Source organism: Vidua macroura, chromosome 2, assembly GCF_024509145.1.
Source record: "Vidua macroura isolate BioBank_ID:100142 chromosome 2, ASM2450914v1, whole genome shotgun sequence".
Taxonomy (NCBI): Eukaryota; Metazoa; Chordata; class Aves; order Passeriformes; family Viduidae; genus Vidua; species Vidua macroura.
Genome location: NC_071572.1, coordinates 100,575,479 through 100,628,748, shown reverse-complemented (window position 1 = coordinate 100,628,748; position 53,270 = coordinate 100,575,479). Strand labels below are relative to the sequence as shown.

General features: G+C 44.0%; 1 protein-coding gene across 1 annotated transcript; it reads right to left on the bottom strand.

Moving 5' to 3' along the window:
• Positions 1 to 11,417: 11,417 nt before the first annotated feature.
• SIAH3 (siah E3 ubiquitin protein ligase family member 3) lies at positions 11,418 to 52,849 on the bottom strand. Its single transcript, XM_053971023.1, has 2 exons — positions 52,437 to 52,849; positions 11,418 to 12,205 (listed from the first exon to the last, which is right to left on the bottom strand). The coding sequence occupies exons 1-2, from the start codon at positions 52,569 to 52,571 to the stop codon at positions 11,612 to 11,614; spliced, it is 729 nt and encodes a 242-aa protein (XP_053826998.1). The 5' UTR covers positions 52,572 to 52,849; the 3' UTR covers positions 11,418 to 11,611.
• Positions 52,850 to 53,270: the final 421 nt, after the last annotated feature.

Sequence of the window (53,270 nt, the reverse complement as noted above, 5' to 3'; positions counted from 1 at the left end):
CTAAATCCAGCTCATGAGGGACAGCCCAAGCAGGAGTACAGGGAACTCTGTTTTGCCTTTGGTGACGGTGACACTTTTCTCTTCAAACCAATTGTGACTGAGAAGACTAAATATAGCAAACAAATTATAAGACAAGCTTTAGCAGGCAGTGAATTTTGGCAATTTTTCTTTTCCTCCTAGTATTTCATTTCAGCTGTCTCATGATGCACCACCCTCCTCATAAAAGTAGCCCTCCAATGCAAGCAGGTGATACAAGCTGAGAATGTAAAATAGGATTTGCATGGCACACATTGTGAAATGTTTTAGAGATACCCATAGAAAGGTTTATTGCTGCTCTTTCATGTAATACATCATCATAAGGATTTCTAGAAGATTATATACATTGGTTCAGATTAAGAAATTCTCTCTGAGGTACCATTGCATGTTATAGAAGAGCACTTCACATAATGTAACATGTTAAGTCAAAGTCAAATATTTGGGGACACAGTGGCATATGAATGACAACAAATACAAATATGTGTCAAAATATGTGTGGAGAAAAACACTGCTCAGGATTTGTGCAATAAATAACCTATTCCTGTGCTACTTTCTTTACTTAAATTCCAATCTGGCATTCCTTACCTGAGTTCAGGCAGGTTATCTGTGCTTGTCTTCAAGTCTGTGCTTGACCATCCTGGCCTGTATCAGCAATAGTGTGGCCAGCAGGATCCGGGCAGTGATTGTTCCCCGGCTCTTAAGGGCACTGGTGAGGCCACACCTTGAATCCTGTGTTCAGTTTGGGGCCCCTCACTTTAAGAAGGACTCTCAGGTGCTGGAGCATGTCCAGAGAAGGGCAATGGAGCTGGGGAAGGGTCTGGAGCACAAGTCTGATGAGGAGCAGCTGAGGGAGCTGGGGGTGTTTAGCCTGGAGAAGAGAAGGCTCAGGGGGGACCTTATCACTCCTACAACTGCCTGAAAGGAGAGTGGAGCCAGGTGGAGTCAGTCCCTTCTCCCAGGCAACCAGCGACAGGATGAGAGGTCAAAGCCTCTCAAAGGGGAAGTTGGACATCAGGAAGAATTTCTTAATGGAAAGGGTGGTAAAGCATTGGAATAGGCTGCCCATTGGAAGTGATTGAGTCCCCATCCCTGGAGGTATTTAAAAGATTTGAGATGTGGCACTGAGAGACATGGTCTAGAGGTGGCCTTGGAAATGCTGTGTTAATGAGAGGACCCAATAATCTTAAAGGTCTTTTCCAACTTAAACAATTCTATGGTTCTGTAAGGATCAGCCTTGCACTGTCTATCCAAAAAAAAAACCCAAAAAAGTTTCAATTTCTCAAAGGATTAATTTTCTTGACAGCAGCACAGTGATACTGCTTCAATTTTAAAAGAGGAAATGGGCTTTTGCAATTGTCATTGATGCTCACAGATGGACACACCTCAGCGTCTCAGAGGATGATCTAAGTGTTTGGATTAAGTGACCTGAACTGTCATTAATAATGCAGTAGTTGTCTTCCAGGAAACCCTCTCCTCCATAGTCCTCTGCTGAATTCCAGGGGTGCTCACCTTGGCAGCCCAGCTCTAAGCCCTCCTTAGTGCACTCCTTGATGCCTCTTCTAACTCTCTGGAGCTGGAAGGATGCCTCTCAGTCTCTGGCTGGTTTTCTGACAGCTGCACAATTTGTGATGCCGTGTGCTAGTTTGCCTTAGGGTTCAATGTGTCTGCCCTGGGAAATGACACTGTGTTATGGCATGTGGCATCTAGGACAAGGCTGAAGAAAAGCCCAGGATCACTTACCCCTCTGGGGATATGAATACTTGTGCAATTATGTTGGCAGAATACAAAGGTGGTTCGAGTTCACTTTTTCAGCTGGCAAATGTTGATTTTAAAGGAATTAAAGAGAGGGCCTTTAAGCATTGGAAGGGAATGAGATTGTTACTTGTGGAAGAACAAGGATAGCTTTGTGTTTGGGCTGGGGGCAAGTGTAGCAGCATGTTTGGGGGGACTGTGAGTTCGCTGGTAGCAGCAGGCAGGCAAGGAGACTCCACATGGCTTCTGAGGGTATATATATATAACACCACAATAATATGGACCCACAAAAGCCATTTATTACAATTAAATACTCATTTAACTTTGTACTGTGTTAACACCCTTTCAGAACTGAACAATACCTACCACCAAAGGCAAACAGCAAGTCAAGTGGACTGTTTATAGTGTATTCAATTTATCCTCACTGCAATTGTACTTATTTTGTGTAATTACTGCTTCATTTTTAAATTGTTAATGGTCATAATTATCTTCATCCTTTTTTTAAGAAAAAAGGGTGAATTGTGGTGTTATATTTTAGTTAAATGGTATGCTTTGTCTCACCCCTCGAATATGTAGGATTTATTCCAAGCCTGTGATCCTCCCTTGAAGTATCATGTGTCTGTAATCCCATTGGCCCAATCTTTTTCTGCGCCCACTTTGAATCTCCCTGTTAAGTGTGCCGGGGGGACGGGGCTCTCTGGCTCTCTCTCTTTTAGCCGGCTCTCCTGCCTGGTGCTCTCTCGGCCCCTCTCTCCTCCTCCCCTTTCCCTTCCCCTTCCCCCCCCATCCCCCCAGAAACCATGCTGCTTCCCGGGGGTAAGACCCCCAATAAACTCTCATCTAATGAGCACCCTCAAAAGCCGTGCAGAGTCTCCTTGCCTGCCTGCTGTTACCAGTGAACTCACAGCTTAGGGGGGCCCCCGGGACACCCGAGAGGGTCCCCCCAAATGTGCCACTACAGGCAAGGCTGCTTGCCAGGGAAGAGGCGTGGGGGTGGGGTAATGAGAGGATAGCCAGCTCTTCTTGTGAGTGGTGACCCCATAGCCCATGACATTGATCTGGAGCTGCAGCCTGAGGGCTGTGGTCCAAGGGACTGAGGATCATGCTTGGAGTCATGCACCTCCATGACCACAATCAAAATCTCTCCTAGATGAAGTGATCTGAATGTAGTTATTACTCCTGGATGAGAAGAGAGCAGTAAGCCATAGGGATTTTAGTGATAATGAAGACGCTTCCCAGTATCACCACAATTATTTCTTCCTTTTCCCAGAAAGCCTGAGGCCAAAGATTTTTGAAGCATTCTCGATTACAGCCTCACATGGGACCTAGCCAAAAGCAGTCTCTAACTACACAGCCCTTTTCTGACACACTCCCACTTGAGTACAAACAAGTCCCCAGTCCAGTTTGATTAGTGCTTCTCTGATCAGAGACAACTCCCATCGAGTCTTTCAACATGCAATTATACTTTGAAAGGTCACTCTGGGAAAACTGTGCCATGAGGATACATGTTTATTGACTCTCTTCCCTGAGCAATTTGCTCAGTTTACATGTAAGGAATAAAAGCTGTTCTTGGCTGCTGGCCAGCCTGACTGGTCTAAAAGCCAAGCTGTGTCAGCCTTCTGCCAGGGCATTAACACCAAAACTAAAGGTTGTTCCAGAAAAACCTCTTGACCTAGGAGTGTCTTTTGCCTGTCACCTATACATTGGATACATTACCATAATCCCCATTTACCATAATCAGTATCAGTATTTCCCATTCTTGTTTTGAGCTGCTGATTAAGTCCACTAGTCCTTGCACCCAAATTAAAATTTTGCTATCATTTGTCCCACTGTCAATTTTCACCTGCATACTAGATTCTAAAAAACTGTGATGGTTCAGACCTGTCTCTAGAACTGGCTGTTGTGTCTACTCAGGGCAAACAGGAGAGGAGGATGGGGTTTGTTTTGTTAGACAGCCTTGTAGATGGGTGTCATGTGCAGGGAGAGTTTAGCTCCAGGATGGGCAGCTGACCCACCATGGCTGAGCAAGTGTCTTAACCTGGCCAAGTGGTGGGACTGTTATGGCAGGATGGCTTCTGATGCTTGTGCTGTAGTCAGATCACAGACCCCAGAGCAAATGCAGTGTGACATAATAGCTTTACAGCTCTGGGGCCAGGACAGATCATTCTGATCTCGTGGCCAGATGGTGCAGAGGGGGTTTCTGCAGCAAGTCTGCACCTAGGGGAGTATCACTAGGTCTGGAGGAGAGCTATGCTGTGCCTATAGAGGAAAGTCATGTCACTGAGGAACTGAGAGCCCATCTCACCTGCCAGTCTTCGAGGCCAAATGGGAAGTGCAACCACCACTGCATATGGAAACTTCATAAGTCACGGCAGGGCTTTCACTTAGGTTGCAAACTGAGTGAAGATGAGAGTGTTTTGCAGAAATAAATCCTCTTAAATAAATAAATCCAGAAATAAATGTGTGGAAACATGACATTATGGTTCATATACAAAGATTTCTCCATATTTGAATCAGTGCTCTTCGGTGTTTCCCTCCAGCCATGGGCCCTCCAGGATGAACACCTCTGCGGTGTTCATTGCAGGCTTCAGTGCCTGGAGATCTCCATGGCTGATGATTCAGCTCTGGTTCATCCATGTTTCCAGCAGAGAGAAGAGCAATCAGGAGGCATGGGTGAGGTGTGATCCAGCACAGACAGTTTGATGCTTGCCCTCAGTACACTGCTCAGTTACGTGCTTGCCCTCAGTACACTGAGGACATCTCATGCAGAAATCCTTTTTCAACATGACTTCTCAGTGTATACACAACCACCAACATGTGCCAGTCCTGCATATGGCCTGTAAGGCCAATGAGTTTGCCGTAATCCACAGCCTGGCTGTCAGCATCAGCCAGTGCAGACATACACTGCTGGAGGGCCCAGGTTTAATCTTCACTGGTTTTCAGCATGGGAGTTTATCACACACAGCCAATGTGCAATTGCAACAACAATTTACAGTCTGCCAGGAATCCAGCCAGTCCTCCTCATACCTGGGGCTGTCCCTGTCTTCTGCCAATCCAGCAGAGGAGCTGTGTGGAGGCTTACCCAGGGGAAGCTGGATAAATCTCCTTGGCAGCTCTCACACTGGTCACACCATCCAGTGGATATTTATACTCTTTTTTTTTTTTTTCCTTTGGTAGTCTTGATTAAGTATTTCTTAGCGAAAACTCTGAAAGTGACACTGCAGTAGATGTGACATGCTGAAGTTCAACCCTCTCTGCCTACTGGAATTCCTTTTCCAAGGACACATGCCACAAGAAACTGCTGCCCAGAGGCAACAGCAATATATATTTCTGTTTCGCTCAGGACTCTTGTAGCTGATTTTTTTTTCATTCAACATTTCTTTGAGTAATCAAGGTAGTCCTGAGACTGTCACTCTTCTGGATATCTCCCTCCAGATCTCAATTAGGCAAAAACACAGGCCTCTCCTGAAGCTCACTTTAGGTAATGACCTCTTTCAATTACAGCTACTGCTTTTAAAGATGTTATCAGCCCTCATTGTGCTATTATTTTTTGTTAGTATATTATAAAATTATTCATTTGTGTTACTGTAGTTCCCAGAGATCTCTCTCTGGATCAGAACCATACTGTGGAAGTTGCAGTAGCACCCAGCCATGTTTTGTATTGTCAGAGGCCGAGAGGAACCTCTATCCTGAAATAGGAAATATCTGGTGGTGATAAGAATGGGCCTAATGTTTCTGATGTCAGATCCTGTTTTAATTCTCAAAGCTAAGGGGGGATCTCACATTGATTTTGGCTGCTTTTAAACTGAACCACTCTAGAATGGTAGCATCCAGTTTTGTGACCCAGCTATTTGCCACAGTTTGTTAGGAAAGAGCCAGACAGATCCCTGTGGGTGAATCTAGTGGTTCTGCTGTGAAAGGCACAGGCAGGGCTGTAAGGCTTGCCTGCATCCCTTCCATGCACTCATGCTGAGGAGCCTTGCAGAGCCTCTGTGGAGTCTTCCTGTCTCATGCCCTGATTCCATCTCAGCCTAAAAGTGAATCTTAGTAGATATTTAGAGAACAGTCTCAGAGTCATTGAAGTCTTCAAGCCAGCTGCTTGGCAGCTGTTATCTTCAGTGGTTGAAGCAGAGATTGCAACATGAAGGAAATTGCTACATAGACTCTGCTTGCCAGTCTGGATTCACCTTGAACAAGTGGGAGATGTACTCCTTTCCCCACAGTCTGCTCACCCGGCAGTCTGATCTGAAAACAAAGATCCTTTCCAGACTTGTTTCATACATTACAGTGTTTGCTTTACTTTTTTAAGTGGTCTCACTTAGCAGAGAAACAAAGACTATCTGAGTTTTTCCTGAACTCAAGCCAATAGGACCTGGCTGGCAGTGAGGTATCTCTTGCTATGCAGACATCCAGTCTCAGCAATAAGAAAAGTGCTTTTAAAATCACCTGGAAACTCTGCCCTAAATCTCACGTTTGCATTTGAATAAGTTTATTTCTTTGTCTAAAAGCTCTGATTTTTCAGTCTGTACTGCGTGGATGTCGAAGCACTTCGTCACTGTTGCTATGAAAGTTCAAAGCCATTTATCATCAATAAGGTTACTTGATGCAATTTCTAACAGGAAGAACCTCTCTGTCCTGGAGCTTTCTACAAGATTAAGTGATGTATTCAGATAGGTAATGTCTCAGGAGGATTTTCCCTACCTGGAAGACATAAAGCTCATTCTGGTTGAAGGACAGCAGACTTTACAATTGGTGTTTCCCATTTGCCTTCCACTAGAGTTTGTTAGCTTCTTTCTTGGAGCCTGGCATCTTTTTGTGAAAGTACTGTGAGAAGAGCCACCTTTGCAATGAAAGTTAATCCTCATTATTCCCTTGAAGATGATCACTGCCTCCTAATCTTTCACTTGTATTTTCTGGAGTGGCAGAGCCCAAAGGGAGATAAGAAAGCTATGCATTAGTCTATTGCCTGTGTGGAGAGAGAAAGAATGACTGCTTGTAGTCCTAGCCAGGGGTATGAGGTAGAGGTTTAATGTGATGTTCTCCAAAGATTTTTTGTGTGGTTTTCAGCAAGTACTTTATTGCCCTGGTGGGAACTGTGCAGGTGAAAGACAGCAGAACTGTCAGATGTCAGGACCTGGAGGAATCATTAACAACTGCAGGTAGGTGGGTACCCACCAAACCCAAAGAAGCCAGGCTGGACTGGGGTTGGGTGTTTGCACCCACAATGCAGCATCCTTGTGCAGGACCATTCACATGCAGACCCAGCTGATCTGATCACCTGCATTGCTCCAGAGACAAGGTTCCCAGGAGAGGAGAGACTCTGTAGCCAGGTGGAAGGTGCTGATGGGAAGAGAAAACGTCTTACACAGAGCTTTAACTCCTGCTGTTTGCTATTCCCAGGAGGTCCAATTGCTTTCCTAGCAGTCCCACCATGACCACACTCCAAGGGGTTCCTGTTGAGTAGTTTCTATCTGGAGGATGAGCTCTGCCCTCAGCTCTGTGTGCACGCCTCTGGAGCCTGCAGGTGCTGCCCTGTGCTACCCTGCTGTGAAACCCTCTCTGTTTCTGCAGGCTCATCTCTGCAGAAGGTTAATCATATTTGTGTGTGAAGAGTTCTGGTGATGACACATGGCAATCTTTGTTTTCCACCCTTCACTCTGATGGTGTGAGCAGGCAGAGTTATTGAACTTAAAAAAAAAAATTAAAAAAAATAAAAAACTTATGCTTGTGTCTGAACAGTTTAAAATCTGCAGCTCTTCCATGTGAAAAGCTGTTTCTGATTCCATTGCAGATGAAGCACATCTGAGTCTGTTCTGACAGACTCTTCTCCAATTAAATTGTTTGTCAGGTGCATGTTGGGCTAGAAAAACAGATAAATCACCTGTACTACAGTACTGTCAATTGGATTTAGTTCCTCTGATGCACAAAAGAGAAAGCTATGCAGTAGCATCCAGCAATTTATTGTAAATAACTAATTTTGCTTTAATCCTAACTTGTCCAGAATTTACCACCTCCTGTTCCTTCAGTATTTACTGGCCTGTATACATAAGGATGGTATGAAAAGGAGGGTGTGATATCAAGTCCAACGAGAAGAGGACTATTGCCCTACTTCTCAACAAGCCCTACAGCCAGCACTGGCACAGCAAGATCTTAAAGATGATGAGACTCAGGATGCTTCAGCTGATTTATAAGGAGTCAAGGATCTATGATGTGAGCTTAATTCATAATGGGATTGAGCTGAAAGCACTAATGCTGTTTTACTGCAGATCTGACATTTACATTCACATGGTATCTGATGGATAGTGCAGATGAACCAAAGTAGGTTTTCTAGTGGGTCTGGTAGCAATCCATCTGTCTTAGCCTGATGAAATTATTGTTGCAATTTACTAAACTAAGCACAAGAAAATCCATCTGTGAACAGAGATATATAAAAACCCTAAAAATAAAACCACAAACCCAAAGCCAATATTTTGTCTATGTCGAAAACTAAAAGACAACTGAAACCCTACTAAAACAAAGGGGGAACACCACTCCCAGGTAGTTGGGAAAACAGAATTTTGCAACAGCTGCATAGCAATTTTGAAAGACGTCATTTTCTCCTGCATCACATGAAGGATACTTCCTTATTTCAAAGAGATGTAAGGCTGTGTTCTTCACAGGAAGGCAGGAATTCAGATTTAATGCATTATAAAGATGCAAAATATTAGAGTGTGAAATTAGTTTTAGAAGCCCTGATTTCAGATCAAATTTAGGAGGCCAAGCTCCAGCTGCCTTTCAAACATAAGCAGAGCTGTAAAAAGTGTTATACCATGAGCACTGAAAGAATGCTTGCAAACTGAATTTCATTGTTGATCCTACTTGCCAGTATTTTAGGATTTATGTCCTACCATGCAGAATATTTGCTTCACCTTTGCTTTATGGCAGTATAAGGCTGCTCATAGGCTTTGAATTATGACAGAATTAGAATGTCTTCTATGGTAGGAAGTCCTTAAATATACCTTAAAACATTTGCACTTCATGTTGAGACACTTATGAAAGCTGGATTTAGGCAACCATATCTCATTTCTTCCCAAAATGTGTTTTCCTTTTCTTTATTGAGAGCCTTACTGGACAGATTTTCATCAGTACTCCAATGTATCTGAATTTCTGAAATCCCTGAGAGAGCTGGGTCTTTTCAGATGTGGAGAAAACTGAAAAAGGAGGTTACTTGGTTGGCTTCAGAAAGCAGGGAGAATGATTTAAACAATGGCATCTGACAGGTACAAATGTGAGAAAGCAAGAATTGGCATGGGCTTTGCAAGTCAAAGGGTGAAACCACAGTTGAGGGCTTGAAAATGGGCTGAGAAAGGCAGCTATCAGATGAGGGGAGAAGACTAAAAACAAAATGGAAAAGCTGAACTGTTGGTGTGGTTGCTAGAAAGCTCGGGGAGAAGAACACATGGGATGTGTGGAAGGTTATGTTGGGAAGGTCACATTTCCACTATCCCTCCATCAAAACTAGGGTGCTGGCAAGAGATGGAGATACCCATTCTAGAGAACTGATACTGTCACACTCATCCTACCAGAAATATGCTGGTCCTTTGGCAAGGACCATGCCCCAAAATACCTACATTTCAGTAGATATTTCAAGAAAAAAGGTGCCTAACAAGAAGGTGCCTAACAACTAACAAGAAGAAAATAGACTGAAAAAATAAATAAGTAATATACCTCCCCCTAGAACTTGTGATCAGGCAACAAAAACATCATTAAATTTGGTCTCTATCCCATTGTACAAAGAGGTCAGGAAGTTTGAACTAGAGGAACTAGTTTTATTGAGGTTTTATTACTTTTGCTTTGTTTTAATTCAGCAGCAGAACAATTGTTAGAGGAGCTGGAGAAGCCAGTTTCAGTCCACAAAAACACCAATGATTTATTTATTGTTATCACTTAGGGAAAGGGCAGCATTTGCTGGTCCTGAATATTTAATACCGCAGGGAAAAAGCCAGCCTCTCTGAAGCCTGACTGTTCCAGTGAGGCACTGCAAATCAGTGTGCCACCCTTGGCCCTCTAAATTCAGAGATAGGAGAGCTGGGAAGTTATGCTCCAGTGCCTTCTTACAGGGACTGAGACTTCCTCAGACCTCAGGTTGTATGGTCATGAGCAGCCTGTTGAAGAGACACTCACCCTTCTCTGACCTGCTGTGAAAGTCCAGGTAAGGAGGCGAGGTGCATCTATGCCTCAGAAGTCATTTACCTGCATGGCATTCATCTCAGGAAAGCTACAATTCATTTTACTTCATGCATCATTTATAGTAATCCTCAGGAGAGCAACGAGTGGGAGAGATCAGCATCAGTGTTTTTGCCTCCCCAAAGCTAGAGTGAGATGCATTTTGAACAACTGGAGGACTGTTCTTAGCTTGTTTCGCACCCTTCCTTGGTTTTCCATGGGGCTCAAGTTATGAGCCTCAGTGTCTCTAGCTACTAACTGACCCAACTCACCAGATGTTTCTTGAAAAAGCATTCAGGAGCAGCCAGACCACAGCCACACACAGGCAGAAGGGAAAACAGGAAAAGACACTTTCCCATGCTTCTCATGTGTCACACTATCTGTTGAGCCCCCTCCTTCAACACGTCACCTACTGCAGTGGGATTTCACTACTGCTGTTGGCTGTGGAGGAAACAGGCCTGACTGCAGATGGGAATGAGTGACAGGAGATGGCCAGCACCTGCCTCCAACTCTCCCCCAAGGAACCATTCAAGGAAGAATCTCTTAGAGAAACCTCTGTCTTTTTGTGACCATCATTGTTTGTGAAACACCCTCAGGAGAAGAAAGTGATAGTCAGCCCTCACCACCACCCCACAAAATGTATGCAAGGGAAGAAACATTGAAGTTTTTTCAAAGGATTGCCTGTCAAATCTCAAAGCCAATTTGCAAACAGATCTCCTATCTATATTGCTGTATGTCAATATTTACCAGCACAAACTGAGGGTCTAACTGGCACAGAATTCAGTAGCAAGATCAGTACCCAGTTTAGGACCCTTCTTATGCTTTATTTTCTGAAAATCTCTTTTTGAATGCTTAAGGAAACAGCAGCTAAAAAGTTGAATGTCCCAATGGCTCGGTATGGTTATATCCATCCTATGGCCAGACCATCTAGCAATCCCTCCCTGCTGTTTATGATACAAGAGTGAGATTTAACCATGCTCACAGTGACCAACCACTAGCTGTCATTCCCAGTTTAATGCAAGATAAGGCTTCCCAGCCCTATGCTCAGCAGAGGAGTGACTTTATCTTCTAAGCTTTCACTGTTTGGGTGAGAAAGTTGTTTCCTCAGAAGCTGAAGGGAGCCCTGAAACTGCCAGCTCCCGCAGGGCTTGGCTGTGCCCAAAGTACAGGAGTTAAATCACTATTGCTAATATGGAAACCTGGGTGCTCTTGTCCCGTAGCGGAATACTTCAACTTTCATCAGGCACAGGGGTCTCTGGTCCATCAGGCAGGCGATGAAGGAAACATATTTGCATAACATGGTCAGACCAAAGACTTCTGCGAGTCACCTGGGGTACACTTTTCATTAACAAGTGTTGTTTCCAGTGCTGCTGGAGGGTGACAATAAATTGATTAGCCTTTTTAAAATTTCTCATAAAATTGTATTAGCAAAACGGTAAATACATGACACAGGGATCATAACCACGGGATGTTTACATAATGCCCACTGTGGACAAGTACTAAATACCATAAAAGACCCGAGACCCACCCCATAAAAAGTCTGCGAGTTCTGGCTTTCAGAAGGCAGCTAGAGCACCATTGTTGTTGCTGTTGTTCCTCCTCCTCTCCCTCCTCCCCATCACATTTCAGCTTCGGAGCTGTGAACTTTGCTGGTGGTTATCACAATTCCTATCGCTAGGCTTCCATTGTCAGAAAAGAGTTGAGCCAGGGAAGTGTTCAGCACAAGGCAATCCCCGTCCGAAATGACAGAGTCAACGCACTCCAGGATCGACCTGGGGGTCGCCTCCCACTTGAGGCGCCTCTGGTTCCTGTTGAGCTCCAGCCGGTAGGTGAAGTTGTTGGCTTGGGTGGGCGTGCCGATCAGCATCATCGTGGCAAAGAACTGGGGGTGGCCCTCATACTTCTCCTGCTTCCTGAGGACCAGCAAAAACTGGTGGCCAAGGCAAGAGTGCATGATGATCCAGTCCGTTGGTGCGGGCAGGTGCATGTCCGTGGCCAGGAAGACAATCTCCGCGCCCTGAAGGATGTTGATGCGGTGGGTCTGCCTCAGGTGGGACACCACCACCTCTAGATGCCCTTCCCATGGGCAGGAGAAGAGCGGGCACGTGCAGGGGACCAGCTGGGGGTCGTGCACCGCTTCGTGGTGATGGCAGGGAGGAAGGATGCCTTGCTCCGTGGATGCCTGCGCAGCTGCACAGCGGGTCGGTGCATACTACGGGAAGAGAGAAATTTAATGTGAGACCGAGTGGACCAGAAACCAGTGCAGATGTGCAAGGTGCACACCCCACAGACATCATACTCCACCTAAAGCAGCACTAGTGGGAGTGCAGAGAACTCAGGACACCAGGGATCAGAGGCAGTCATGACCTGGATCTGCGCAGCACAAGGAGATGGCAGTTGCCTTGTTCTCCAGGAGAACAATCAAACTGTTTGAGCCATGCTAAGTCACTTCAAATGAAAATGATGTATGTGTTTAAAGAGCAATTTCATTAGTTCAGGGGGAAAAATCTGATTAAAAGGAAAAAACAACCCAACAAAGCAAGGACAGCATGGGGCATTTTATAGAGTTAAGAGTTTTGCTGCACAGAACAAGGGAATGAAATATGTATGGCATTATTATTCTTTAATGAAACATACGGGCAAATACAGGCATTTTTCCTGAAACAATAGGCTTTATTACACTCATAATTTGTGAAATAAATGTCAGTTTTTATTGTATGATACTGTCACTATTTTTTTTTTTTTGGTCAATGTATTTGTGCCTAATTGATGCTCGTACCACCATAAATCTTAAATTGCTCTCAAAGGTGATTGGATGGCAGATTTAGGGCATTTTTACAGTAAAGTAAATTTGGATTAAGGTAGGGCAGCTCGCTAAAAAGGCAGCAGCTCTTGCAGAAGGATTCTACATGAGGACTAAAAAACAAACTGCTCTGCCTCTCTCAAGAGAATGTTGTTGAAGAGAAATAAGTCTTACTCAGCCAAAAGTATATTCACATGTAATGTAATTCAGGAAGAATAATGTCTCTCCACAGTAACTGTGTGCATAGACAAACCCTAAGGCACAGGCATGCTGGTCATGATTCATCTTACCCAATTTTAAGCATTTATTTCACCCACCCAAGATGGAAACCTGGTTACCTGGGACTGCCTCTACAGCCTGTAGAGTGAGGGAGCCCTTAGAGTGTAGGACTCAGTTCTTAGCTGAAGTAGTTCAGCTTCTAAAGGTGACACCAGCTGATGCCAGAAAGACTGAGATCCAGTCTGCCTAGCTATGCCTAAATTTTAGCTGTTTAAACATTTTTTCTCTCTGAACTCCTCTTATGAAGACACATCTCTTACATCCATTAATGTCCCTTGTAGCAATACGTACATATATACATACATTTTGCTTTAACATAGGTCCTAGGAAGATTAATGCAATCCCCTAAATAGTGTCCCACACCCCCTTATTTTAATATATGTACCAAAAATTGTATGAACTACATTATAGTTCTAACATTTAACAGTTGTTCTCCTCCACACCCCATCCAACTCATAGCAGATTCGGGATTTTTGAGCAGAGATTTGTTTTATCCAGGGCCAAACATAATCCCATATAATGGGTGGTAGATTTGCTGCAAAGGGCACATTGTCTTGTCTTTTTATGGATACTGTGAAAGCTTTCATTACAGCCTTGCAGTAAGCAGTTTTTCCCACCAAAACTTGCACATTTCTTTACAGGATGTTTTGGAAGGCAATCTCTTGGGTAAACTTTTCTAAATCTCAGACGACCAGGGCTTCCTTGCCAACCAGGATAACAATTCCATCTGTTTTCATTGTGTCAGTAGCTGCCAAAGGTTATGATGGATAGAGCAGGATTGTGATTGCTGTTGCTGTGAAATTCATGGCTCTTCCCAAGGCACTGGATGTCAAAGGGAGCTGTTTCTTCTTCCTCTGGCATTTGATATGAAGAATAATTGACAAGTTAAGCCTGACTATTGAAACTGGCAGCTTTTTCTTTTGACAATTACTACTTCACTAGTACTGTTCTACTTTTCCCTTCTCATATTTTATTTGTTTTGCTGTATAAAATTCAAGAATATAAGCTTTCTGAGAAGATAATGAATTGAGGACAGATAAATTACCCTCATTGTCCAGGAAATAAAACAGATCATTATAAACTAATCAGGGTTTGTGGCTTTAGCTGCCTGCTTATCGCAGTGGGATTACTGGTTCACACTTAATTCTACATTAATTCTTGCATCCCATTAGGAAGAAAGTTATGGTTAATTTAGACTCTTTGGTGAAGGAGGCTACTGCAATGGCAGATCATAAAAGCCTTAAAAAAAAATCCCTGAAATGCTAATTGCCTCATAAAATGAATTCTAATCTCCCAATCTAATACAGTGGGTGTGAGCAATTACTTTCTCTCACCAAACTGTTAATGCAAAATTAGTGATTATACTAATTAAAACTAATGAACTCATACTCACATGCTGATAAACCTCTCAACCACTCGACAAGTTCCAGCCTTCTATCAGTTTTATTTAACTCCCCTTTTGGAAGATGAATCTTAAATTAACCTCTTGACTAACATTCAAAATGAGGTTTTGAAATTTGAAGCTTTATAGACTATGTATAATTCTTCTCCAAAGATTACCAGAGTGAGAGAAACCATTTCCACTGAGGATGAAATTGAATTTAGAAATGGATTCTCCTAATTTGAGAAACATGGAGAACAATGGTAGCTCATCCATCTAAACTGCATCCAAGGTAAGAAAATACAAATATCTTCAAAAATCATTTTATGACAAGCATGTCTCTATGGCTCAGGAACTGGAAAAATAAATTACAATGAGCAACTTATACAATATATCCTTTTTCTTTCCTAAACTTGTGAATTTTTGTGTGTGTGTGCATAATTTTGAATTCCCTGTCATAACTCACATTTCTGAAATATTTCAACAAGGGATTTCTGGTCTAACTTTGTTTATTTCAGGTTTATTGAAAATTCTGGAAATTCAGCACAAACCTCATGATATATTTTATTTTCTGACTTGGTAAGAACCATTTTCAAAATCTGGCTTCTGGACTGTTTGACATTCCTGTTTCAAAATTCCAAATTTGTAGTATTTTGAAATAAATGTTTAATAATTCCCTGCCACTTTTTAAAAAAGTCTCGGAGAAAAAGATTATTTTACATTTACTTTTGAGGTATGAGTGTAACTGTCAGGGTGTTTGTGCTCTTGTTGGTCATTCATATGGCTGTGAATTGAAATGCTAAAATTGAAATGCAAAACAGGCAAAAAATGGTCACCTTGAGTGTATTTAAATGCTTGAATAACTATTTATGAACAGTTTTTCCATGTTTGATCTGCTCCAGCATTTACTTTCTACCATTTATTGCCCAATTACCTAATAAAATTAGATTTATTATATTGTTGTGTCGGTCCAGTATTATTCTCAATTATCTTTTAGCCTGTTGGCCAGTTTCAGTCAAATTGAACTGTGGGATGGAATTCTCAAATGATTTAATTTTCAACCATTTCTGAGAGAAGAGGTATCAGGGTAGAGCAGCATGACCCTTTCATGTCTCCAGGGAGGAACAGCTGGCCACGTGAGCAGTATTACATTGACAGATAGGAGAGAACCTAAACAATGGCAGTTTGATCCCAAATGGATTATAGACACCAGAGAACTCACATGAGACAGTGTCTTTATGAACAGGAGAAAAGGCTTCAGCCAGAGTGCTCCTCATTAGATGCAACATAATCCCACCATGAGGCACCAAACCGCAGGAAACCAGGCTCTGCTGCTCACAGAAAAAATTCTTTTTAATGATGCAGCTTATTACAGAGCAGTTCTTTTTAAGACCAAGTAATTTGGCAAAGACCAATTTATAAACACACAGTGCTTTTCTTATGGAAAAAAAACCCCAACCAAACCATGACTAGATTTGGACTACGACACAGGGTTTCTGCTAAAAATGCAACAAATTGCTTTAGATGTGACACATTTGTTCTAACTTTGATGTTTGAGGGGCAAGTCCCTAACTCTGAAGACTGTCAGCTCCTTTTACAGCCCATGAAGAGCCCTGGAGTGCAATTCACTTGATTCCAAGTGGTGCTGAAAGAACATCCCCCTGGACACCCTCTCTACATGCAGATAGGACCAAACCCATCCTTAGCACAGACCCACAGAGGTTTAACTGTTTTCTAGACAAGAAACAGAAGGACAATCCAATTTTAGTCAGGAAAGATGTGTACCACAATGGGCTTCTCCTGCTGCGCTGGAGACAACGCAGCCCATGGAGAGAGAAATGGATGCCTGCTCACATGAGGGTGTAAATCTGTGGCTCCCTCCCATCATTACAACTCCAATGACTTGATAGAAAATCCAGGGGAAGGATGAAGGGTAGATCCAAGAGTTAAAGACCTCCAAGAGGTAAAGAATACACAAGCACATCTCCGAGTCTGCAGCTGCAAAGCTGAGGCACCCACCCAGGAGAGAGGGCTTTGCTTTTGCTCCTCATGTTCCGAGGGACCTTTTGTGTTTGAACTAGTGAAGTCTTTAGATCAGCTATGGTGAAAATAGTGGAAACAGAGACAGCAACCCACACTGCCCCTCTGCTGGCAGAGCTCATGGCCCTGTGGGGTGCAGGCACTAGATACACCACCGTCCCTCAAGCCTTGCTTCTCTGCTGCACATTGGCACACCTTCAGCAGGGAGAGCAAGTGCGGCTGCTGCCCTGAACAGCTAAGTGTTTTGCCATTGAATTTCTGACTTAAAAATGGTGAATTTGCTCAAAATAAATCCCACAGGGTGAGGGAGAGTTGAAAGCAGTGCTCTATTCCATGGGAGAGGGCCTGGACACTGCTGACCTAGAGTATAAGGAGGGCTAGTAGCACACTGTAGAAGAATAAACACTGCTCAGGTTTTCAGAGTAAGGGTTAAGTGTCATCTTTCAGCACTTTCCAATGTTCCTTAGTGTTATATGGGAAACCTGGGTGCCTCATTCATACTTTTTTACTTGCTGTAATTGCACATAATGTGCAAAAATCAGCCTTTCACATCCCTGTGAACAGTGCCAATGTGTGCCTCCCAAGGAGGGAGGACAGCGACTGGTTCACTACCCAGCAAATAAGTGTTTCTGACAGGAAAGCAGGTGCTGCAAATAATCATCTTTTTCCAGACACTTCACACCCATGCAACTGCATTTTCTCCAGTGGTCACACACACTCTGCAAATACTCATCAATTCACCCATTCGCTGGGCTCTTTGCTTGGGGCAGTCAGTGGTGTGGTCTGAAGGCCACCATGGTGGGGCTTCTGAGCAGGGCCACACAGAAAACTGCAAAGATGAAAACAAAGCCACCACGCATGCCACCCAGCCCAAATCAGCAGACAGTGCTCCCTCTCTACCCTAGTCCAACTGTAGCACACCCTGAGACATTGCAAACTAAACCTCCTCCCAAGAAGAAACTACTCCTTCCATGTACCCAAACTCTTTCCTCTTCATCCACAGCTTTCTTGGCTGGATTATGGGAGAGTTGGTAGGAGCTGTACGTGTTCATGGCAGCTGCAACCTTTGGTGGGAGCCAGGGATTGAGAGGGGCTGTGCTCACACCTCCTGTTACAACCCCACCAACCTGCCTGTGACAAGGAACAACAAGAGCTGCAGTCACCCTGTAGGTGTGTAATAAACTGGAAATGAGCAGTGAAAACTCAGTGGATTTTTGACATTGACCTAAAGATTTCTGCAGACAAGGAGGGACCTGGGCCTGCAGCTGTGAGATTGCTTTGAGCGAGCAGCTTCCAGGGTTTTCAGCAACTTTTAGCAACCATAGCAACTTTTAGGGTTTCTGCTGAAACAAATCGACATTTTCTTTGCCAGTGAAATGTGCCATTGATTCAGTTTTCTTACTGTCTTCCTCCTCTTTCTTGGCTTCTTCTCATCTGTATGGAAACTGCCTCCAGTAATTTTCTAATCCTCAGTTTCTTTCTGCCTCAAAAAGCTTTGCCACCCACTAACATCCACCTCCATGTTACTTACACCCACCTCACAGAGACAGAAGCTCAAAAGAACTATAAAGGTAACATGAAGAAAGTAGTGAGTCTTTTAATCCTGGTCTTCATTTAATTTATCTTCTGCTCTTTTTTAATATGCTGATGAGATTTTTTAAGTCTTTCAGATGAAAGAAAAGAGAAGAAAAAAATCCCCAACCCCCTCAACCTATTTTGTCAGAGGCTATACTTTCATGTCTGAAATTAAGAAATCCAAGCAAGGGACCATGTTGGGGATTTATTTAAAATTTTAGTTTCATAAAATCCTGTTCATTATGAATGCATCAGTTGAATTTCTTAAGTACCGAATATTAGTTGCAGCTTTGGAAGTGGAAGGATTTGTTTTCCCTACTATCAAATGGCAGTGAGAGGACAACTTCAAGCTCATTTTACTAATCTCGCTTTGCAACATAATCAGGCATGACTTGGTGACACAGCACAAGGGATGTGTTAATGGCTGTCCTCGTGCTAATTACACACCTCTGACTATGCAGAGAAAATGCAGCTTTAGTACATGTCCACGCTGTACCACGCACTTCTCTCTATCAGACGACCCCAAATTTGAGATAAATCCACATATATACAGGGGTATTTTGGGAAAAAAATCATTGGTTTTGTGGTAGATCTAGCAAATCTATGATTCATTATTTTAAATGTATCCCAGGTGAAAAGAAAGATGCTATTCTCAAATTAAATCCCCTTGCTTTCTTCTTAAAAATCTTTTTTTTTCAGCATTAACTGTCATGCACTCTTGAAGTGCAAGCAAAAAACTTCAAGAAACTCAACCTTCTTCAATATATTGAGAACAATGTAATTATAATTAAATATAAACGGGATCCACACTTAAACATTTCAGTCCATAGATGCTTTCTGAGAGAAACCCATGTGGACAGTGGTAGGATGGAGCAAGGTCATGCTCTCCAGCTCTCTTACTTCAAACCTAAGTTTGATGAACCCTTCCAAGCCCAGATGTGTACCAAAACTTCCTGTGCTCCAAACTGAAGGGAGATGGACCACCTTGCTGACCCTCAGCCAGAGCTGCAGCAGGGTCATGGACACCCCAGAAAACTATCCTGATTTAGCTGCTGTGTTTGGTGGATCTCACCTGAGATCACTTTCTGTGCTCTCTTTGAGAAATAAAATACACTGATTAGATGCAAGCAAACCCGTGTGTGCAGGCAGTTCCTGTGGAGCATCTGGCAGTTGTTTGCCAGTCAAAATAAAAAGCTAGGCTTGAGGGTGGGACATGCCCTTGGGACCTGATTTGCAACTTGTATTTTCTTTGCTGCATTTTAGGACTGGGCACAGTGCAGTGACAGCAAACCATAGCATAGTGTACCTGATGCTGCATTGCAACTGCTGATGCACTGGGGTGTGCAGACATTTGCCATCTTCTCTTTGGACTAGAAGATTTTATGTCTTGATTTAAGAAAGGGTGATGCCTCTAAATGCCATCCCCTTTGGCCACACAAGGCAAGTATCAGGAGCCAAGGCACACCCTTATCAGCTCTTTCTCCACAAGGGCAGGGTGCAACCATTGTTTATCAGCAGCTTGCTCATGAGACACTGCTGATCCTGGCTCTGGGTGAGGGAGTGAGCAGCCTGCATATGTACAATAGAGATAATAAAAAAAAGCAGAGTTATCTGAAGATTTGCTTCATCCTTTATCCACTTTGTATTTTGGATAAAGCCTGTTCACAAAATGCAAAACCATTATAGGCTTTAATTAAAAGCAAAGTGATAAAGCGCTTCCAAGCTGCATCTGCTCTGACTGATAGGGAAGGCAGAGTTCACAAGAGCCCTATATCTGACCTGTTGATTTTGTGGTTTACATTCACACTGAAAAAGAAATTAATATGGAAAAGAATTAAAAAAAAAAAAAAGAAAGAAGAAATGATTGCCCGCTGTGCTCATAAACTCAGCAGTTCAGACTGCCTCTAAATTACTCATCATCTGACATTCATTTACAAGTTACTACAGTAACAGCGTGTCTCCAAGAGCAGCAGATTTGCTGGTGTCATCTGAGATAATTAGACCAAATCCACCCTGAGACAATTGAATTTCTCCCCTTCCATCAGACAATCTCCAGCTATCACAATTATCTGACATGTAAATCCATTAACTGCTCTTTCAGAGACGTACCCCAGGAGCGCCAAAGGATGGCACAAACATTACTGGTCTGCTGGAAGGAGAGAAGGGATGAGGTGGTGGTTGTTGAACAAGCCCACAGCCTCTCTTGGTGGGACCAGTGTCTCCAGTCCCATCTATGCATTTTTCCTGGCAAGGATTTGCTCTGTGGTCTATGTCACATTGCTCTGACAACTGTCACAGGGCAATGTGCAGCTAAGCCTGTGCCAGACTGGTCACAGTGGAGTGCAGACAGTAGGCTGGGGCCAGGTAGGTGTAGTGAGGAGGGAACACAGGGCTCTCAGTGCTGCCAACCCTGTCTCCCTGTCCTGTCTCACAGGCTCTGCCTGTGTCTACACCTCTGTAGCAGTCACTGAGCAATGTATGAGCCATAAAACACTCCACATTTTTGGTTGAGGCTTTCTCCTGAGAGCTGTTTCTGAGGAAATGCAAGGATGTCTTAAAGTAATGTCTGTCTCATTCTTGCTGAGGCATTGCTGGTCCCAGCAAGCAATGGGCATCCCAAACCCACCCACAATGGCCTGGTGTGATGGAGGTCATGCTCAGGTTATAGAAGAGGGGAAAATAAATTGTTTCTAGCTCAGAGTAACTCTCTGTTCCCCTGCACATCTCTGCCCATTCTCCACAAGTGACTTTCAGCTTGCCCTTGCTCTGGGTACCTTGCAATGTAAGTGTGGCACTGAAAGAAAAGTCTCCCTGTTACAAGACAACCCAAAGTTCGTCTTATTCCACTGTCAGATGAAAGTGTGTCTTGAGTTTGTGTAGTCAGGCTTAAGAAAGGGCAAAAAAACCACAAAACAACCCAGAAAATCCATGTGAGCTGTTAGCTTTGGGCATGAAAAGCAAACAGCAAGTCTGGGTAAATTAATTTAGTTGGTGTAATGTATGCAAATGCTTCATTGACATATTCTTTGCAGTAAGGAAAGGGGCATTTCTCTGGGAACATTTGTCTTGTGTCTCAAATATTATTTTAATTTTGTGCAAATCATAGCCTGTTCCTTCTTCATCCTCCCCCTCAGATTCTCAAAGAATAGTTCTTCTGGAAGTTTTCTTCATGTGGGGAGGGTGCAGGTAGAAAGGAAGAACAGAAAGGGAGGCTCAGCTTAGCCTGAGAAGACAATGTTCTATTGCTATTAATAGACTGAAAATTTAAAAGGTTTTGTTAAAAAAAAAAACTAACAAAAAAGCGAAAACCGAAATCCACAGCAATCTTAGTTAACTTTCCTGCTTACAGAAAGCTACTGTCTACCCCATCCAGGAGAAGCTGAGTCAGTCTCCACGCTGTGCCTCCTGCAGCTCTGCTGTTTTGGGGGAGAATCTCCTGGCATCCCCTAGCCTGATGGCACCTGCCTTCTGACCTCGTGTGCCAACAGCAAGAGGGAGTGTAGCACCACCAAGTCACAGAAGGTTTGGGGTAGAAGGGACCTTTGAAGATCATCTAGTCCCAATGCCCTGCCATGGACAGTGACATCTATCACTAGACCAGGTTTCCCGAAGTCCCATCCAAACTGGCCGTCAATAATTCCAGGGATGGGGTATCCACAGCTTCTCTGGGCAACCTGTTCCCCTGTCTCACTACCCTCACAGTAAAGATTTTCTTCATTATGTCTAATCATTATGTCTTCATTATGTCTAATCTAAACTTGTCCTCCTATAGTACAAAACTGTTATTTCTTGTCCTGTTACTACAGGCCCTGGTAAAAAATGTCTCTCCATCTTTTTTATCAGTCCCCTTTATAAACTGAAAAGCTGCAATCCGCTCTCCTTGGAGCATTCTCTTCTCCAACCCCATCTCTTTTAGCCTGTCTTCATAGGTTAATTGGTCCGGCCCCTGATCACCTTCATGGCCCTTTGTATCTGCTCTAATAGGTTCACATCTTTCTTGTGCTGGGAACCCCTAGAGCTGGATGCAGTATTCCGGGTAGGGTCTCACGAGGGTGGAGTAGACAGGCAGAATCACCTCTTCCGACCTGCTGGTCATGTTTATGTTTATACAGACCAGGATATGGTTTGCTTTTCAGGCTGCAAGTGCATATTGCAGAGTCATGTCTGATTTTACGTCGACAGGTACCCCCAAGTCCTTTTCCACAAGACTGCTCCAAACCTATCCATCACTCAGCCTGGACTGATACCCGGATTGACCTGACCCAGATGCAGGGCCTTGCACTTGAACTTCATGAGATCCACAGGGCCCTGCTCCTCAGGCCTGTCAAGGTCCCTTTGGATAACATCCCTTCCCTCAAGTGAACCAACTGCAGCGCTCAGCTTGATGCCATCTGCAAACTTGCTGAGGGTGCACTGATCCCACTGCCTATGTCATTGATGAAGATATTAAATAATATTGGTACCAGTGTGGGACTAATGACAGCTGGTAGGACACTCCAGTCGTTACTGGTTTCCACTTGGATATTGAGCCATTGGCTGTTACTTTTTGGATGTTGCCATCCAGTCAGTTTCTTATTCATCTAACAGTCCATCCATCAAGCCCATACCTCTCTTCAGCCTAGAGGTAAGGATATTGCAGAGGATTGTATCAAAAACCTTAGAGAAGTTGAAGTAGATCACAACTGTAGCTCTTCTCTTGTCTGCTGATGCAGCCACTCCATTGAAGAAAGCTACCAAAATAGTCAGGCATGATTTGTCTTTGGTGAAGCCATGTAGGCAGTCTCTAATCACATCCCTGTCTTCCACATATTTTGACATGCTCCATGATTTTACCAGCCATGGAGGTGAGGCCAACTGCTTGGATATCACCAGGGAATGACGAGGTTGTTCATGGGGAAAACAGGCACAATCAGACGTGAGAGACCCATTACTCAGCAGAGCTGCAGTCCCTAGAGTCCAGTTATTTTTAAAGTCAGAAATCCATCAACACAGACCATGCAGCTCCGGCTGCAGCACCACAGGCTCTTCCTATCAGCTCTGGTCTCTCTGGGTCTCCATTCTAAAATTTCCTATTTCAATGCAAGTGGAGCACCAGGAAAAGGAGGCAGAGGACCACATTTCTTATTCAAAGCCATTCTCACTCTTTAGTGTCCCTCGTCCCACCCTCACTTGTCTTGTGGCAAGGTTTTATATTTTAACTTTAGCCAGGTCCTACCCATGCTGGCAGCTTAATACATGTTCTTATAAACTTGTCTGGCTCTACAATATTCTATAACTTGCACATCATAAAAGTGAATAATTTTACAACTATTCTGATACACTTACAGGTTTTGAGGATTTGACAGTGGGGTAGATTTTTAAAATTTATTTTCAGCTTTCTATAGAGAGCTTTTTAAAGAGCTTTCTGTGTGACACATTATTGAACAAGATGATGGACTACTCATTTCATCACATCGAAGGTGTTTCAGCCTTTCTTTCCCAGGACAAACTTCTCTTCTTCTTCCCAAAGGGCTGCAGAGAGGAAGTGTAGTTTCTCAGGGATGGGATGGAGGGAAAATCTGCTCCCCATCTCTCACAGTGCAGGCAACAGCCTCCCTGCCCTCAAAGGGTGCCCTCAGACCACTGAGATGTCTGCTGCAATCCCTGCAGCCTGTTGGGATGTGACCCTGCAGTGAACAGCATGGCTTTGCTGCAAGGAACTGCATCAGTCAGGGTGAGCAATATGTCCCCCACTGGTTTCAGATAGAGCTGGGAGAGCTCTGGGCTGCCCTCCAGGATCAGGCTTAACAAGCAGGAATGGCTCTGTGGTGTTTTGTGCAGTCTGTCTTGCCAAAAGCATGAATAATGTGTGAAGTGACTGCTAGAGGGACACCCACACTCCCAGGAGGAACCACTCAAGTGTTTCTACAACTTCACCAGCAGCGACTTGCTCAGTGAAGGCTGTTAGGCACCTTCATGCCCCTATCAACAGGGCTTCCATCTGTTTTTAAACCCCTTCTTTTCCCTCTTTTGTACCCTATAAGTATGCAGTGATAGCTTACCCTTTAAATTCCAACTCCACAGAGAGTCCATGCTAATCCAGAATAACATCTTTTAGACCCATAGGGTTTGCAAAGATTTCAAGGATAAAGATAACAATATTCAGCTGAAGAAACACCTGTGACAAACAAATGGCTAAATTTTGAGCAGGATTTGTCTCATCTAAATGTATATGTCTAAAAGATCAACATGTTCAAATCTGACCTACTCATCTGAAGTTCCCTTAATAACAGAGATAAGATGTACCTTCACAGAGAAATTCATCATCCCTATCTTGAACATGTCTATCTTCCTGAAAGATGAAATTACCATAAGCACCTGGAGGAGATGTTCACTTCTCTTCCTAAGCTAGAAGTGGAGCTGGGGTCACTGGCCCAGAAGTGGGCACCAGGCTTGCAAAGTTTCACCATGTTCAGTACATCAGCAGTCACTCAGACTCTGAGCAGCAAGGGTGTCAGGACAGCCACTGTGACTGTTTAATGGGTGATTATGAGCTGCCTGTTTGCCTAATGCAGAAAATCCCTTGAGCTGACACATTTTCTTCCCAGCTAAGGGCTGGTCATTCTAATTTTCAGGCAGCTAGATTTAACAGTGAAATAAAACTAATTTACAGCTCTTGCCATTAGGAGGACAAATTTTCATCTCTGTCCTTTGGGTGAGAGGCACTATAACAAATGAGTGATTACTGACCCATGATACCTATTAGAGATTGCAGTTGGGTCATCTCATTTGTTGTTTTAACACAAGAAATTAAGAGCCTAGCAGAGCTATGGCAAAAATTGAATTGATAATGAGATGATCACTGCCTTTACCAGAGGCTCTTTCTAGAATTATATGCAGGAAAGGCTCAGTGACATCAGGACCTTGAGCTGTGGGCCCAAATTTTTTGAGCCTAGTAAGACTTTCCACTCGCACAGGCTTCCTGCCATTGCTACCTGGCAGTGTAATCCAGCTGCCACGTTATGGAGCTCATAGAGACAAAGGAGCAGTTAGCCATGTACTTACTTGGCTCTTTTCCCTCTGTCATTGCCTGCAACTAAACTGCCCACCAAAGAGGTTTTGAATCAAAAGGAGGTAAGTGCATAGGACAGTTTGCTCCCAACAACAGCCAGCGTGACAGATTCCTGTGTTCTTAGTCTGATGCTGATTGAAAAGCAGTCTCTGCTGTCAAGGAGCAAAGTCAGTCTCCTTCAAAAGCATCCTCATTGCAGGGAAACCAATAGCTTCCAAGTATTAGGGGAAATATTGAAGAATGTAATGGATAACCTAACTTTGAGGTGTGTGAAGGCAAAATTAGACTCTAGAATTCTGCACAGTCTCAAACTCAAGGCACACATATTTGGCTCCTTCTCAGCCCCTCCTGCCCCTAGACAGATTGTGGGGCCATCACACCCTAGTGGCTCAGCACCACAACACCCATCCTGGTCTGAGCCTGTGCTCCAGCTGCGCCCTGGGTCAGCCTTCCCTGATCCAGCAGCATTGCTCTCCTCCTTGCAACCTACCCTGACTCTCCAGCCTTTCCCAATTGCATGACACAGTGCCCTGGCCTTGTCTATGTACTGGAGGAAAGAAAATTCTAATAATTGCCTGACACTTAATCAACTGATAGTTAGTCCTTAGTTGACTTCTTGTTCTTTTTTGTTCCGGTCCTAAGATGGAAAACTGTCCCATTGTCTTTCACTCCTAGAGGTCTGTCCATGCTCTGACACAGAGTAAATCTGCAGACACAGAAAGTACCATCTCTGCTTTGTTTTCCACATGAGCTTTCTCCCCATTTATTTCTGCTGCCTGTTTTACATGAAGATCTGCTTTAGCTTTTGGGCTTGCTCCAGCACCATTCTCTAAAATTATATTAAGTATTGATTGGTAACAGATATATTACAGGGCAATGCTAGTGAGGATACATTAAGTAAATGGAGGAGCAGGCCCATGCTGCTTTCTCCCTTTTATCAGAATGGCAATCATCAGCAGCAGAGTTGTACAGGGTCTGCAACAGCTGTGGCTTGAACCAGCCAGAGATCATCCAAGTTAACAGACTGTGGAGAAGACACAGTGCTGTGTTAAATGCTGTGGGCTCTTGGGTACAGAGTACATAGATGGTCTTGTGAAATTAGAGTGGTTTAAGGAAAAAACTCTTGTAATTCAAGGCTCTTCAGTATTCTCATGATCTGCCATACTGATCCATGTATCGTTTTCACTTATTACTGCTCAATATTTAATTTCCTTTGTACTTAGAAAGGTGCCAAGACCAGGTGACAGTGATGGCTGGCTACTATTTTTCAAGCCATGTAACTCAGGCAGTGAAATAGAAAGGACAGTACAAGAGAGAACAGCAAAAGTGAGGCACAGTCACAACTCCAGGTGGTGGACATTAAGATGACCCTGGTAGAAGATGAGAGTGAATATTTCAGGATGAGAAACTGAGGTTAAAAAGAGTGTTAAGATAAATTCTTTGCATTAAAGCAGGGAGCAAGGTGATCTACAACTCTTTCTTAACAGTCACATGTGAAAATGAAAATCAGTGACAGTGGTTTTAACCTAAACTGACTTGCAAATGCCTTTTTGCTGGAGTTCCTTGCTACTGACCATACACAGGTGACTGTAGTTAAAGGAATGCAGGTGGAAAAATTAGAAAATACTCCATAAAATAGCATCAGGATTGAGATAAATCATCTGTAGCTATAGAGTGGCAGAGTTACAGCTAAACTTACTTCCCAGTTTGGTCTGGCATTGCCCTGATTCTGGTTTCACTTGGCTATTTCTCTCCACTCCCTGTAAGAGGAGTTGAGGGTGACTAAGCTGTGCTCAGATGCAAATATCAGGTTTTCAGTTCTTACACTAAGGTGAGATGAATCCCACTTTGTTCCTGTCTCTGAGCTCCCTGGTAATCTTCAAGCCCTTTGAGTCTTTCTCTTCCTGATCCATCCATCCGGCCCTACACTGCCTCATCCCTAATTTATCAGCAGAGGCTACCTTTATACCGGTGAATAAAACAAATCAGGGGTCATTTCCTGGCCCTGAGATGAAGTGGAACATCTTTTGTCCATGTGGTTTAATTTACCATTCACACAGAGTGGCCTCTGCTTTGTGTCTGGTGGAAACAGTTCCTGGTCTCTCCAAGGCAATTAAGGAGAATGCTTGCTGGTATGTGCCAAATCTGGGGAGAATGCTGCTCATCACACTGCATGGATAATTGCAAGTTGGTGTTGTGGCCTTGGACTGATGTGGCTTGGTAGATAGAGCCACATCTGAATTTCCCACAGCCCGAGGTGGCTCAGCATGTGCAGGCAAGAGGTGAAAATCCTCATCAGGGGAGTTGTGTCCTGCTTCCCAAGCCCTTGAAGGTTAATGGCTGCACAGAGACAGACAGCCTTCAGGGACTTCTTTTGACACCTTTCCTAAGCACTTGGTCATTTGAAAGTGAAAATAATAAGCACTTTCCTGTGAAAGGCTTTTTCTTTTGGCATCTTATGTCAAGATGCAGTTACATGTCAGGTACGTGTTTGTTTTCATAAGGCACTATGTAAAAATCCTCTCTTCTTCAAGGGCACATTTTGTCAGCAGCTTTTGGACTGATTTCAACTCCTCAGCTGTACTGCAGCCCTTCTATGTCTAGAAAAGGGCATTCAGGTTTTACCTTCCCTGTCAGCTGTAGAGTCACACCATTTTGCAAACTGCCCTTGAAATCAATGTGGTTGCTGTATTAGAAATACTTAGCACATAAATTGTAGGACATGAGGCAGTGTGTGTAACAAGGCATGATAACCATGCACCAAACCTGCTGTACAAGCTCATTTCAAAACCTAGCACAGACTCCTTGCTCTTCCACTTGCTTGATTCAGAGCTTTAAGGAAGGGCGTGCTTGTGAGCATGCATTGCTAACCACATCCCAACTCCAGTCAGTCAGAAATGGGGCTGAGCTTTCTCACACGTTGTATTTTCTAATCCTGAGATTCCTACACTGCAGGCTTGATGTTAAAATGAGCTTTCCCACCTAATTTTTTAACTTTCACCTAAATCCGAGGATGTTACTGGGCGGGCAATGGTTAAAGAACAATAAAACAGGAATGGAAGCATCATACCCCCATTTCAGCAGGTGCCTCTGCAGGACTTGATTGTGTGCACAGTGATAAAAAATTACAAAGGGACATCTTACCCTAGAGTAGTGAGACAGTCAGGGAAAGAATGGGAGTTAACTGTGCAAGTTTACATAGGTGCAGGCATTTGACCATGGAAAGGATGCATCCAGAAGGTGTTTTGGTTTCCAAACCTACCAAGAAAGGCTACATCTATGCAAGTAACTGTTAAAGGTTTATCTTCTGTTTCACAAATACGGCCCTATAAAAAGACAAACTCGTTTACCAGGGAAAGACTTTCTATGAAAAAAACCTAAAGTCTCCTTAAACATGCCAAATTGATTTCTTCGTCTTCAGGCAGGAATATCAATTAAGCAGAGGTTATGTCCTAGCTTAAAAGCAGAGTGAGATTTATGTGAACAATCAGTTTCAGCTACAGGGAATTAATTTTAAGTGTATACTGTAGTCATAGGAGTGCATTATTTCCTTTCAGTCATTTGTTTCCTGATATTGGCACTCTGGAGCAAGGGTACCTCAAGTAAACTTGGCTTCTCCTTATATACCTGAATCCTATCCACACAACTACAGACACCTGGTGAGGGGTCACATTCAGCTGAACGTGCTCAGCTGTGGGCAGGTGACATCATGATTCAGTGGAGGCATCTCAAGGTTTTGTAGACATTGCTGGTAGTGGAGCTGCGGCTCCAGGGAGAAGAGCAGGTGCTGAGTGGCCAAAATGAGTCTTGCTTGCACTGGAGTGGTACATTTCTCAGTTGGCTGCTTTACTGTTGTGCCACCCCCATTATTTCTGCTATTGCTTTTTCTCCAGCTTTGAGCATAACAGGTACCTTGAAAAAGCACTGTACAGAAAGGGTGAACCACTGTAAACCCAAATTCTTAGAGAAACAAAGCCAGGACAGCTCCACTGCAGCCATTCCACAGAGCTGAGCTGCTAGGAGCAGGAAGACATGGGGAGAGCAGAGGCTTTCACAGTTTGTGTGCTGACGTGAAGGAAGATAAATTTAGGATTGAGCCCTAGTTTCTGTGGATTGTGTTTTACAGGAGAGAGAAAAACCAGGCTGTGGTTCACTGTTTCCATAAGAGACATAGGTATTGAATCATATTTTTCCTATTCCAAGATGCTTGTGTTTTTGCCTGATGACCTTGCTTCAACAGAAAGAGTGGAAGGTGATCCCTGCTTCAATCTGTTCCACCACTAGGGCACTCCTGTAGGAAGTAGCAGATTGCAGCTCCCTCCCTTTTGGGAGAGGCTTCTTACTTGTTGAGTTGCTCTGTAAAAAATGGATGAAACATAGACTGAAAGCTGCTGCTAGGGAGCTGTGTCTTTTCCTGTCCTCTAGACTGTCAGTCTGTGTTGGGTACACCCACAAATTAAATACAGGATCTAGTCCATTGGGGAGCATGGGACTATCTGATTTTGCACCCAGGGAGATACAAGTGGGAGATGCAGAGCTGAGCAAGATGGTCCGAGGATATCAGCCCAGGGCAAAGAAGCACACTGGGTACATTTACACATTTTCAATGGCAGCTTTGGTGCACAGGGATTCTTGATGACTCTCAGTGATCAGGTGAGTCTTGTGGAGTCAGAGACCAAATAGCATCTAATTGTATTTTAGGAGCTGGATCTTTCCCTGAGTCCCCAGCAGTTCATGTTCATGAACAGGTGAAGGAAATTGCACAATTTTCTTCCACACTGGCTTAGCCAGCATCCCTCAAGGGAACTTATCCACCCCCTATTTACTGGGGGACCACTGAAAACCTGGGATATCTCAGTGTATTGACTACAGAGAATTACTCTGCTCTGTAGGGACAGGTAGATAGTTAGCAACTACTGGATTCAAGAAGAAAAACACCGCCTTGGGAAGAGACAAAATCCTAGATGGCAACAAAGAGATTTGGAGACTGGGAACTCAGCAGCACTGAGGACATGTCACAAGTGTAAACCTTCCCGGCCCAGTGGCTGACTACTTGTCCAGCAAGGACTCTTTGGGTGTCTGATGGTGTCACTGAGCATTCTAGCGCTTAGTCTGGCAGCATATTAAATCCCAGATATCCCTTGTCTGTTTCAACCAATAAATAACTGTGTTATACTTCAAAGTTGTGGATATCCTGCTTTCAGAATCTCTTTGTGCATAGCAAAAGGTGCCTGAACAAAGTGACCTAGAAAAGGAGGGTAACTGTTTCCTCTCTCCAGTACATAAAGCCAGCACAACCAATAGAAGGAAATCGGCTTTCTTTGTTCTGGTTCTCCCTCTGAATTGTCATCTCTCCAGCTAATGAGCATGAAACACTTTCATAGTTATTTGTTGGTGTTGAAGTTTACCACAAAGGCATATGGGTAAAAAATACAGCCAAACTTGTATTTCACTTGTACACAAGTGGAAAGTGATGCATGTAGTATATCATGGTGTGGACTCTTTTTAAGGGCAACAATTTAGATTTTAGTAAGAGCCACAGCAAAAGACTTTTTGAAGATATAAACCATTCTGGTAAGTGGAAAGTAACGGTCTACTGGGCTAGAGTGTCTATGATGTCAAAAAGAGAAATCTGGTTAAAGATTTCTGGTTTGTGTCTCAGACTTTTGAGATCACTGAAAGGGTTCAAAGACAAGTTTGATTCACCTTACCTAACATCTGAGCTTCACAGACATCTGCTCATTACCTAGTCAATACAGGGTCGCCTAAGAGTCAGAGTGAATAGCATGGACTCACCTTGTGATCTGCTTTTGCATCTGCTCTAGGCATACCTATTTCCCTCCACTGGGTAAAATGGGGCTCTCCATTTAGTCAGGCATTCCTTTATATTTGGCACCAGAAAAGAGCAATGTGCAAGAAGGGAGGAGTCACTGAGGGCATGGAGTGAACTCAAATAAGGAGTGCTGGGTCCCACTTGGATGGGATTAACTTTCTTCACAGAGGCCCTTATAGTGCTGGATTTTGGACTTGTAACCAACAAATCTGTGATTTGAACACAAATCAAAGTGTTGGTCAAACATTTTAGTTATTGCTAAGAAGTTCTTGCACATCAAGGTTTGTGTTTATCACTCTGGTTCCCCCCAGCAAGTTTATTTGGGTTGATTGAGAAATTTGTAAGGGACAGAGGCAGGACAGATGGCCCGAACTGATCAAATGTATAGTCTGGAATGTCATATTAATCAATAAATAGGGCAGAGGGTATTCTTTTCAAAGTAGTTGTTGCTTGGAGACTGGCTGGACACTGGTGTGCTGATGGGAGATAGCAAGTGACTGTATTTGCATCACATGTTCTTTGTTTTCTCTCTTTTTTCTCTTATTGGATTATCTCTATCTTAAGATCTGAGGTTTTCTCACTCTGTTTCTTTCCCCCATCCTGCTAGTGAGCAAGCAGATTGCAGGTACTTAGTTCCTGGACAGGGTTAACTTAACCACAAGGGGTAAAAAGAGCCAGAGATACAGCAACTGCAGAAGGAATAAAGTAACATCATCTTTTGAAAATTAGTTTGTTTGTGACATCTGATGGGGAACTACAGAGGAAGGATGTTGTAATTTACACCCCAGGGCCAGACGAGAGTACCCATATGAAAGCTTAGCGGTGTTTCTCTCCACCCAGCCCTGCTGTAGATGAATGCAGCAGGACAGAAGTGATCAGCTCTGTAACTTTTCCATATACACCCTTGGTGTGAGGCTGTCCCAAAACAGGGCAGATGTGGCCTGACCACAGGCACTTTCAGCACTGCTTAGTCACGTGTATCTCCTCTGATGGACTTCATCCTATAGCGCTGCCCCTTTCCCCCGCTGCTCCCTCCCCACTCTGTGGCTCTGAAACCATGACCCCATAGCCCATAATGACCCTCCAGCCTGCAGCTTGCTGCCCATGATGTTCCCTGTACTTGCAGACAAATCTTGGCCCATTGGCCAACACTGCACCAAAGTATCTTTAGAACTTTCTCCCTTTTTCAGTTGCTATTATTATTTCACACAGGCTCATCAGGGTGTTCTCTGAACTTAGACTAAACTTCCTTAATAACTGCTTTAACTTCTTATCTGGTTCCGTGTGACAAGAAATGTTTAAGAGCTCTTGCAACCAAACCTGTTGTGCCAACACTTCTGCAGCTTGCTCTCAGTTCACTGGGTTTCTTGTGGTCCTCCACTGAGGTGAAGCTGTGATAAATCAGATGTGATGGGTGCAGCCTCAGTGACCAGGTTTGGGAGCCTCTTTTTGTATAAAGTGCACTTGTGGAAATGTGGCAGCCCATTGCTTCCAGAAAAATGCAGATAAATAAGGAAAGACTAAAGTGGGTTGCCCTCCCCTGCCTCAGGATGTGATGAAGGACACGGCATTAACAAGTCTGCTCGCCGCCACGATAACATTTCTGAGCACGGAGCCAGCACTGGCACCCTCAATGTCTCCTTTCCCTACCTCCTCGGAGACAAATTGACCCTGCCTAAGTAAGAAAGGACTTTCCTAATCACATTAGGATCAGTTTAGATGGCAGAGAGGGTAACAAAATTAGAGCTTTTAAACCATTATCTCTTCTTAATGAACATCTGCGTTGATACAAGCCCACAGAGAGTTCAGGAAAGCTGAGCTATGTCTGATCTCATTACATCTTTAAAAAACAAAATATGTGATGGAAAACTGGTTCATGGCTGTAAGAAAACCATCAGTCTTTTTATAAGTGGCAAGAAAGGGCCCTGCTCAAGCCCAGAGTGGCTATATTCTGATTCTTGATTTAAAAATAAAATGATCTTTGATGCTGCAAGTCTTTTCCTAGGTCCCATATGCAAACTAATATAATACCTAGTCAAGTAATGTGTCTATAATTTCATATTATATGTGTCATGCCATAGTGCTTTAATCCTGTTGTCTGCATCTTGTTTGATGCAATAATTGTTGTAATATTTTACATAATCAGAATTAATATGTTGTATGGAGATGTCAGGGAGCGTGTCTGATCTGCTTGCTACAACAGCAATAACTGAAGTGATATTGTTATTGTACTCAGAGGGAAACATGAACTCTGCAGAAAAACTGGACTGGATGAAACAGAGAACAGGACTGGATTTTGGCTAATGTCACATAGATCTGTATGGTGGGTCATACAGTGGTCAGGAGTTTTACTGTCCAACATGTTTTTCTTAAAAACAGTAGATGAGAACTGTTCACATATTTCTTAGAATCACAGGGTTGTTTAAATTGGAAAAGATTTTTAAGATTGAGTCCAACCATTAACCCAGCACTGCCAAGACCACGAAAGCACATCCCTAAACACCACATCTACATCTCTTTTAAATACCTACAGAGATGGTGACCCAACCACTTCCCTGGACGGCCTGTTCCAATGTGTGGCTACCTTTTTAGGGCAGAAATTCTTCCTGCTATCCAATCTAAATCTACCCTGACACAACTTGAAGCCATTTCTTCTTGTTCTGTCTCTTGTTACCTGAGAGAAGAGACTGACCCCAGACCTGGCTACACCCCTAGCATAAATTAGAAAGAAAATAGGACTTCCTGTTGACTTATCAAAGTATAATTTACTGAAAAAACCCACCATCCTTTTATGCATAGATGTACATATGAAAATAAAACTCCAGCTCATCCACAAACCTGAACAATCAGCTCACTCCCTGGTTCTTTTTGCACCGCCCTAGCTACATCTCTCCAACATGAAATTGCTGGGGCAAGAGCTAACCCTAACCAGCTGAAGAAGTAATTTGTATTTAACTTCAGGAAAAAGGTTACTTCCCACCCTTCTTTTATTTATACATAACCCACCAGTATTAGATGTTGATACTGTGCTAACATCACTTCTGCAACACATTTATGTTGATGTGTGTGTAAGGTCATATGTTCTGCACACACACACACACACACACACGCACATACATCTCCTTCTTTCCTCCAATTTGGCAGAAACCTAAGTCTAATTTTGAAATGTCACACCTCACATATAATCCCCCGAAAGAGTTTGCAATGCAGATCCCTTCAGCAATCTGGTTCACAGCACATCCCTAAAGCCAGTAATACTGGTAACAGCCTGAGATGGGAAAGCAAAATCTTTTTAAGCCAGCCTCACCACTGAAGTCTTTTATGAAACTACTCTCTCCATCTACAGACATTTAATTGCTACCTAGCTTTTGGCCTCATTAAATTCCAGATAATTAATCCCCAAGTACTAGATATTCACTCTGCCCCAAGACACTTCAACAGGTTTTCTTAGCAGTGGCCCTGAAATGATTATTTCCTGCTCTCAGTGCTGAACATGCTGTCTCAAGCAGTTTGATGCATGCCCATTAACAGCACACCACTTGGCTATAGTAAGAGCAAGAAAAAGACAGGAGAAAAGTACAAGCCTTGCAGTATCATCAACGTTTCTGTGAATTCAGGTGATGAGAAAAATGCAGATTTGTCTACTTCCAGGACAATTACCCTGTTGCTCTCCAGGGAGCTCAGTGTGCAGAATAGCCAAAGAGCCAGGCTGAGCTCCAGAGCTGCTGCCATGCACCTCTCATGCCTTGGGATTGTTACCTGCCCATCCATACGGGAGAGAACAAAACCCAGTCCCTACATTTTGGCATTGAAACCATCTCCCACTTGGACTGTTCATTCTCCAGCTCTGATTCAAAAGTGGATAAAACCTGTAGGAAATGAGCACAACATTCTCCCAGTTTTTCAAAAGGAACATTAAACTTTGCTGCAATTTAATCCTAAGTAAATTCTACCACAGACTTAATTCAATCAAAACTTCTCTCTTCCTCTTAAACAATCAGCAGAAGGCATTTGCTGTAGGTCTCCCCTGCATGACCAGCAGCAGCAGAAGCACAGTAGGAAGGCAGCATCCCACAGGCACTGCCCAAGCACTGCCCTTGAGGACAAACAGAGGCATCTTGCATGAAATTTGCACTTTTGCCCTCAGGCACTCAACAGTGTCTTCTTTTTTTCTATTTTGTATAACAAGTTTAGTACAATCTTCAGATGATGCTGCACAGACTTGAAAGTAACTTCCTTAATTTATTTTCTAGATTGTTTGTGCTAGCAAAACAGCCCTGACAAGAGCTGGGATGTTCTCACAAAGCCCATGGACTTTGGGGTGAGATAAAGAAAAGTGTTTATCCTTCAAAGGATGCCTTTTCCTCACTATAAATGCTATCAGCTTACATTTACTTTTCTTCTTTTTTTAGCACTGTATTGCTGTTTGTTGTATGAACAGGTGCCTGGACTGATTATCTCCAAAACCAGAATAATTAATGGCTTTCTGTAACTTCAACATCAAATGTATTTTGATCAGCTTCAAAAAACCCCCTTCTTTCACCTAATGGGAAGTGTGAACCTCTAAGTGCTGAGCCCGTGAGACTTTCTGTGACTTCAGAGGAGATTTCATCTCTCATTCCACAAAATTACTGAGAACATCTTAATGGAAAGAGACTGGAGTTTTTTCTGTGTCGCAGGTCTTGATTTAACCTCAGAAAGGCCTTGGTTTTTCCAGCTCTAAAATGCAGGTGACAATATTTATAAGCTGTCTGGGAGTTTCTACTTGAGGGACATTTTATGGAAGCCTAGCTATTTGCCAAAGACAAGCACAATATTTTCCAGATCAATGAGCCACAGACTCTATACTGCAGGTAAAAAAAAAAAAGGTACAAGAATATCTAGTACCAGTCCCCTGAAACAGGAGCTTCAATACTTAATTAGCACAGAAGTAGCATTAAGGCATTTTAACTCTGCCAGGCTGGTAAGGCCAGGGTGAAGGGAGCAGAAAGCCCACAGCTGATCCCCATGATATGGGGTGACCAGGGCTGCTTCAGGAACCTGCAGGAGCAGATGCTCTGCAGGGAGAGTGCTCTCTGCCCACTCCTGGATGGGGAAGCCAGCTGGATGGGTCAGGAGGTGACTGGGGGAAAAGTAAATGAGCAATCCAGCAAAATGGGGCAGGGGAGAAAGCTGCAGCTACCTGGGAAAGCAGTGGGGAGAGCTGGGACTCTGCTGTGGGGTAGGTGGTGTATGCAGACATCGCTGGCTTTGACAGAGTGCTGAAGCATCAGTCAGGAGGTTTGCAAGCTGGGGTGACTTTCACAAAGCCTCAGAGGGCAGAAAGTGCTGATCCAGCAGTCAACATGAGCTGTATCTGCACCTGCAAATCTGGTAGGGAGAAGAGCATGGGAAAAGGGGCTGTGGAGGGAGCAGGCTGATGTAGTAAACACCAAGGGAATATAAGCCTACTGCAAAGCTATTCCAAATTGATACAAACCTTGCTGCTGTTTTGTTAACATTCAGGAAGAAGAAAACACTGAACAATGCCTTCCCAGCTTTGCCAAAGCCTTCCAAGGTAATCAAATGTAGCCTTTTTTTTTTTTTTTCTGCTGACAGTACGATTTCTAAAAATACCATATTTTGTCCATAGACATGTGATCTCTATTGACTAAAGTGATTGTGTTCAAACCAGAGGAGTTTCTAAAAGACATCTGGGAGCTGAAGTTATGGCCTTGAGCTCCTGAGGAAGGATCTTGGTTTTGGATTTGTGCAGCTAGCCCAATTAGGTTGTCATAAGAGCCTCTTCTAGCTTTAAAGGATGTGAATTTAAGTCTGCAAGGCAAGAAAATTTCACTGTACCGTCACCAGAGCTTCAGCCTGTTATATCAGTGAAATTTCAAATAGGAGCAGAAGTGGAAGAGTCATTTAACTTGTCCAATTTCCATCTCAACTGGAGAGTTACAGCAGAAAGAACACTAGAAGGATCACACTGTTGCTAGGTCATGATAGGTACAAATTCCCTTCCTAATTAATGTTTGTTAATGTGTACATATCACTTAACCCTGGTCTGAAACACAGAAATGTGCTGTTCATGGCAACCATCTCCTCTCCTCTGATCATGATGGGCCAGCAGCTTTATGAAAGCTTTTGGTACTTGCTCTGCCTACAGAAGAGTTGATTTATGGTTCTCTTAATGAACATTCTTCTATTACTTATTGATTTTCTACATGTTTAATAGTTTAACTTTGAAATGATGTGAAGGCCAGAACTACATTAATGCCATACAAACAGCAAAACACCCCAACATAATAAAGCAAAAAATTATTGCTGACCTGCAGCTGGTGCATTCTCCCTCTGAGAGCCTCTCTAAGCATGATAGCCAAATGTTCTCTCAAATAATATTTCTCAAAGGTGAGCTCATAAGCGAGTTAATTAAATACCAAATTGGTTATTGTGAGTGCATTTACTGGGCATGAAAAAATAATGCATCTCTGACATTCCCCTCTGTAAATATGTTTTAAATCATTTGTTGGTAGTTAATGGCCATCCTGCAAAATTAAGGCAAATAGATATATTCTGGATGCTATAAGGCAGCTGCTTCATGATAATTAAATAACACCAATAGATTATGCTTAGATAAAAATTCTGGAAAATCAGGAGCATCACATAAAGGTATGGCATTTATTGGTTCCCTGGGCATATCTCCTGGATTAGTGCAGGCATGGAAGACAGAAGACACACCCATATTAGCAACAAGGGCAGCACAGAGCAGGGAGGGAGCTGATCTGCAGCAAGCTGTTATATTTTGAAGATGACCTGTCCACGCTCCCTGCTCCCTGGCCATGATGTCTAGGGTGGTAGCCAGCACTCCAGAACACCACAAGTCGCTTATCACCATGGGGAGCACCCCTGTGTGAGCCACAGAGCACAGATGCAGGCTTGAGATATCGGGGGGCCCTGCATCTCTGCTGGTTAGGTCTAGGGAAGGATTTACCCCTTGAGAATATGAATTTATTTCCTTCTCCTTAGGGACAGGATGTGAGGGGTAAACCCATCAAAACAAAAGGCTTCCTGCTCTTGTACCTCTCTTTGCTTTATGGCCAGGGCAACCACCTCCCCTCTGGAGATTTGGCCATGACAATGCATTGCCTCTCAGTCAGCCTTAGCCTTATCTTACACACTGAAAGCGAAGATAATGCAAAAAAAAAATATCATATGGAACTGCAATAGCCTCCCTACTCATTTGCTATGGTGACAGGTATCAGGAAAATTAAGTTACTTGGCAAAACAAAGGAAGATCTTGCTTTTGACTGTGTAGTACATGTACATCTACTATTGCCTGATATGTCCCTCCATTCTTGTTTGGCCCTGTCTTAAGGCAGTGCACAGTACACCCTTGAAATTTCTGCCAGTAAAGAACTTCTTGGAGATCACTGAGCTTACACATTTTTTTTCATTTTCCATTTGATATTTGGACATATTGTATGAGAATAACATCCCCTTCCCATAATTAAAGCCCAGAGACTGGGTGGCTGCACTGCAGACACAGACTTCTTCTTCAGGTCTGGCAACTCCTGATACTTAGGACTGAACAATGCACAGTCTTAACAGTGTTGTGTACAGGGAATCACCAAGAAAACCCAACATGATGGAGACCATTTTTGTTTATTGGTGAAGATAAGGCTGAAGAATACTTCCATACATTTATTTTTTTATCAAGTCATTGGTGTGGTGAAGCCTAGATGATTGAGCTCCCCAGGATCTTGCCTTTGCCAGGGAAAACCACTGGTTTGCAGCACTGAAACATACTTTTCCAAAGCACAACCTTCAGCTGTGATCTAGGTGGCTGAATTTTACTCAGGTTGGAAGCTGAAAGAAAAAGGTGCCAACTTTGCTGTTTTCATTAGGGGAAAGAGTCAAGCTGTTGGCACAGATCTGCCTCCAAACCCTAATGCACGACAACAAGGGAGGTTAGGGAGATGTGTGTGCCTTGTGGTGTCTACTTCAGACCCTCGTTTTCTGTCCAGCTCTGCCTCCTCCCGCAGTGCCAGGCTGAGGGGACATCCTCTGCCTCCCTCCTGAAGCCGGGTGGCGACGGCACACTGCGCAATGCTGAGGCACCACGCTTGCTTCTTCCCTTCTCAGTGGTGGCTGCATATTAACCGTGGATTAATGAGCCCTCTAAGGATTACTTAATGCTCCTAAAATGCTTTATATTTTCTACTTACATTGTAATAGTCATTAAGGAATTAAAGTAAAAAAAAAATTATCAACTTAGATGGCTACAGTTAAGCTTCAGCATCCTCATTTTGTTTCTTACCTATTTACAGTGGTGAAATCAGTGGAGTATATCCTTTGACCTTACTGATACCAAAAAGATTGGCAGCTTCACAGTATTTATGGCAACAGCATCAGTTTTGCAGATGGGCCCTTTGCATACACAATGAAAGGTAACCTACACAGATGATTTAACTATTTTGGCCTCCACCCCAAACCACTTAACTGATGTCAGGGAATATTGTCCCTCATTAAATTACAGAGAGACAAACCAACAACACAAATTCCTGCAGAACATCCCAGCTAGATGATGGCTCCAGCAGCCTGACAGAGTGCTGCAGCACATGGATAAGCCCATCAAGTTTGGAGGCAGATAGACCACAAGGCCTTGGCAGGATGCTGTTGAACAGATCCTGTCTCCTGCAGGACTTATTAGTTCAGACACAGCACCCGCCTGATGCATCTGTTTATTCCCTAGGCTCAGCCTGGTTCATATCCAGCCTCTGCTGCATCTCTGCTCCATCTATTCTTGCACCCCAGCTCCAAGACCTAGAGGGGCAGGAGACAGACAGCCTGCCAGGGCTATTGGTGTGTCCAAAGGCTCTGTTTGTACATGGAGGGGAAAGGCAGTTTTGAGTACAGAGGAAAGCACAGCAAACTCTGTCATAATTCCCTGTAACCTGGGCTCAGAGTATTGGATCAGTCATGCCTGAGGGCTCTCTAGGGAGCTCAGGCTGATTTTGCCCATGAACTCAGGAATAGATGGATGGATCTTGGGGAAATCTTGGTGATGCCCATCAAGATGTAGGGTTGTTCCCTATCAGGGAAACAAATTACCCACAAAACCCAGACCTAAGTTATAGGACTTCTTGGCTACAAAGGGTAGATTTTTGTTCAGCTTTTAACACTCATCTATTTGCAAGTACCAGGTGGCACAGGTCTTCCTGGAGCACTTGAGCTGTAATTTTGGGTCATCCAGGATCAAGGGAGGCTGCAACCCACTGTGTGACTTTCCTGCAGAGAGCCTCAAGGTCCTTTTCCACAAAGAAACCCCTCAGAAGCTACTTGATCTGCAAGTTTCTTCTAAAAGCCAAGAAGCAAAAGTTACTATTACAAAAAATGCTGAAAGGCTGCTTTTGGCAGATTTTTCCTGTGAGTGAGCAATGAAAAGGTTTTCCCTTTCCCAACATCTGCTTCATCAGACTGAGTTCTCTTGCTACCGGCTGTTCATTGGCCACTGGCAAATTGAAGTTGCTTTAGTTAAAGCAGCAAATAAGCGAAATATCCAGACACAGCCTGGATTTATCTGTGAACTGGGATGTTCTTTTCTAATCACTGGTTTATTATTAAAAAATCATTAAAAGCTTAAAAATTATTAAGAGATACCAGTAAGCTCATGTTTAGCTGCAAGTATAAATTATCTCCAGTTGCCTTGTGAAGCTTCTGGAGATAAAGCTGCTTTCATATCTGTTTTCTGATAGTGCCTTCATCTTTTACCAACAGCCTGAAACAAAATTCAGTCTTTATAATCAGTTATTTACAAATCAGTGGTTATGTTTGTGCAACCATTCATGACCTTAATATTTTTGAGTCTCTTTTTTGAAATATTTCCTATGGCAGAAGAAACTCAGTAAAAGTTTAATTTTCTTTTAAAGCGGTATCATTTCCCATGTGAATTAGACCCTTGAGATTCCAGGCAGGAACAGTAGTTGGACAGAGGGTTCCAGTTTGGCTGTACAGGGGGAGCCAGAAGAAGCAATGGTGAAGTACTGCAAGCATTTGCATCTGTTTTCCTAACACAGTTTAAATCTTGACCTGGGCATAGCCATGAATTGTCTGCAGGCAGACACATACCTGTTTGTAAGGAATGTGCTCCTGCTGCATTGCTGCCTTCTTTGAGTTTGCACTCTGCTGAGGCTGGCGTGTGGCTGTGAAAACTTGTATTTTCAGCCACTCCCTGAAGCACAAATAATGAGAAGTTTAACCTTCTTGAGTTGATGTCTTGAGGGAAATATTTATATGGGACACTGCTTGGCTCAACAGGGGTAAAGACATCCTCAAAAAGGGTTTGCCAGAATGATGATAGAGAGGAAACTGAATGAGCCAGACAATGCCCTGATCACATCACAACTATTTCCTAGGAGTGTGAGGAGAGAAAATAAGATGTGAACGTATCTCCCAAGCCAACACACCTGAAATAAACCATTTCTGAAGGACCTGTGTCTTGGGTTCCTGTCAGATACCTTATGGTGAAGCTTGCTTTGGTGGGCTAGGACATTCCTGATTCCAGGACCAACACAGCCACTGCCAAGGCAGCAAAGGAGAGCATGTACCTGCATTCCAGCTGTCTCTCTAGTCTGACATACAAATGCAAACTATTTTAATAAACCCACAAAAGCTTGTGAAATGGGTTGGGGGTGGCCTGAGGACCAAGTTTTATTTCCCCCCTCTGCTGCTGCTGTTGCAGGGCTATGACAGCTTTTAAGGAACCAGCAAAGTCATGGGGAATGGCAATATTTCACTCCAACAAAGCCCCCCAACAAAAAACAGGTCACCCACAGACTTCCATACTGCAAAACATGAGCTGGTCTAAAAAGGCTGGGAAAATCAGCATTTCCACACCTCTAGTGATGCTATCTCATCCTAAGTCACCAAAATCTGCTACACCTCTGGCTTTCAGTGATCAAAGACAAACAGAAACAGACTCCTTTGAGCCTGTGAGCAGACCCAGAATCCAGGCAGGGAACAAAAATGACACTACCTAAGTAACCTCTCTGCTTTGTGCCTCTTTGCACAGCAAATTAACACAGCTTGCACTCCAAAAGCGGGTCTGAAGCATCAGGAATTCTACCATAGGGGGGAAGTAATCATGAAGCAGTTAATTGAATAAGCCCAGGAATTTTCTTTCTGCTGGAAGCCATCCCACAAGAAGAATGAGAGGAAGATTTGTCCAAGTGGATTATTTTCTCCATGTGACTTACTCCATATTATTTTCTCCACTCAGCACTCTTTAGGAGCATGTTTACACTTGTGCCATGGTGCAAAGTCTTTTCTGGTAGATGTCTAGATGATTTAATTAGCTAGTGATGTCTCTGGGCTTTAGACCACCATGAGGATTTGGATTTCTGATGAGTTTACATTACCAGATACTTGTGTAACTGGCATAGCTCCATACTTTTTCACTGGTGTAAGTCCCCTGTGCTGAACCTTGGATTCCCAAATGCATCCCACAAGACTTTCTGTCTGCCTTCTTTGTTCTCTTCAGATACATTTTTCTGATATGACTTTGGTCATTGTTGAGGCAAACATTCAAAGATTGCTCTCAACACCCTTACTCTGCTGCACCTGCCTGTTAGCACCAAGTTCTGTTTTTATGGAGTATTGTAGGGTAAGAACACTTCAGGTGGGAAAGGAGTTCTGGGCAGCTCTGGGTGCGATCTCAGAAATTGCACTGCAGCTGGTTTACAGTCCTGCTAAGGCAGCTCAGGATGAGGCTGGTCTTTGCCCCAAGGGTACATTGCTGGCTCATGTTCAGCTTATCTACCAGGTAAGTGCCCTTTGTCCTTCTGTCTTACCTGGAAAAGGTAATAAAATCCATGCTTTATTCGCCCACTTTTTTTTTCCCCTGAAGTTCTCTCTCATCAACTAGTCCAAAAAGTAATTCCCTAAGTTTTGCTGGTGATGAGTTCCTTCTAGTACAAATAAATTGAAAGCTCCAGCATGCAGTTATGTTGCCAGACCTTTTTTTGCTATATCTGAAATCTCCCTGAAAGCTTTCTTTTCTGGAATGGAAAGAAAGTTGTCTTACCTGAACCTGTATTAAACAGTGAACATAATATTTGGTGTTACTGTGCCCAAACTTTTGGATTTGTCTTAAGGAGATAACTATTCTGTTTGGTTTTATTTTGCATGAGTCAAAGGAACTGTAGGGTACCAGAGGGGTTAATTTAGTTTAACTTTAGCTAAACAAAAATGACACATCCATCCCAAGCTATTCTTCCAGCTTTGATTGTTGGTGGCAAGAAAAGCAGTCTTTCTTTGAGAACAAAGAATATCACTGTTCCTAGACTCCTAAGAATGTTGTCTCTCTCACCATAGAGAGAACCTCAGCTCTCAGATAGAAAAAGCAGGGAACTCACAGTGCTGCCCTCCTTTTACAAGTAAAGCCTGGGCTTCCCTGGACTGCCCTGTGTGTGTGCCTTTTCATACAGGGGAGTCCAACCAGTACAGAGAGCACATCCCTGTGTGCAGCCAGGTGTCCTCAGCTGAGCAGACATTGCAGTGCAGCCCTCAGACATCCCTACTGAGGAGGAGGAGGATGTCTTCAGTCTGCCCTGAACCCTTGAAAAGAGGTGGGTAGGTCTGCTGAACTCCAACAGGTTTTTCGTATGGTCCTTTGCCGGATTGAGTTTGATAATTTTCAGAATAAATATGTCTGAGTGTCATAAAAAAAAAATCCATATTTTTCCATCTGTGCATGTGCTTGTCACTGAGCCCCTAAGTGCTTCTGCTGAGGCTGAGGTGCTGCCACAATCAGCCCACTTGCCACCATCCTGCTGTTCCATTTCAGCCACTCATTTTCACTAAGCCTGAAGGTGACCATAACCATCCCCTTACCCCAGCTGCCCAATGTAATTCCTCTGTGGTGGTCATTTACTCCATTTTTAGGCTTATTACTTTGCTTATTTTCCACGTGGTGGTTTCCAGGAGTGGAAGAACATTTTCATCCTCTGCTGATGTGCTTTTCTGCTCTGTAGCATCTGCCTCCTTGCTCATCTACAGCATTTGTGCTCTGCACAAGGGGATGTTACCAATTTAATATTTTTTCTGTCTTATTTATGCTCCATTTCTCTGTTTCTCCTTACATTTCAGCTGACATTTGATGTGAAAGAGTGTGTGATCTTGTGTTTAAAGTATTCACAAGGACTAATGTCTCTTCTCAGCTGCTCATTTGCCAGGAGCTGATGGGCACTTTATCAGCTACTCTGAACCCTAATATTTCCATGTGTGAAATACGAAGGCTGTTCAAATGATTTATTTTTTACTGAGGAGGCCAGTCTGGAAGTGAAAAAGAGTTTCAGTTTGGATCAGTTCAGAATGAAATTGCTCTGGAAGAAAAGACTAGAACTGAAAGCACTGCATCTGGTATGGAAATAGGTGGTTAATTTATTCCCAAAGTTGTTTCAAACATTTCTGCCTTTTAAGAAAAGAGCACCAAAATAAACACACAAAATACTCAGAGGTCTCTGCTGTTCTCCTCCAGTGACGCTTTCATGGTATTGCTAAGATGAAAGGGGAGAACTAAAGATAAATCCATTAATGTTATATAAGATGCTCAGAAATGCCTCTAAATAAAAAAAAGTACTTCAAATTGTACACTGCACATGTATCAGGAAATTTATTGGCAGTGCCAAGATGCTCTTCCCTCTTTGGAGAATGCTTTGGGAGAGCTGAGCAGAAGCATTGCAGGTGGTTATTAGCAGCAGGTCACCCAGAGCAATTTTCAGGAAGTCTCCATGCACAAGTCAATTTTTTCCATTCAGCACCAATAACCCCAAGGGGTAGGAGCTTTGTGTGAGGTTCTGAGAAACAGCTGAGCCACTGCCCTGCCCAGCTGCTTGCCCTTGCAGCATGGAAGCAGAAGGGACGTGTGCCTACTTTGGCAGCATGCACAGGAAACTGCCAGCTTAAATCCCTGCTGGAAGTGGATTTGCTTTGCCACACCAAACCAGAGGGCAGATATTATCTTTTGGGAGCTGGTGGGATCATTTTTACATCTCACTATGCTGGGTGGACAACAAGGGCTGTGGCTGCTTCACTTGGACCTGCTTGCTCGAGCTCCAGGATGGCAATTGCAGGATGGCAATTAAGTTTTGCAGGCATGTAAAGCCCTTGGCTCCCTTGCCAGCTGCATCCACGGCTGGTGACACAATGTTTCACTGCTTTTTGCAGCTCTCCTGGTCTTGCCTGTGATCGTGTTGAAGTGAAACTTCATCTGTCAAATTGGTGACATCAAGGATTGAATGATTGTGATTTCTTTTGAAACAGCTTGGAGGAAAATAAGGCATCCAAAGTTGCAGTGAAGTTAGTGATGCTTTCCTTTCAGCAGGAGCAAGAAAAACCCCAAATTAGGTTTTTGGATGACAGATGAGCAGAATCTTTTACTTTAAGATTTTGGTAGAGCAGGGAATGGGAAGCATGAAAAAAAGCAAGAGCAGAGAAGAAAAGATACTTAACAAAAAGAGGCAAGCTATGGAAAGAAAGAAAAAGAATGCAGTCTGATAAGGTGTTTAATGACTGAACATCCGTGCTTTTTATTTCTAAATACACCACATGCATACAGAAGTGGGCTGGGAAGTTGCTGTCATGTTCAGCTAGACACAAGTGGCTTCCCCTAGCTCCATCAAGTTGAAGTGGCTCAACTCTGCTCAGTTCTGCTGCAAAACTCACAGCAAAAGCAGGCCCAGTGTATTGCCTAAACCTTGCTCAGCTCTCCAAAGGAATTCCCTCCCTCCTTTATGGTGGCTCATGTGCTGCTTGACACCTACCTCCAGGGGCTCCAAAGAGAACCATGGCTCTGTACCAACCTGTGCCATGCCATGTGCCACTGCCAATGCCACAGGAGGTGCCAAGGGCAGCCCATCAGGGTCATTGCTCCCATGGTCACCATGCCAGGGGAGCAGCAGACCTCGACACCCCAGCCCCAGGCAGCCAGGACAGCATGGCTGTGTCCTCCCTTGCTCCTCCCTTCCTCACTCAGCTCCCAGTAAAGCTGCATAAAGACTGTCCTTCCCCCACTGCCACCCTGTGAAATTATTGCAGGATTCAGTTTTTCTCTTTTATGCACTCAGTTGAGGGATGCCAATTTCCAGTTGTGAGGGGAAGACTCCGGGGGTGCCAAAGTCTCAGCTCTGAGCCAGGCAGAACAAGAATTAAGGGCTTTTAAACAGCATAGGAAGCACCAAAGTCCCAGGAAGGCAGGGCACAGACACAGCAGCTCCTCTCCCTCATTTTACCAGAGCACTTGGGATCTGATGTGCTACCTTTAAACTCAATTTCTTGCATTACTTAAGAACCTCAGATTGTTTCTGAGGAAAAAAAAAAAGGAGCTTTTAAATGTCACTCAGCTACATATGCTGGGAGTTCTTTGCTGCCAGGTGAGAATCTTAATGGTTAAACAAAAAATTATACTCTCTGTAAATTCTGACTTTGAGGCAAAATTCATGATGTCTGGGAACCTGACTGAGGACAATTTAGCACCTGAAGGGACTTGCAGGACCATATTCAGTGTGACTTTGATCTGCTGGGAAGCAGACAGAGACCTTGCCACTGATTTAATGTAATCAAGCTTTGTATTAAAACACTCCTTTTTCCTCTGCACCTTCTGTGTTAGTCACAGCAATTCCTTTGGGACAGCATTTCTCCCAAGAGAGTTACCTGGGCCATTATGTCTAACCCAAAGGGCTGCACTGAGAAATTCCTGATGTACTGAGCCATATCAGAGTGGGTGGATTACAAAGTAATATGTGGCAGTGTCTGATGGCTACTCCTCACCCTGCTGTCAAACACCCTGTCAAGGGGAGAGACATGTCTCTAATATTAAAATAACAGCACTGTCTTCCATTGGTAACATCTGACTTCAAATGTCCTGCAACCAGGTCAGATTTAATATAGAATCAGAGAATCCTAGAATAGTTTGAGTTGGAAGGCACCTTTTAAAGGCCATCTACTTCAGCCCCACCACAATGAGTAGGGACATCTTCAATGAGATCAGGCTGCTCAGAGCCCTGTCCAACCTGACCTTGAATGTTTCCAGGCACAGGGTATAAACCACCACTCTGGGAAAACTGCCAGTGTTTCACCACCCTTATCATTAAAAAAAACCTTCTCTGTTATATCTAATCTAAATCGATCCTCCTTCAGTTCAAAACCATTACCCCTTCTGCTATTGCCTCAAATTCACTCTCAAAATCAAATATGGGTAGGAAAGGACTCAGTGCTTGCCTGATCTATCCCCCTTCCAAGAGCTGTAGCAGAACACACAGGACCAGCTAACAGTGGTAATTAACTTTCTGCAGTGGGTTTGGGCTGGGGAGTGAAGAGAAGGAAGCCCCCTATGAACACAGAAACTTCTGAGGTGGGGACTCTTTCTGTCCCTCTCCAAGGAGACTCCGTGGTCGTTACTCTGTGAGACCACGCAGAAGCTCGGAGCTGTCCCACTTTGCAGCGCGCCTGGAGTGAAACCGTGCTGCCCTTTGCCGTAGCCCACGGTGGTGCAGGTGAATGGATCTGCAGGCCAAAGGTTAATGGCTTGCAGCAGAGAGGGATTCCTGGAGCCAAGAAGCAGCAGAGAATGGAGAGCCCCGGGGGAGAGCTGCCTGAGCGTGCTGTGCCTCCCGTCTGCAGGGCACCCTTAAAGTCACATCTCAGGACAGATCGAGCCTCCTGGGGTGAGCAGGTCAACTGGAATTCCTTCAAACAGAGGCACAGCTGAAGGAGGGCTGACAAAGCCCTGCCTGCTGTTATCCACATCCCTACAAAAGGATTTAAAATCCATGCTCACACAGCCCCAGTCCACAGCTGGCGTGGGAAACAGGCACTTTGGCAGGAGCCCAGGTTTGCAGCTAGCAGAGCATTTTACAGATCCTCTCACCACAGCTGTCACAATCCTGCTGGACATTGGGGTCAAATGCCACTTTGCTCCAAATCACAGCCCTGCATGGGAGATTTGAGGTTGTCTGGGTTGAGACAGTGACATCCAGGTGTTGTTAGCAGCAGGTTTCATAGTTGCTCTCCTCCCCTGCACCAAATGGGGGTGTAATGCACCCTAGCACTTCAATCGTCCTGGGGATAAAGTGGATTACAATGCTATTTGGCTGGCCACTGGGTGCACAGCCAAACTGTTATAACAGGATTCATTCAGATCCCTTCCCTAAGTCAGAGCAGATTTGCTTGTTGCTTTAAAAACTAGCTGAAAGAGAGCTGGGACCCATAAACCATGTTACGATCCTTTTAGAATATTAAGATTGAACTATTTTATGTCCTTGTTTGAATTTTTTTTGTAATTCAACAAGCTCCTTGAAGTCCTACAAAGGTGGAAATTGGTGTTTTTTACAAGAGTAATGTAAACACAACTTTTTATTATTTTAAAGAACAGTTTTCACACTCCCCAAAGTGTTAAAATTGTGTGTAAAAAGCTAGTAACTCCTTGAATGAAGAAGATCTATTTTATTCAGCCATATGCAGCATCTCATGAAGCATCAGCACCTGTCAGGAATGTGATTGCACTACTGTCTCCTGCCATGTGAGGTTGGCTATCGGGACAGGGACTGATGCTAAGGACTGAGAATACTCCCCCAGCTTCACCTTCTTTCCAGTTTGCAGTTCTGGGGAGAATTGTTATTGACAGGGGGCAAATGGACAGGAATTCACTGAGCCTCATCTCTGTGGGATCAGAAACCCCTGCCTATTTCTTCCATGCAAATGGAGAACCTTCAAACTTTCCCTGCATGCTGGGACCTGCAGCCAGTAGCATAAGTGCTGCTCCTTTAATTGGTATGGCTTTGGAGGGAGCAGCCACTTGGATTGAGAGCTCTGTTGCCCAGCTGTGCCTTTCCAAAGGAAGATGTTAGGTTGACCACGTGCTTGAAAGAAGGCAGGTTACAAAGAAATGGATATAATATGATTGAGGACGAAGGTGACCTATAGAAGTGTGGTAAGTAAGTGGTTTTCTCTGCTTGGCAAGTGAATTTTGATCCCAGCATAGCACTGTGCTGTGAGACGCTGCTATGTCTGGGAAAGCTTTGTAAGAGGACAAAGAGCAGAAAGTGGCAAGAAGGACAAAGGCTCCGAAACAAACACCCCCTCCCATTCATACTCCTGCCAAATCGACAAAACAGAGGGGGACAGTTGCAAAATTGTCTTTCTTTCTTAGAGTCACCCATGTCAGCCAGTTGAGTGCAGGGAAAATAGCAGCAGATCAATAGAGGTGTCTGTACTGACACTTTTACCATCTTGCCCTTTAAGAAACACAGAAATGTTCATCAGCCTTCCCAATTAATGAGCCTTTCAGTGGGAAGAAATACATGGGTTTCTCTCTAAGTGTGTGCTTCTCTACCAACCTCTGGTAGAGAACCTCCCAAAAGAAGAGGTAAGTGACAGGCTGCGGTCATTGTCAGAGGTCCAGGCTGTGATGATGATGACAGCGTTCTGGCATAACTTTACAGGAGTGCCCCCTTGGTCTGGCTGTGGGTCTGTGACAGCAGAAGCTGATGCAACCTTCCCTGGAGGATACCAGGTCTCCTCTGTCCTCTGCTGCTTGCTGAGTGCTCTCTGCGATGCACATACATGATCACTAGCCACAGGTACAGATCCTCCTGTGTGGGCTGAGTCCCACTACATCCCTGAGCACTCCCTTGGGTGGAAGGAGTGAAAATGGAGGTCCTGCAGCAATTGACTTTAATGATGTTATATGTGTTGGCACTGATTGAAGACCTGGCCTGTGTGAAGGATGTCAATGTGCATAATCACACCAGAGTGTGATGCCTGTCATTTATCATTTGCACCAATCAGCCAGGAGTCCCCTTGAACCAGCACTGTGGAGATACAGAATAAAGTAATCCCTTTTCAAAGGGCTTATGATTTTGGAGTAAACACAGACGTTTAAGTCTTGAAGAAAAAGGAAAGAAACCACATTGCTCCCAGCCCTTGTTTCCTAGCGGGTTTGTATTCATCGACCGCGAGCCTTAATACAGTTTTCACTCCACTTGTCAATTGTTAAGATAGATTTAGGGGCTGTCAACAAAATGTTACAGTTGAAAAGACCCAGCTAGAAATAATAGACTAAGAAACATCAAAGTAGTCATAATACTGTAAACCACCACAGAAGAATAAGTTTGGCCCTTTCACATTTCATGGTCCCTTAGATGCCTTTTGAGAGCAACAACAGCCTCCCTGTGCAGCCCTGGGGGAGAAATAGGCACCCTGAGAAGCGGGTTCACCTTGCTTCGCTCTGACACCAGGCTTTGGACAAGATGCCTTGCTTGCCTGGAGCCAGCAGGCAAGCTATGGGCAAGCTTGGCCCACAGGCTGTTATGGGTGAACAACTGTTTGTGTCATGCTGGGCACAAAGGGACCTGATCCTCACATCTCTGGTTGCTGCCACAAAGTGGTGATGCATTCCTTGCGCAGCTGGAGGGAAGCTGAACGCCAGGGGAGCACATCAGAGCTAAAGCCCACCATATTTATGTGGCTGGCTGTGAGCTGGGTAACCTGGGAGCACTTGCACAACACGTTTCACTCTACAGTCAGAGGGGTTTATCACAGCAGAGGGTTTCTCGTCAGCTTGTTCATCTGAACGGTGTCTCAACAGGCTGCTGTGCCTTTGGGTTCCCAGTGCAGCCTTATCAGGGGAGCAATTCCCACCCTGGTCAAAACAATTCTCACTGGGGCTTCAATGACACACCAGACCTTTTCCTAGAGGGTCCTGTTTGTTTCCAAGAGAATTTGCTTCCAATGCCTGCATTCAAATGCTGCCACAGCAGGACTGAGATTGTTCATGTTTCTGCTGGGCTTTCGGTCTGAGCAGTGAAGAGCTTGACCACGGGGGATTTTAGTAAAATGAAGTGCCCTATATGTTTAACACAGCTGCAGCTCCTACCACAGCAAACCTGCAACTCAGCAGAACCTGCAATGATAAACTTGGGTCTAGTCTTAGGTAACAGCGGAGCAATAGTCAGCCCCCTGTGTGCTTATGGGACCTTATCAGACAGTTCCCCAGGCACTGAAATTGTGTTGGGACCTGTTGTGTGTTGACAGCCTTTTTTCTGCTCACTTTAAAAAAAAATAATAATTAAAATTATAGATGAAAGTAGCAGGAGACAGTCACATAAAAGGGTTGAGCGCAGAAGAATTCACTTACAAAATCTCCCCATGCTATTTCTTTTATGCATGCAGACAGCCAGACGCTTTCAGATAATGACAGGGCTGGGTGTTTTTAACTTATCTTGTGAGGAGCGTGGTGCCGGGAGAGGCGAGCCTGCACCCAAGCGGTTCAGCCCCGGGGAGCGCCTGCCCCAGCCGGCAGTGCTCAGAGCACAGCCTTGCGGGAAAATCCTCCCGGAGCCGGCACCCTGCTAGAAACAATCTCTTCCTGCCTAAGCACAGCCTGAGACGGGAAAGATGACTGTGGGAAACATGCCCTATTTTTTTTTTTTTTTGTGAGGTGATGCTATTCTGAAGAGGGATTTACCCCATCAATGGACGTCCCAGGGACCAGGAGCTTGGGAAAGATGCTTCCTGCAGCCCCTCCAAGTACCTCACAGGGACCCTTGCAGAGCAAAAATAAGTTGTCCTGAATTAATTAATTTCAAAGCTTGCACCGGGATAGTGGAGCTACCTGACGAGTCAGGTCAGCAAGGACTTGCACGAAACAGAAGCCACTTCATTAAAGTTGGTCATTCACTAGTGTGATAAAGTAATTAAAGCCTCCTGATTGCTTTCTTCCCCTGCTGCTCCTTCTCTACTGCAAACATGAAGGCTCTGGTATAGATGGAGCTGTTGACACTTTGTCAGGGAAAATTCAGAACTGTACAAGTAAAAGAAATGTTTTTATGGGAACTATAAATAGTTTTACATTAAAGCAAATGTATTCTCTTTCCTAAAATAGATTCACCTTGCAAACAGCTTAAGGACATTTTCAGTGCCAGAGGAATGCCTTCAACTCCCCCCAGGAGACAGAAACAGCCGTTTTTCCCCTGAAAGAGCAAACGACAGCAGAGGAGATCCCTCTACTGCCACCCCCCCTCTTCCTGTTCCCCACTGCCTGGCAGCATCCCTCTGTGCTGGGGTGTCAGCCTGAGAGACAACACAGCATCCTTCGACTAGAAAGGGATGTTAACTCATCCAGCTAACTTTTCCAATCATTTTTACTAAACACTTGCAACATGCACGCTCGTTATGTGGGTGAAATGGATGAGGAAACTTTGGGGAGGGGGAGCCGCGACTTCCCACGATCGCTCAGAGCAGTGGGTTGCTTCTCCTTTGCTCCAAAGGGAATCATGCATTCAGACAATGCGAACATCCTCTCTGCCAGGGCTGCAATGTGTTAACAGCACTCTCCCCTTGCTGCCAGAGCATAATTTCATTCCCTTTGGAGAATCACGGGTGGCGGTGCTGGGGAAGATGAGGAGATGTTAGAAAAGAAAATATATTTTTAACTCACCTTGAGGCTGTGTGTTGGGTTGACGACACAGACAAGTTGCCCGGCAGCTGAGAAAACCCTCTTTGCCTTGTAGTGCTGAAACCGGAGGTGAATAAGATCTAACACAGCCCCAAAGCACTGGGTGAAGAAAAGCATCACAACTTTTGGCGTTGCTGCTGCTGCTGTTGCTGCTGCTGCTGCTGCTGCTGCTGCTGGCAGTGGGCAGGGGAAGCAGCCGGGGAGCTCTGGAGTCCTTGAGCCCGGGGTGGGAGTGTAGTCAGCGAGAGCTACTCTCCGGCACAGCTTAGCATGCCTTCATATTCATCATCAAAATAAGACGGGAAGAGGCTTGCAGCAGCGGGGCGGCCAATGGAAAGGACAGGAATGTTATCCTTGAGGTCCGGAGACAGCCAATAACAAATGCCTCCCCTCCAGAAACTCCCTGATGAATTGAGCCTGGCGGAGAATGTATTATTGAACATTACCATACATCAGCACGTTGCATTTATCTTGTGATTACAGCCAGTCATACGTAAGGCTGTGGAGATATGCAGGCAAAATTGATTGCTTAACATCTCCATTTATTAATTGCCTTAATTTAACAAAGAAGCGCTCAGATAGCAAAGCTAAATGCAAGGCGTAGGGAAGAACCCCTCCAGTGAAACTGTTGGAAAGTAGCAAAAATAGGTTAAACAGACTATGTTGTACTGAGGGAGAAAAATCAAATATGCAAAGAGAGTTACAGCTCCTTGCAGGGGTTAAGCAGAAGTAGAGCTTGCTACATAAATAGATTCTCGTCTGTGCATTCACAGGCTTCAATTTAGATTTTCATTGCTCTGAAGTTTTTTAAATTTT

Coding starts and splice junctions, on each gene's coding strand:
- SIAH3 (XM_053971023.1), bottom strand. CDS start 52,571: ATGCTTTTCTTCACCCAGTGCTTTGGGGCTGTGTTAGATCTTATTCAC. Junction 12,206..52,436: donor ACCCAACACACAGCCTCAAG/GTGAGTTAAAAA, acceptor CTCTTCCCGTAG/TATGCACCGACCCGCTGTGC.